This window comes from Silene latifolia, chromosome X (assembly GCF_048544455.1).
Source record: "Silene latifolia isolate original U9 population chromosome X, ASM4854445v1, whole genome shotgun sequence".
In the NCBI taxonomy this organism is placed as follows: Eukaryota; Viridiplantae; Streptophyta; class Magnoliopsida; order Caryophyllales; family Caryophyllaceae; genus Silene; species Silene latifolia.
Window position 1 is genome coordinate 284,391,188 of NC_133537.1, and position 72,089 is coordinate 284,463,276.

At 38.5% G+C, this 72,089-nt stretch overlaps 2 protein-coding genes across 2 annotated transcripts; one reads left to right on the forward strand and one right to left on the reverse strand.

The window, feature by feature from the left end:
- The first annotated feature begins 13,232 nt into the window (after window positions 1–13,232).
- LOC141620230 (uncharacterized) lies at window positions 13,233–15,347 on the forward strand. Its single transcript, XM_074437155.1, has 2 exons — window positions 13,233–13,406; window positions 14,550–15,347. The coding sequence occupies exons 1-2, from the start codon at window positions 13,233–13,235 to the stop codon at window positions 15,345–15,347; spliced, it is 972 nt and encodes a 323-aa protein (XP_074293256.1).
- An 8,511-nt stretch (window positions 15,348–23,858) lies between these two features.
- On the reverse strand, window positions 23,859–27,712 carry LOC141620231 (uncharacterized). Its single transcript, XM_074437156.1, has 3 exons — window positions 26,899–27,712; window positions 24,222–24,690; window positions 23,859–24,069 (listed from the first exon to the last, which is right to left on the reverse strand). The coding sequence occupies exons 1-3, from the start codon at window positions 27,710–27,712 to the stop codon at window positions 23,859–23,861; spliced, it is 1,494 nt and encodes a 497-aa protein (XP_074293257.1).
- Between the last annotated feature and the right edge of the window lie 44,377 nt (window positions 27,713–72,089).

Genomic DNA, 72,089 nt, shown 5'->3' on the forward strand with positions numbered 1-72,089 from the left:
ACTAAAATAGTCCGGGCGCATATTGATATCGTCGTAGACAAAAGTCCCGTCGGTAGGATGCCTGCCATCCGGGGCAAGGTAATAGGAAGGGTAAGGGTCGGAAGGGTGCTTGTATTGCCTCCTCATATAGTCATCGTACACGGGAAATTGACCAACCGATTGGTCAAAATATATCCGTTCTATTCGTTGTTGCATGGCAAGCCGCTCGCCTGCGGCCGTTTGCATCCTCAAGTTTATGTTTTCCCTGAACTCAATGAGTGTGAGGTGTAGTGGAGGATGTTGCGGTGGTTGTTGAGTCGATGACCCCTCACCTTGGTGAAAGGACTAAGGTTGGTTGAACGGTCCTTGGAAGAAGGGAGTGGAGGGTGCGTTGTAACGCAAGGTGGGTTGGGCGGTGACCGAGCGTTCACGCCCATAAGTAAGGTTTGGGTTTTGGGTTTGGGCGGTGGTGGTATCTTCATCCGCCTCAATTTCAAGCAAGTAATGCAGTGAATTTGGCACTACTTTCATTTTTTGTGGGTTAGGAATGGAAATTGAGTTCATGTCCACCTCATTGATTCGTATTTGCCAATACTCATTCCGGTCATTGGAGTTCTTTTTTATCCAATTAAGAGAATATTGGGTATAGTCTTTGGTGAATATTGTTTCCCCGGGGAGGTAGTTCATGCCGTTCAAGTTCAATTTTCGGACTAGTCGTTTGGCAAGGTGGATGATGAGTCCACTCACGACAGTTGGGGTTGCTTGCGCCAGTGAATTGCTCAATTTGTTGAGGTGAAGAGCAAAGTGATGCGCCACACAAATTTTGAAGGTTATGGGGTTGGAACGGAGGTAGGAGACAAGGATTTCCAATTCCTCCGTTCGAAAATTGTGAGGCTCATCCCTCCCAAAGATGGTCCAACCCATGTAACGATGCCAAATCCGTATGGCGGTATCATGACAAGTGGTAGCCGGTCTCGTCACCCCCTTTTGGTCATCAAGACCGGAGATGGCCTTCCAAATTAGACCGTGATCAAAATTATCAGGTGCTTTGTGAGGTGGGCTCGGGTCTAGCCCAAAATGCTCCACAAAGGAGGGAAGGGTAAGGAATAATCCTTATTCAAAAGACGGAAATGCAAAAAGGCCACCTTTCCTTCTTTTCTATGCTTATCAATCCTAAGGGAGCTAAAAAATTTGCAAGTAAGTCGGGCATAGGTTTTTCCATGGATGTCGTACATTTTCTTCATCCCGACTCTCTAAAATAGGTCTAGTGTGACACGGTCCAACCCTAGGTCCCTCATTTATTGGCGATCAATAAATTTAGTAGGGTGAAGAGGACGCTTTTTAAACAAAACGAATTTACCTTTCATTGTGACGGACCAAAATTGGAGTCCCGGAAAATCCGGATCGGGACTCATATCGGAAGTCGCCGCCGCCACCATTTACGCTTTTTGAAGCGCCAAATCACCCTTACGAACTCTTTTCTTTGGTTCCATTGTTGATGGGATAAGAGGGTTAGTGAAAGGGGGAGATTGGGTTGATGTTTGGTGGGACTTGGTGGAGATTTGAGAGAAAAAGGAGGAGATTAGAGGGAGAAAGGAGACGAAAATTATGAAGGTTGTTTGTGTTATTTTCGTGGTTTAATGATAGTCAGAGTGTTTCTAGCCGGGGGATGGACTGGCCGTTGGTGCCCCGGCTGGGAAAGCAGCCTATATCGAAATTTTTTCAAAAACAATCAGTGTTCCCAGCCGGTGCAGGGACCGGCCGCCGGTCACCCGGCTGGGAACTCGCCCTTAATCTCCTTTTCTCCTAAATGTTCTCCCAGCCGGTGGACCGGCTGCCGGCCTGCCGACAGGGAGACTACTTTTCTCGCATTTTTATCATTTTTCCTCAGAGGGGTGTTCCCAGCCGGTGGACCGGCTGCCGGCCTACCGGCTCACACCCCCTCCCCCACTTCATTTTCAACATTTTTCTCAAGTCATGTTTTCCCAGCCTGTGGACCGGCTGCCAGCTGGAAACTTCTTCAAATTAATTCTCATTAATTTTCATCAATTTGATTCAGGGACTTTCCAGCCTATGCGCATACCGGGAGCCGGTGGGCCGACTGGGAGCTCTTTACACTTTTTTCCTTCATTTTCATAATTCATCATCAGAAACTTCCCAGCCTGTGCATGAGTAGGCTGCCTACCCACAGCCTGGGAGTACATTACCTCGTGTGTTCTTCATTTTCCTTGTAACTTAAAAATCACTTCTCCAATTGCCCTCGAAATGTGTGTTTCCCTATTTTTCAGTCGACGCATCAAGTCGGGATTTGGCCAATTGAAGGTTATGCTCGTGTTCTCCATTGAACCCTGGTCTTCTTTCAAGTGACAACCCGTCACCAATTTAAATTGCCATGTATGATTGTTTGAATTCTCCCATTTCCTATATATATGCATGCTATTTACAATTGGTGGTTCTTGTGGAACTCCACCAAACCATTGCTTGTGCATGATCGAAATTACTCATACCCCAAGGATAGGGGTTCTTCTAACTCAACTTCACCCAGGCTCTCAATAGGTTGACCCTCATAAAAGAACTTCACTCATTGCCCATTCACTTTGAAGCATTCACCCTTTTTGTTCTTCAATTCAAATGATCCATAGGGAAACACGGTCACTACCTCATAGGGTCCCGACCATCGGGATCTCAACTTCCTGGGGAATAATTGGAATCGGGAGTTGAAAAGTAGGACCTTGTCCCCTATAACTATCTCTTTTCTTGTAATCTTGGAATCGTGCCATTGCTTAGTCCGCTCCTTGTAGAGTTTGGCGTTCTAATAAGCATCCAACCTTAACTCATCTAGCTCATTGAGTTGGAGGAACCGCTTGTTTCTGTGACACCCCCATACTCCAAGTGCTTTACCAGGACCACTCAGGTATAAGAACGTCACCATCTCGGTTTCCCGAGGCAATGATAATCAAATGATAATAAAGAAACATAATTTAAATAGCCAAACTGTTTAATGTGATTACAAGTCCAAAACCAAATTGATAAAAGGTACAATACATGTTCTCAAAAACCAAAGGTCTAAACAACTAAAGTGTGACAGCGGAAGGCTCTAATCAGCTCGTGGTGACACATCCCAGCTAGCCCAAATGCCTCTAGTCAAACCTGCTCAATAACTGCTCACCATCCCCGAATGGATCACCACAGTTTTTAAAACAATTAAACGGGGTCAGTATTAATTACACAAAACAAGATACAATACAATAATTACCAAACAGCACAATCGTCACATCAAACCCCAGTCTCCATGAACAATCTCCACGTAACTGACTACACACTAAAGTGTGTAGCCCTGCCAGAGTACCCATTGCAACAGATACTCCACACCGCCAGTGGGGGACCGCAGCCGTACCCACCAAATCCCCGCTCATCTCCATCGAGCGATAAACCCACGTCCATTAATATGCACATCCCTTCTGTGGCGGGTTCCACAGAAGGCGAATCATGGGCGTGATGCCTAACCCGCAAGTGACTCCACTCAGCCAGGGACACGCCCCGAAGAACACAGACAGATAATCAGCAATCACAATACAACTCAACAACCGTCTGAAACAATCAACAATACTAACTACAACACAATTCACCACACATATCATGTAACTAATACAGAGTAGGGAAAACCCTACCTGAAATGCAATCACAAGGAGCAGACGATCTAACTGCTGTCTCAAAAACGCTCTTCTATGAATCCTCCTCCTATTCACATAGTCATATAATTACTAACAATCAGAATTAACCATCAAAACCCCCAATCCCCCAAATTTGGGTTTAAACAAAGTTCATTAAACGCTATAAAATTGGTATGTAGATCTTACCCTCGACGCAAGGATCACAAGGACACAAAAAATGATGAAATCCGACCTCTCAAGCTCCGGGATTTTCCAATAACACGGATGATGCGAATAACGTAGTCTCAATCTCCTTTTTAAGATATTAGGTTTATAAAAGTGTTTAACAAAGATGACGGTATGAATTATATACTAATCCGTGTTATTAACAAAACCCATCGAAATAATGCCCGTTAACCGACCTACTCGATCGAGTGCCACTTACCAAGGCTACTCGATCGAGTACCCTACAGACAGACTACTGTTTCGTAAATCAAAACACCCTTACTTGACAGAGTAAGGCCCACTCGATAGAGTACCCAGAGACACATAAAACCGTAGTATTACAGTCTTCCCTCCTTAAAAAGAACTTCGTCCCCGAAGTTCAAACCACAACAAAATAAAAAACATACTACCATACTCCCGACACTACAACCAAAACAAAACTCAACACAAAACTCTGACACATGCTACCAACCCAAACTCAACCCGACACAACTCACTACTAACTATACCCAAAAACAACATAAAAAGATGCAAAAACTCTTCGCGATCATCTCCTACCCCCCTAAAAGAAACAAGGTTACGTCCCCGTAAACATACATACCTGATAAAAAGGAAATGGATAGCGCTCTCTCATGGACTCCTCTGCCTCCCATGTAGCCTTCTCAACCTCATGATTAGACCAAAGAATCTTAAGCAAGACCGTCTCACCATTTCTAGTTTTCCTAACCTTCCGGTCAAGAATCTGCTTAGGCACCTCAAGGTAAGACAAGGACTCATCTAGCTCTATGTTCTCTGCCTCTAACACATGTGACGGATCACTCACATACTTCCGTAGCTGAGATATATGAAACACATTATGCACCCTATCTAAAGAAGACGGTAAAGCCAAACGGTAAGCAACCTCTCCAACCCGGTCTAAGATCTCATATGGTCCTATGAACTTCTGGCTCAGCTTGCCTTTCTTCCCAAATCTCATGACCCCACGCATAAGAGACACTTTCAGAAGAACCTTGTCCCAAACCTGAAACTCTATATCCCGGCGATGTAGATCTGCATAACTCTTTTGCCTATCCTGAGCTGCTCTCATCCTTTCCCTGATCATCTTAATTTGCTCAACCATCTCATGTACCATCTCTGGTCCCAAAAACACTACCTCAGCACTGTCGTCCCAACAAATCGGACTCCTACATCTCCTCCCATATAAGGCCTCAAATGGCGCCATGCCAATACTAGTGTGATAGCTGTTGTTGTAGGAAAACTCGATCAAATCTAAACTTTGCTCCCAGCTACCACCAAAATCCATCACACAAGCTCGTAACATATCCTCAAGAGTCTTAATTGTCCTCTCTGTCTGACACCCTGTTGCAGGATGGAATGCTGTACTCATCTTCAATGTCGTTCCCAAAGACTCCTGCAACTCTTTCCAAAACCTTGAGATAAACCTCGCATCTCTGTCAGATACTATGTCTTTAGGCACCCCATGTAACCTTAGCACATTCTTCCGATAAGCCATAGCTAATTGTGCCTTAGTCCATGTATCTTTCATTGGCACAAAATGAGCTGACTTGGTCAGTCGATCCACTATAACCCATATCATGTTGTTACCCTACTGGCTCTTGGGCAAGCCCACGATAAAATACATGGAAATGGATTCCCACTTCCACTCAGGTACCTCTAAAGACTGAATCTTACCTTGTGATCGTCGCTGCGTCCCTTTAACTCTCTGACATGTCAAACAACGAGCCACAAACTCAGCTATTTCTTTCTTCATCCCAGGCCACCAGAAAGTCTTCTTTAAATCCTTGTACAACTTGTCACCACCTGGATGTACCGAATATGGTGTACCATGTGCCTCTGTCATGATTGTCTTTTTCAGCTCCTCATCATTAGGGACACACCACCTCCCATCAAACCTCAAACTACCGTCTGTATGAACAGAGAATCTGGACGCTGTCCTTTTCTCTACTTCAGCTCTCCACTCTACCATCTTGGGATCTAACACCTGTTTACCTCGAATATCATCATATAGATCAAGCTGCACTGTTAAATCTCCCATGACATCACCTTTCTGGATCATATGTATCCCAAACTTCCCAACCTCATCTCTCAACCTCATCAAGGATATAGCTGTGCACAAAGAATGTACACTCTTCCTGCTCAAAGCATATGCAACTACATTGGCTTTCCCTTCATGGTAGATAATATCCATGTCATAATCGCCAATCAACTCCATCCACCTCCTCTGTCTCATGTTCAACTCCTTTTGAGTGAAGATGTACTTGAGACTCTAGTGATCAGAAAATACCTTAAAGGTCGCCCTATAAAGGTAATGTCTCCTAATCTTGAGAGCAAACACAACTGCACCCAACTCCAGATCGTGTGTCGGATAGTTCTCCTCATAAGGCTTCAATTGCCTAGAAGCATAGGCAATCACTTTACCGTTCTGCATCAACACACATCCCAACCTATTCTTTGAGGCATCTGTATAAACCTCAAAGTTCTCACTCCCTTCAGGCAATGCTAAGATTGGAGTTGTGGTCAAACGCTCCTTTAATGTCTGGAACGCCGTCTCACAACTTTCATCCCAACGAAACCTGTTCTCTTTCCTCATCAAAGCTGTCATAGGTCTAGCAATCTTGGAGAAATCTTTCACGAACCATCTGTAATATCCTGCTAAACCCAAGAAACTCCTGATCTCAGCTACATTCTTTGGTGCTTTCCACTTGGTAACTGCCTCAATCTTTGCAGGATCCACATCTACCCCTTCCTTTGAAATCACATGCCCCAGAATGGCAACTTTCTCTAACCAGAACTCACACTTGGACAACTTGGCATACAACTCATGCTCCCTCAAGGTCTGCAATATAATCCTGAGATGCTCCTCATGCTCCTCCTTAGTCTTAGAATAGACTAAGATGTCATCGATGAAAACCACTACAAACTTGTCGAAAAACTGACCGAAGACTCCGTTCATCAAATCCATAAACACAGCAGGTGCATTAGATAACCCAAAAGGCATAACCACATACTCATAATGGCCATACCTCGACGTGAAAGCTATCTTTGGTATGTCCTCCTCTCTAATCTTCACCTGTTGGTACCCCGACCTCAAATTAATCTTGGAAAAGACTGATGCACCACTCAACTGATCAAACAGGTCATCTATCCTTGGCAAAGGATACTTGTTCTTCACCGTCACTCGGTTCAACTCTCTGTAATCTATGCACAACCTCAGGCTCCCATCATTCTTCTTCACAAAAAGAACTGGCGCTCCCCACGGCGATACACTAGGTCTAATGTATCCCCTCTCTATCAGATCATCTAGCTGCTTCCTGAGCTCCTCCAACTCCTTAGGACCCATCAGGTACGGCGCCTTAGAGATTGGCCCCGTCCCCGGTTTCAGCTCAACACTGAAATCTATCTCCCTCTTCGGTGGCAACCCCGGAATCTCATCTGGAAAGACATCTAAAAACTCCCCCACAACTGGTATCTGATCAACTGTCGGACTCTCCATCCTGTCATCTCTCACATGGCACAAGATCATCGGGCACCCCTTCCTCAGATAGGACTTCAAGGTCACAGCTGCAATCAACTTAACTTTGGGTTTGACAACAAACCCACGATAAGACACACTAATGCCCTTAGGACCTCTCAGAGACACTTTCTTTTGATGACAGTCTATCTTTGCTTAGTACTTTCCTAACCAATCCATCCCGACTATCATCTCAAAACCGTCTAAAGGAAACTCTAGCAAGTCTACAAGTAGATCGACTTGCCCAACTATCATGGATACATCTCTATACAACCTCCCACACGATACAGACTCACCCGAAGGTATAACAACTGCCTCCCTTACAGACTCATACTCTCTCAGACCCAACTGTTTAACATGACTCGAAGATACAAACGACTGTAATGCCCCCGAATCAAAAAAAACAAAGGTATAAACACTGTTAACAAGAAAAGTACTAGTGATAACATGAGCGTCGTCCTCAGCTGCTTTCTTCTCCATCATGAACAGCTTGCCACTAGTCTTCTGCCCACCTCCCTGGATAGTACTAGCTGAAGTAACCGGTTTAGCACCCGACCCCTGGTTGTTGTTGGTGTTCGTAGCAGGTTTCTGATAAGAGTTACCACTATTGCGGTTGCCACCACCGTTGTTCTCTGGCCTCCCCTGTTGTTCCATGACCCAGCTGGTCTGTTGCTCGCATAACTATGTGCAGGACCCTGAGAAAAGCTCCCCTGTCCCGGCCCCTGAAGACCTCCACTCACCGCACTGGTGCACTCATATCTCTTGTGGCCCGTACCGCCACAGTTGTAGCAGGTCATACCCCAGCTACCCCCACTACTACCACGGCCTCTCCCGAAAGAAGCCCCAGCACTAAACCCCGAGCCCGATGAATATTCTCTCGCCTGAGTGTGGTTACCCTTCTTATAGTTGGATTGGACACCTCCCTTACTCTCAGCCTTTCTTTTCTCAGCACCCTTCTCTCGGGCCATCTCCACTAGTCGCTCAGCCCTCCCAGCTCTCTCATAAGCTTCCTTAACATCCATAAGGACTCCCACAGGTAACTTCTCCATGATCTTGGGGGTCAACCCCTTCTCAAACCTCAGAGTTAGGTTCTCATCACTCAATCCCATATCCTCAGAATACCTAGCCTTCTCATTAAACTGTCAGTAGTACTCAGCCACCGTCATGTCAGCTGTCATCTTAAACCCATCGAACTCCTCTCTCAGCTTACTCCTCACATGTTCCGGCACGAACTCTCGCCTCATAGCCTTTCTAAACTCTTCCCAAGGAATAGCAGGTAACCCCTGCCTCGCATACATATCCCTAGCGTTCACATTTACCTTGTCCCACCACTCGCCTGCCGCCTCCCTCAAGTAGAACGTAGCTTGTTCCACTTTCATCTCATCCGAGCAGTGCACCAAATCCAGGATGTTCTCCATCTCTCTGTGCCAATTATCCAGAAGAATTGGCTCCCAGTCCCCTTGTACTCTTTTGGGTTACACCTCGCTATGTAGAGACTATTCTTTGAATGATCAACATCCTTATCCTTCCCCACTCTCTTTAAAGCTTCCGTAAGAGCATCTTGGTGCTCCAACATCTTAACTTTGTCATCGGTGGTCATGCTCTCAGCTCTAGCATAAAGGGCGTTTCTCTTTGGCGGCATCTTGTAACTATATAAGAAAAGGTAAATATAAACACGCATACTATAACCCAAAACACGTATACAACCTACACAGACCCCACTCGATCGAGTAACCGAACCCACTCAATCGAGTTGAGGCCACTCGATCGAGTGCCTCGACTCCAGATCCTAAACAGACTCCTGCCCCAAAACATACTCGACCGAGCTGACAAGACACTCGATCGAGCGCCCCCTACTCGATCGAGTGCCCCTATGTACTCGACCGAGTACCCAAAAACACGGTTCTGTCTAGAAAACATCAAACTACCTACTCGACCGAGTCACACCAACTCGATCAAGTGCCTCACCCACTCGATCGAGTCATGCAGACTCGTATAAACTACCCGCATGTTCATCTCACCTTCCCAACATAATATACAAGTTTTATAAGTTTAACAAAATAAACGTAACTACGCATGAAAATACGCGCAACTCCTTATATAATCATTAAAACGATCTATTCATGTTATCAAAATGCCACATTATAAACACGCAACATACTTTTCATTCAATTCAACATGCAAACACATCTCCTTCAACTTTTATCTATACTCCCAATTCTCCACATCCAACATCTAACAATTCACAACACATGCTATTAGGTACACATACAGAACAAAAGACAACACTTATGACCCTGACACGTACCCCCATGTGACCGGTTCAAAATTGCAGGGCGAGTTCGCGAACTTAGGACGTCTCCCAAGCCTTTGCATTAGCTCCTACAACCTTTACCCCGGGTTCATTTTAATTGACTCCCTATGTTCATTAGATTCATTTGTTACAGGTTTCAGGATCATCTCTCTGATACCACTTTGTGACACCCCTATACTCCAAGTGCCTTACCAGGACTACTCAGGTATAAGAACGTCACCATCTCAGTTTCCCGAGGAAATGATAATCAAATGACAATAAAGAAACATAATTTAAATAGCCAAACTGTTTAAAGTGATTACAAGTCCAAAACCAAACTGATAAAGGGTACAATACATCTTCTCAAAAACCAAAGGTCTAAACAACTAAAGTGTGACAACGGAAGACTCTAATCAGCTCGTGGTGACACATCCCAGCTAGCCCAAATGCCTCTAGTCAAACCTGCTCAATAACTGCTCACCATCCCCGAACGGATCACCACAGTTTTTAAAACAATTAAACGGGGTCAGTATTAATTACACAAAACAAGATACAATACAACAATTACCAAACAACACAATCGTCACATCAAACCCCGGTCTCCATGAACAATCTCCACGTAACTGACTACACACTAAAGTGTGTAGCCCTGCCAGAGTACCCATCGCAACAGATACTCCACACCGCCAGTGGGGACCGCAGCCGTACCCACCAAATCCCCGCTCATCTCCATCGAGCGATAAACCCACGTCCATTAATGTGCATATCCCTTCTATGGCGGGTTCCACAGAAGGCGAATCATGGGCGTGAAGCCACTCCCGCAAGTGACTCCACTCAGCCAGGGACACGTCCCGAAGAACACAAACAGATAATCAGCAATCACAATACAACTCAACAACCGTCTGAAACAATCAACAATACTAACTACAGCACAATTCACCACACATATCATGTAACTAATACTGAGTAGGGAAAACCCTACCTGAAATGCAATCACAAGCAGCAGACGATCTAACAGCTGTCTCAAAAACGCTCTTCTACGAGTCCTCCTCCTATTCACATAATCATATAATTACTAACAATCACAATTAACCATCAAAGCCCCCAATCCCCCAAATTAGGGTTTAAACAAAGTTCATTAAATGCTATAAAATTGGTATGTAGATCTTAACCTCGACGCAAGGATCACAAGGACAGAAAGAATGATGAAATCCGACCTCTTAAGCTCCGGGATTTGCCAATAAGACGGATGATGCGAATAACGTAGTCTCAATCTCCTTTTTAAGATTATTAGGTTTGTAAAAGTGTTTAACAAAGATGACGGTATGAATTATATACTAATCCGTGTTATTAACAAAGCCCGTCGAAATAATGCCCGTTAACCGACCTACTCGATCGAGTAACTAACGTACTCGATCGAGTGCCACTTACTCGATTGAGTACCAAGGCTACTCGATAGAGTACCCTACAGACAGACTATTGTTTCGTAAATCAAAACACCCTTACTCGACAGAGTAAGGCCCACTCGATAGAGTACCCAGAGACACATAAAACCGTAGTATTACAGTTTCCCGCTTCATCCAAGTCATAGTTGATCTCTTTTAGAGCCCATATTGCCCGGTGTTCCAACTCAAGAGGTAGGTGACAAGACTTGCCAAAGACTAAGCGATAGGGAGTGGTGCCTATCGGAGTCTTGTAGGCGGTCCTTACAGCCCATAACACATCATTGAGTTTGGTGCTCCAATCTTTCCTAGACCTATTCACCACACGCTCTAGAATAGCCTTGATTTGTCGATTTGACACCTCCACTTTCCCATTGGTTTGGGGGTGGTAGGCAAGAGCCATTTAGTGTCGGACACCGTATTTCTTAAGCAAAGCATAAATGGTGCGGTTGATGAAGTATGAGCCACCATCACTTATGATGGCTCTAGGTACTCCAAAGCGTGGGAATATGTACTCCTTGAAAAGTTTGGAAACCACTCGTGAATCGTTAGTAGGAGCGGCGATAGCTTCTATCCATTCAGACACTTAATCCACCGCAGCCAAAATGTATTGGTTGCCAAATGAGGATGGAAATGGCCCTATAAAGTCCACACCCCATACATCGAAGAGTTCAACTTCCAAAATGTTGTTTAAAGGCATCTCATCTCGCCTCCCAATATTTCCTCTTCTTTGGCAAGAATCACAAGAGTGGAAAAAAGCATAAGCATCCCTAAATAAGGAGGACCAATAAAACCCACAATGAAGAACCTGAGCTTGGGTCCTAGAGGTGCACAAATGGCCTCCATATGTGGTAGAATGACAAGCTTGAAGGATTGCTTTTCCTTCCTCATGAGTGACACATCTTCTATAAATGCCATCATTGCATCTCCTATACAAGAAAGGATCTTCCCATACATACCTCCTTGACTCATATTTCAACTTCTTCCGAGCTTGGTTATCAAGTTCTTCCGGAATAAAGCTAGAGCTCAAGTAGTTAGCAATATCCGCATACCAAAGGTCGGAGTGCGTGATAGCTAAGATAGAGTCATCGGGTAGCCATTCACCAATGGTTATCCCATCATCAATATCCCCTAGTGCTTCTTTTGTCAACCTTGAAAAGTGATCCGCAACAACATTTTTGGATCCCGGTTTATCCTTCATTGTGACATCAAACTCTTGTAGCAATAATACCCACCGTATCAACCTCGACTTAGCATCCTTCTTAATCATAAATTGCTTCCACATTTTATCCCGGTTTATCCTTCTACAATTGATCATCCAAATACACCACCCTCTTCTTCCACCTTATCACCTATCTACATTCCACCACATTTTCCACCAAACAACTCTCCAATCAATTATCCACAAAACTCACTAACATATTCACAATACTCCATCCATACCAACAACACCGAATCTCCACGACATAACCTAGTAAACGACGATATGGCGGATCAACCTATGGGATACTATAATAGGCCGGATCCCAATCGGGCTTGTTCAGCAATCGACTATGGAGCTCTTTCTCCCAACACATTTGAGCAGCTTCCACACCATGTGATAAATTACATACAACAAGATGTCTATCATGGGATGAAAAGTGAGGATGCCCATCAACATCTCACTACATTCAAGGAGAAAGCAGGTTCTATCAAGCATAATGGTGTAACCAAAGAGCAAATACTCCTAATGCTTTTCCCTATCACCTTGAAAGACAATGCTAAGAAGTGGTTGAATTCTCATGAGCCGGGTACATTTACCACCAGGGAGGCTTTATCTAAAGCTTTCATCAACAAGTTCTACCCACCGTCTATGACCGCAAGAATTTGACATAAGATTCAAACCTTCAAGCAAACACCCATGGAAACTCTAAGTGAAGCTTGGGAACGTTTTAGGGACCTACTCTCATCTTGTCCACGCAATGGTATCCCAAAATGGATGACCACCCAAACCTTTTTCCAAACTCTTGAACAAAGGTTCCGGGATATGATTGTGGCGGAATCCGGTGGTAATTTCGATAACATGAACAATGCTCAAATCACGGAAATGATCCAAAAATATTTTCGAGATGGAGAGTAGTTATGCTAGAGATGTGGACTACAAGAATGAGGGGCCTTCTAAAATAGAAGCGGAATACAAGGCTAAGTTGGATGACTTGACCAAGAAGTTTGAGGAGTTCAAGATGGAAAAGAAGCAGGGGAAATTAAAGCAAGTCCAAGAGGTCGGACCTATTCACTCCAAGGTATAATATGTCCAAGAGCCTAGGTCTACTCCTAGACATTATCCTCCCCAAATAAATTATGATTATTGTGGCGTTGTGGGGCATACAATTGAATATTGCTCATCAATTCCACAAGCTGACCAACAAGAATGCTTTGTTCTTCAAGGGCAAGGTGCACCAAGGGTATCCTACCAACGCCATGAGACCTTCTACCGTGCCATTCCCAACCAAGATCCCAAACTTTCTTATGCGGGGCAACCATTGGACCCCAAGTATTAATAACCACAATACATGCCTCCACCAAAGCTCGATCATTCTAGATAATACAATCAAAATCAAGGTCAAGGCTCCAACTATCGGGGTCAACGACAACATGACAACCCCAATTACATCCCACCTCATCAAAGAGACAATTACCGTAACAAACAACAAAACCCTCCATACCAACAAGGGTATCAACAACAAAATCCACCGTCTCAACAAACTTTCAACCAACAACAAGGGTATCAACAACAACAAAACTCTTACCCACGTCCACAAAACCAACAACAATACATTGAACCACCAAAACCCAACTCCTCTCTTGAGAAATTGCTAAGAGAAATGGATGCAAAGTCCGAGAGAAGAGAGGCTCAAGTGGACCAATAATTCAATAGCTTGAATACCAAGCTCACAAATGTGCAAGCACATCAAAGGACATTTGACTCATATATGGCCAATCAAAGCCCCTCTTCCTCACAATGAGCTCCACATTCATTGCCTCCTCAAGGTTCTCATCCTAGGGATGGACCACCACCACACCAACAAGCTCATGTGGTAACCTTGAGGAGCGGGAAAGATTTAGAGGATCCTTACAAGGATTATGAACCAAAAAGAAAGAGGGACGTGATGAAAGATGGTGAGGAGAGTCCACCCCTCTCACCCCACAAGTAGAGTTGATATCACTAAGAAGGGAAATGTGAGTGAATATCTCTTGAAGATGACGAGAACTTTGTCTTGGATGAAATAGTGGTTGAAAGAGACCAAGAAAGAGTGGTTGAAAGAGACCAAGGTAAAATAAAAGAATCAAATGAAGTGGATAACACCAAGCAAGCTTCCACTTTCTAAAAGACCAACAACCCTCCAATACCATTTCCTAATAGAAGTAGAGTAATGAATGAGCAGAAGAAATTCTCCAAATTCTTGGATATGTTGAAGAAACTTGAAGTTTCATTACCTTTCACCGAGGTAGTGACACAAATGTCACTCTACACCAAATTCTTGAAGGATGTTTTGACAAAGAAGAGGAGCATTGGAGGAGATGGTATAGTGGCTCTTAGGGGGCAATGTAGCACAGTCTTACTCAATCCCATGCCGGGAAAGCTACAAGATCCGGGTAGTTTCTCTATTTTGTGCATGGTGGGTAATGTGAGCATCAAGAAGGTACTTTATGATCTTGGTGCTAGTGTTAGCATACTTCCGCTCCCTATATCAAGGAAGGTTAGTTTGCATGATATGATACCTACTTCTATGACCTTGCAATTAGCCGATAGGTCGGTACAAAGACCAATGGGGGTAATTGAAGATGTTCCGGTTAAAGTGGGCAATTTCTATATTCCGGCGGACTTTGTGGCTCTAAACATTCCGGAAGACCAACAAACTCCTATTATCCTTGAGAGGCCCTTCTTGGCAACCGGGGATGTCAACATAAGTGTTAAGGAAGGGAAGCTCACTTTCAAAGTGGGAGGAAATGTCGTAGAATTTTCCTTGACCGGGGCAATGTCACAACCGATGTTTAAGAGTGTCTATTCGGTAGATATGTTAGAAGAAGCAATTGAAGATGCAAAGGATAAATGCTCGGGGGAGCACTTGGAACAAGATTATGAAGCTTTACCACCAATTCTTGATGAAGATGAGGGTAAGAACCATCCAAAGGTAGATCTCAAACCTTTACCCCTCCTCCCTTGGGTATGCCTACCTTGATGAGGCAAACTCCTTCCCCGTTATCATTAATGAAAACCAAATGGCATCTCAAAAGGAAAAACTTTTAAATGTCCTCAAAGAAAACAAGAAAGCCATTGGGTATAGCCTTGATGACTCACGGGAATTGATCCTCGAATAAGCATGCACCGCATCACACTTGAGGATGGATTCACTCCTTCCGCTCAACCTATGAGGAGGTTGAATGAGAAATTGAAGGAGGTGGTGAGGAAGGAAATTGATAAGTTGCTTGAGGCCAGGATCATATACTTCATCTTGGGAAGCGATTGGGTAAGCCTGGTTCAAATTGTCCCCAAAAAGGGCGGTATGACCGTGGTTGAGAATGAGGAAGGCAAACTCATCTCCACCCGACCGGTCACGGGATGGAGAATGTGTATTGATTATCGAAAGCTCAATTCCGCCTCAATCAAAGATCACTTCTCCTTGCCATTTACTGACCAAATGCTCGAGAGACTTGCAAACCATGCTATTTTTGCTTTCTTGACGGGTATTCCGGGTTCTTCCAAATATCCATACACCCGGATGATCAAGCAAAAACCACTTTTACTTGTCCTTATGGTGTCTTCGCATATCGGAGAATGCCATTTGTGCTTTGCAATGCTCCCGGGACATTTCAACGAGCTATGATGTCTATCTTTTCCAATTACATTGAGAAGTCTATAGAGGTATTTATGGACGACTTTAGTGTCCATGGCACCTCATTTGATGATTGTTTGAAGGACCTCTCCCAAGTGCTCCAAACTTACATCCAATACAACCTCAAGTTGAATTGGGAAAAATGCCACTTCATGGTGAAAGAAGGAGTGGTTCTTGGTCTTGTTATTTCTAAGAAAGGGATCCAAGTGGATAACGCTAAAGTTGAGGTGATTGAAAAACTTCCCCCACCCACCAATGTCAAGGGTGTAAGGAGTTTATTAGGTCATGAGGTGTTTTATCGAAGGTTTAACAAATATTGTGCAAAAATTGCCAAATCCCTCACCTAACTTCTTACCAAGGACACTCCCTTTATATTTGATGAATCTTGTGTTGAAAGTTTTTGTAGGCTCCAGCAAGCTTTGGTTTCGGCTCAAATTGTGCAACCACCCAATTGGAGCCTCCTCTTTGAGTTGATGTGTGATGCAAGTGACTTTGAATTGGAGGCGGTCTTGGGTCAAAGACAAGACAAGAAGCTTCATGTTATTGCTTATGTGAGCAAGACTTTAGATAATGCTTAATGTAATTACACTATCATGGAAAAAGAAATGTTGGCGGTAGTGTATGCTTTTAAGAAATTTTGGCCTTACCTTCTTTGCTCTAAAGTAACCGGTTACATGGACCACACCGTCCTTTGGATTTGACCCTCACATCTACGACAAGTTCTCGTTATACTTGTGAGGTTACTGATGGGACTTGTCGTCAATGCCCTCAAACAATATTTATAATCTTAACAAACTACTCTTAGTCGAGCGACAAGTAAAGGTCGGATCCCAAGGGACGGGTATTGAATGAAGCTATCAAATGCAAGTAGTTATATCTCTAAGTCACAATTTGGTTTGAGTTGAGAGTACAATCTAATCTACTTAACAAAGGAAATGCAAACAAATGAAAGGAAAAGCAAAATAGGTAAATGGGGATGTAAACGATTGATTAAAGGCACTAGAGTGTCATAGGTTCATAGGGGAAATCATGATGAGATCACATAGATAAGTTACATAGATGAAAGTAATTTATTGTTGTAATGGAATCGAGTTAGTTTATATCTTACAATTCTTAAGGAGTTTTGGGTCTCAGAGCCGAGTCGGTCACAACTTTACAACACCTACAATGACTTAGTTCTCCGTATTCAATTATATGCATGCTCTAACAAGCCTTGAATTGGTTTATGTCTTAAAAGTCTTGTTGAAAGGATAAGAGAATCATGCTAGGTTGTCAATCAAGCATTTCATCAAGCATAACATGTGCATAAGTTGAAACTACAACAAGCAAGCATTCATATAAACTTATTAAGTAAAGATCTACCTCATGATTTACTCCCCTAATCCCCTACTAACCCTAGTTAGGCAACTACTCACTCAGTATCATGGAAAACATGTTAACAATGGTGTCAATCATCTTAACAAGTATAAACATGATGAAAAAGTAAAGCAATAAACAAGGATTAAGTAAAGAGTAAAGAAGTTGTACCAAACTTATGAAGAACAAATGGAAAAGAAAGAATAATAGAAGAAAAGTTGATTGATGATGAAGAGTTGTCAATTCTCCAATAATCCCAAATAATCTTCAATTACCCAACTAGATCTAAGAATTCTTGAACAATAATTAAAGAAGGATTAAAGTGTAATTAAGCTAATAGATTTCTAATTAGTCTCTAATCTACTCAATAGCTTCGTCCTAATATCCTATTACAAGGGAGTATTTATACTGAGTACAAATATTAGGTTAACTAAGGGCTTAAATGATGATTAAGCTCCTTAAATGAAGTTTAACACCTTGCAAGTCCTAACTTGGGACACACGACCTCCTCTTGATGGACGCCCATCCTGCATTGAAGGACGCCCGTACTGCTTTGGGGACGCTCGGGTTAAGCTTGAGGATGCCCATCCTTCTCATTGGGACGCCCGTCCTTCTTCTGAGATGCTTGTCTTGAAGGGCAGTTTTGCTTCTTCTTTCATTTGGCAGCCCCCTAACTCGTGGGGATCCTTCAGAAGTCGTGGGTGTCCTTCATCATTGCCCAATTACTTGTTCTATCAACTTAGGCCTTTAGTATCGGTCTTCTCTTTGATGCTTGGTCGTTAGATTCGATCAATTTAGCTCCCTTTTGCTCCGTTTAGGCAAGGCTCAGCACTCCTCCCCTACCAAGGGCACCAAGACCTCATAGAATATGCAAAAATAGGAAGTTTAAGATAGAAACGACCCTAATACATGATAGAAGGCATAAGAACGAGGTTAGTTAGGAGACTAAATGTGCGTAGATATGAGTCACGTCAAATATTCCCAAACCTTTCCTCGCCCCGAGTAAAGAGGTAACTAAAAACTATGACCTTTATTTATACTACTCTGAAAACATAGCCGATGTGAGACAATTAACGGGTCTCACTCCACCCCTTCAACTCACAACAAGACATCTATGAGGCAATATGCCTTCTTGCAAGGCAAGGTGAGGCTTGCCAAAATGGCGATGCATCCAAATATTAAGCACACAAAACATGCAATGGATGCATCTACAAAAGAATAGCCACTTTCCTCATCTAAGTGGCGGAAATCATCTAAAAGGGAAGCAATTTAAGGGTACACATTCCACCATAGATATTGGTTCTCCAAGTTACTAAGTATAAGAGGATACAAACAAGTCACCTCCAAGTTGTGTTAAACTAGACTACTTTCGTCCACAATTGCTAAATGCTTTCGTCAAGGGCGATCGGATGGGGTGGAAGGATGATCCTTATGATGTTAGTTATATATGACATGACAAATCTCGGATTCTCTACAAGTGTAAAGGCCAAGGATCGTCCTAAGCTCAACAAGGTGGCATAACAAAAAGGTTTTTGGGAATGAAGTGCTCAAGTCAATTTAAAACAAAAGTAGTGGATTTGACTAACATTCAAAATTTGGCCTCATTTCAACTTTCTCATTTCACATTTCAAAACTTTGAGATGAGGTTTATCCCTCATTTGCTAGTGTCCTTTGCTTTTACTAATCGCTTATTAGGCAACCGGTTAACCTCTAGACAATAGCTCTTGGGGTGATAGTCACTATGTCTTTGGGCGGTTGAATTCACAACCGTGTGGGGGCCCAATTCAATGGATCCCTCACCAAAGCACATTGAAGTGGTACGCCTCCATCAAATTTCTCGGCTATTAAACAATTCAAGACATTTGAGGTTTCTTTGGCAATTAAAAACGATTCCACATCACAAAACTTTTGAAATGAGCACTTCAAACTTATTAATGAAAAGTATTTTTGGGTTGTCAAACCACTAAGTCAATCAAGGTCCCCAAGATAAGTTGATCAAGTCCATATCATATCATAAGGTTGGATAGATGACACACATGCAAACTCTTGATTAGGCTTTAGACCATGGGACAAAAGATACTAGGATGATACATCCTTGGGTGTCTTGATAGTATTCTAGCAAACAAAGGCTTAAGGAGATAAATTATCTACAAGGGCCTTATATACACTTGTCAAGCTTCCCAAATAGGCATTTTCACAAAATTTTTCTACCATGCAACTACATGCCATGATGCAACTAACATATATACAACTCTAATGCATATGCTTCTATCAACTATTATGCCATATAAACTAAATACACCTCCTAACATCACATAGGTTCATACCGCATTAACAAAAAGTAGCCACATTGTCAATAACATATAAGAAAGGGATAAGGAGATTGGAAAAGTTCATACCACGCGGTCTTCTTTATTCCTTATGCTTCGAATGTGGCGTAGTCGTTCCCATGTGATAAGAGTGATAAACAAACATGTATATACAATTCTATGCTACAAAGGAAGAACATGTTTTTGGATTTTTTCAAATTTTTCAATTTTTATCATTTTTGTAATGGGTTAGATGTTATAATTTTTTATCATTTTTGTATTGGTTTAGATGTTAGAATTCTCCATCCCCACACTAGTGTGGACATTGGCCTCAATGGACAAAACGATAAGAAACGTATGCAAATGCAAATGCATAAAGCTATATGAAATGCATGAATTCTATACTAAATGCATACTACATGATTTATATTACACATGATTCAAACTAAGCTATTCTAAATGATGCATGCTTTCGATTAGGTTGGAGAGCTAATTTGAATTAACTCGGGTTGCTTGTGATCAAACTTCCCCAAACCAGTTAAGGCTATGAGAGGAGTTTAGCCACAAGGCCATGCATGCTATGCAAATTTGTCATTTGGATTTTCCTTGTGGGAGAAAGATTAGTCTTCACCTTGATGTTGCTAAGGTGGAAAAAGTCCTTGATGTTACTAGGACAGTCACTAGGCAAAATCCAAGATAACAAGAATATATATTAATCTAAACTATACTATTATGCAAGTTAATTCTTGTTGACATGGGAAAAAGAGAGGAAGAAAGAGCTCACAAAAGCCATGGTGGGTGTCACTTTGCCCTCCTCCACCAAGCGAATGCTAAAGAATGCTCTCATTTACCATCATTATCCCTTCCAAACTCATCACTCCAATTGACTCTTGATTCATCACTCTATTAGAAATCCATGAACTCATCCGCCTTACTATTTACCTCCACGGTATCACCGTCACTTGAGGCTTCCGCCTTTCCTTTACCATTGCTAGTAGCTCCTTCATTCCCATAGGCCGAAGTAGGTGTAACACCCCCATTTATTTAAGAGCCTTTAGCAAGACATTCTCAAGTAAATAAAGGTGTTACCATCTCAGTTTCCTGAGGTAGTAAGTATAAAAGACAAACAATACCAAAGTACTTTAAGACAATATATTATTAAGGTGCCTCAAAAGGTTTATTACAAATACCCAACTTGATAAATAAATATTATAAAGTACTTTTAACAACTGCAGCGGAATTAAAATAAATTGTGTCTGAATATTAATTAAGGAGATCTCTAGACTCAAGTGATCTTGTCTCAAGCTCCCTTCTAAGCATCCAGCACTTCACACAAGCTAACCTGGAATCAATCTGCTCCCCATTATAGTTCATCATAGGTGTTCACGAATACACAGTCAACCACGAGGTTGAGTAGGATAACAAATCAACAATAACAATATTTATAATACGTTAGCCTGCAATACAATCAACGATCCAAACCAAGACCGTCGTGCTCATACACACACGGCACACACACGGCTTGACCGTGCCACACACGCACGCACCATTCGGTGATTTCCAATCCGACACCACACGGTGTACTGCTCAGGTCCACGGCCCATCTCCTCACGCCACCGTGACTGTCCGACCATCATACGTACAGGACCACGACACTTGCACATCCCCGTGCCTGACCGACCAAATAATTTCAATAAAAATGCCAATCTCAATGCCAATCTATTTCACAACCAATCAATAACAGAGAACCAACTAACAAGATAATAATACGTTCATAAGACAACAATGATAATAATATGCTGAAGACAACAATTACGACGATATGCTCATGATAACAATTACAACAATAATCCATCTTTCAACAATTCTCCAATTACCAATATAGTGTAGTTGAGTAGTTAACCTACCTCTTAGCAAATCTTCTCAATTAAGCAATTAATAAAAAATTCTCTTCAACAAATTCACCACCTAAACAATAATTGAATTATGTATAATTATTAACTAATCTTATTAATAAATTTAATTTGTAAACTACCGAAAACAAATCCTGCAAAACGCCACGAACAACCCCCAAAACCTACGGCCAACCAACGGTGGTCAACCCGCCGGTCAACAGCCACCACGGCTTCGGTCTCGGTGGTCAATGGCCAACTCAACAATCACAATACGGGTCAAGGTTAAAACGTAAACAATTGATATTAGGTGATTAGATAACTTACCGCAATTTAATTAGTGCAAGGTGAAAACTCCAACTGAAAGTTGTCTCACAAAAAGCTCTCCTCACAATTGTATTTGAATTTATAAAGAAGAATAATTATGATTGTGAGGCATAAGGTTGGTATTTATATAAATTGGTAGGAGAAGTAGGAAGGTTCTAGGAAAGTCCCTTTTAATAATAAAATAATGGAAATATCTTAAAGCATGGGTAACACCCAAACCAAATACTACCTTCCTTCAACTAGGTCCCACCATGGCCCCACAGGGCTCATCCACACGGTGCCAACCCGTGGTCCCCACTCTGTCTTATTTGCTTATTTATTTTACTTCTTTTCTTTTACGACTATAACTTATTATTTATTTATTCCACTTAATATTTATTCATCTTAATATTTATTTACGACTACTCACATAAATATAAATATAAACTATTAATTAAAATACAGAGTATTACAGTCTTCCCTCCTTAAAAGAACTTCGTCCCGAAGTTCACCGCTCCATACTACTCAACCAACCAATCAAATGACGAACGAACACACACGAGATTAATTACTATCGGAAATGCAAACAAATTAATGCGGTGTTATATCATACCCCCGTAAAAAAAGAGTTACGTCCTCGTAACTAACATACCTTACGCAAACAAATGAGGATACTTCTCTTTTATCTCATCTTTAACCTCCCATGTAGCTTCCTCGATATTATGATTAGACCATAAAACTTTCACCAAAACGACCTCACTATTTCTAGTTTTCCTCACCTTTCTATCCAAAATCTCATTAGCCACCTCCTCATAAGACAAATTCTCATCCATTTCAACTGTCTCAACTTCTAACACATGAGTAGGATCACTCACATACTTCCTTAACTATGAAACATAAAAAACAATATGAACCCTTGCCAAAGCTGATGGAAATGCAAGACGATATGCCACTTCATCAATTCTATCTAAAATCTCATAAGGTCCAATGTATTTCTGACTCAACGTTCCTCTCTTGCCAAATCTCATCACCCCCTTAATTGGTGATACTTTCAACAACACTTTGTGTCCTATAGCAAACTCAATCTCACTCCTCTTCAGATCTGCATAACTCTTTTGTCGATCTTGTGCAGCTCTCATCTTTTCTCTAATTACATGCACTTGCTCAACCATCTGCTGAATCAATTCCGGACCCAGTGTCACGGCTTCAGTGACATTGTCCCAACAAACTGGACTCCTACACTTCCTCCCATACAAAGTTTCAAATGGTGCCATACCAATACTAGCATGATAACTATTATTATAAGAAAATTCTATTAAATCTAACCTCTCTTCCCATGATCCTCCAAACTCCAAAACACAAGCTCTCAACATGTCCTCTAAAGTCTGAATAGGCCTCTCCGTCTGTCCATCTGTAGCTGGATGAAAAGCAGTACTCATTTTCAAAGTCGTCCCCATACACTCCTGCAATTCTTGCCAGAACTTAGAGATAAATCTTGAATCACGATCCGAAACAATATCCTTGGGAATTCCGTGTAACTTCACGATATTCTTAACATACGCATTAGCCAATCCAACCTTACTCCACGTGTCTTTCATAGGAATAAAGTGTGCTGACTTAGTCAAACGATCTACTACCACCCAAATCATATTATCGCCCTTCTGAGTACGAGGTAAACCAACAATAAAATCCATAGAAATACTCTCCCACTTCCATTCAGACACATCCAAAGACGCTACTTTCCCTTGTGGTCTCTTATGCTCACCTTTCACCCTTTGGCAAACCAAACATCTAGAAATAAACTCAGCAACCTCCTTCTTCATCCCAGGCCACCAAAACTTCTTCTTTAAATCCTTATATAACTTATTTCCTCCAGGATGTATCGAATACGGCGTAGAATGTGCTTCAGTCAAGATCTTTCTCTTCAAGTCCTCATCATTAGGTACACACCACCTTCGATCAAATCTTAAACCACCATCTAGCCCTATAACAAATCATGACGGCACGCCTTCCTCTACGGCCGCACGCCACTTCTCCAACTTCGGATCTCCTTTCTGCTTCTCTCTGATTTCAGCATACAATTCTGGTTCAACCGTCAAATCCCAAACTGAATCCCCTTTTCTTATCACAAAAATTCCCATTTCTCTTAATTTATCTTGCAACTTAACCCGCGACATAGCTAAACATAAAGAATGAACTGACTTCCTACTCAAAGCATCTTCTACCATATTAGCCTTTCCCTCATGATAAACTATCTCCATATCATAATCTCCAATCAATTCTATCCACCTCCTTTGTCTCATATTAAGCTCCTTCTGAGTGTAAATATACTTAAGACTCTTATGATCAGAAAATACCTTAAATTAGCTCCATATAAATAATGCCTCCATAACTTAAGAGCAAACACGACCGATCCTAACTCCAGATCATGCATCGGATACTTCTCCTCATATGGTTTCAACTGTCTTGAAGCATAAGCGATTACCTTCCCTCTTTGCATTAACACACATCCTAGTCCATTTTTCGAAGCATCTGTATACACCTCAAAATTCTCACTTCCTTCTGGTAAAGCTAATATGGGTGCTGTGGTCAAACGCTCCTTCAAGGTTAGAAAAGTCATTTCACAACTCTCATCCCACTTAAACCTATTCTCCTTTCTCATCAACGGAGTCAAAGGCTTAGCTAACTTAGAAAAATCCTTCACAAACCTCCTGTAGTAGCCAGCCAAACCCAGAAAACTTCTCACATCTGCCACGTTCTTCGGTTTCTCCCACTTAGACACTGCTTCTATTTTACATGGGTTAACCGACACTCCCTCCTTTGACACTACATGGCCCAACAATGCTACTTTATCCAATCAAAACTCATATTTACTCAACTTAGCATATAAATCATTCTCCCTCAAGGTCTGCAAAACAATTCTTAAATGCTTCTCATGCTCCTCTTTATTCTTAGAGTACACCAATATGTCATCAATAAAGACTACTGGTGTTGAATGTTTATACTCGTCGTCAAAAGTCACCTCACCAAAACAATATTTATAACTTCACAAACTACTCTTAGTAAAGAGGCAAGTAAAGGTCGGATCCCAAGGGACGGGTATTGATGTAGGATTTTCAATTGCAAATGGTTGTGTCTAAGGGTGTCACAATTTGGGTTGAGATAGGAGATAAACTAAACTAATCAACAATATAAAAGTAAAGCAATAAAAACAAGCAAGATGATTAAAATGAGATGTAAACAATTGATTAAAAGCACTAGGGTGTCATGGGTTTATAGGGGATTCATGGGATTTGATCATACAAACATATTCTCTACTAGATGCAAGCGCTTATTGTTGTGATGGGATCGATTTAGTGTATATCTTACAATCCCTAAGAAGGTTTGGGTCCTGGAGCCAAATCGATTAGATTGTACAACACCTACAAGTCGACTTAATCCTTCCTATCCAACTATATGCATGGCCTAATGAGACTCGAGTTGGTTTATGTCTTACAAGTCTCATTGAAAAGATAAGTGATGGGTAAAAAATGCAAGGATTCATAGGCTCGCATTTCATCAAACATAACATGTGCATAATTTGGAAGCACAACAAGCAAGCAAATTAATTATGAAAACATATTAGATTAAGCATGAATCAATCCCCATGTTGGTTTCCCCTAATTCCCCATTAACCCTAGCTAAGGAAACTACTCACTCATTATCAAGTTTAACATGCTAACAAGGTTGTCAATCATACTAGCAAGGCAAAACATGATTAACAAATGAAAATGATTAATAATAATCAAAAGGATTAAGGGAGAATTATATCTATGAAGATGATTCCAAATAATAAAGCAAAGAATAATAGAAGTACTTGATGATTGATGGAAGGTTGTCAATCCTCCAAATAAACCCAAATAATCTTCTAATTACCCAAAATAAATGATGAGCAATAGAGAAATTAAGGAAAGATTGAGGAATGAGATTTGTATTAAGACTAGATTAAGAGTTGATTACAAGATTAAGATGAGATTACTAATTGATTACAACTTGATTAAGAGAGTATTAAGATGGCTTGCTAATCTAGGTAGTACAAAGGGGTATTTATACTAAAGATTAGGTACAAAGATTAGGGTTACCAAGGGCTTAAATGACTATTAAGACTCATAAGAAAAGTTGAGGAAGTGCTCCTCTCCAAGGAGATGTGCATCTCCGTTTTGCTAGTCCCACATAGATATGCTCGTCCCGAGCGTCTTGGAAGCTAGCACGGTGGTTCCTGTAATGAGATCCGAGCAGATCACTGACGGAGATGCTCAGATTGTGAGGCTTTAAGACGAGCGTCTTGCTGTCGGGACGCTCAGATTGCTGGGCAGGGAGACGCTCGGATTGGCAGCAATCCGCTCGGATCTTGGCTCAGACACTTTTCTTCTCTTCTTTCCTCAACAATCCGCGGGGATCTTGTTGAGGATGTAAAGATACTTTCATCATTGCCCAATCTACTTTATTATCTACATAGGCCTTCTAGTATCGTCTTCCGTTTGATGCTTGGTCATTGAATGCGATCAATTTAGCTCCATTTTGCCATGAAAATGCAAGGTTTGCACTCCTCTCCTACCAAGGAAACAAAACCTCAAGGAATATTTAAAATGGGAAACTAAAGATAGTAAATGATCCAATTATGCACTATAAAGCATAGGAACGAGGCTAATTCGGGGACTAAATGTGCTCAAATATGAGTCACATCAGCTACTACAAATTGATCAAGGTAAGGACTAAACACTCTATTTATCAAATCCATAAATACTGCAGGTGCATTAGTTAAACCAAAAGGCATAACTACAAACTCGTAATGTCCATACCTCGTCCTAAAGGCAGTCTTAGGTACATCCCCGTCCTTAACTCTCAACTGATGGTATCCCGACCTTAAGTCAATCTTAGAGAAAACTCCAGCTCTACTCAACTGATCAAATAAATCATCAATTCTAGGTAAAGGATATCTATTCTTAATCGTCACGTTATTCAGCTCTCTGTAATCTATACACAATATCATACTCCCATCCTTCTTCTTAACAAATAAAACTGGCGCTCCCCAGGGCGACACACTTGGTCTCACATAACCCTTCTCTAGCAGTTCCTCCAACTGCTTCTTCAACTCCTCCAATTCCTTAGGCCCCATTCTGTAAGGTGCCTTAGAAATAGGTCCAGTCCCAGGTTTAAGCTCAATATAAAAATCCACATCCCTCTTTGGAGGTAAACCCGGAATCTCCTCTGGAAACTCATCCTGAATCTCACTCACCACTGGAATTTCGTCCGCACCCTTCACCGTCTCACGCGTGTCCCTTACGTGGCATAAAATCAACCCTCCCTTCCTCAAACACGACTTCAGGGTAACTGTTGATATAAGTCTCACCTTGGGTTTCACCACAAATCCCCTATAAGACACTCTTACTCCTTTCGGTCCTTTCAAAGATACTTTCTTTTGATAACCATCTATAAAGACTCTATTTCTACTCAACCAATCCATTCCCAAAATAATCTCAAAACCTCCTAATGGAACTTCTATTAAGTCCATAGGAAATAAAACTTCACCTATAAGGATATTCATGTTTTTATATGCATGTGTACAAAATATCGACTCCCCAGGAGGTATGGTTACTTCATTTTTTATTATTACTGGGTCAACTAATCCCAACACCTTAACATGGTCACTTGATATAACTGAATGGGTTGCTCCCGAATCAAATAAAACATAAGAAGGTTTAGAGTTGGTCAGAAAAGTACCCGAAACCACATGAGCATCTCCCTCAGCTGCCTCTTTTCCTATCATGAACAAATTGCCACTGTTCTTCACGCCGTCCTCCACCATAGATGTTGACGCCACTCCTTGTTTTCCGGTGCCATTCTGGTTCCCTCTATTTCATTGTTTTGACTATTGTTAAAACGATTGTGATAGTTATTGCTATTGTTATAGCTCCTCTGATTTCCGTGATCCATTAAAACGATTGCTTCCGTAGCTAGGCGCTGGTGTCTTAAATCCACTAAAATTTCCACCACTAAATCCTTCATTCGTATTATTCATGCTATTCCTTCTTGCAATAGTCCTACACTCCACAATCTTATGTCCAAATCTACCACATCCATAGCACTGTGGCCTCTTCGTACCACTCAATCCGCTTGTCACTCCACCACGGCCGAAACCGCCTCCTCTCACGGCTCCACCGGCAGAAAACGAATGGTGTTGATTGAAATTCTGCTTCTTGTTTCCTCCAGCTCCTTCACTTGTAGCCTCAACCTTTCTCTTTTTACCCTTGTCTTTCTTCTCCTCCTTCACCATATCAGCAATTCTCTCAGCATTTCCCGCTCTTTGGTACACCTCTTCTATGGTACTTGGCTCTCCAGCTGTCAACCTCTACTTGATACGGGTAGTTAAACCCTTCTCAAACCTTAAACCCAATACCTCCTCTCAATAATTCAAGTCCGACACATACTCAGCTAACTCCATGAATCTGTTATGATAGTCTTCTATGGTCATCTCCTCTGTCATCTTAGAATCAAACGTCGACGTCATCTTAATCCTAACATGCTCAGGTACAAATGTGCCCCTTGAGGTATCCTTAAAACCTCTCCATAAGACAAACGGATCCTCACTCTCCTTCCATGCCTCCCTAATTACTGCCTTGTTGCGGTTCCACCACAACCCAGCCTTTCCTTTCAAGTAGTGAGCAGCTTGATCTACTTGCATCTCCTCAGGGCAGTCCAACACTTCGAAAAGATTGTCAAACTCTCTACACCAATCTCCCAGGAATGAAGGTTCACCCAATCCATCATACTTCATTGGATTATGATGAGCAATAACAACACTCATCTTAGCAGGATCCTTTGTCGTAGTCTTTGATTTCAAAACAGCAGTCAACACATCGTTGGTTTTAATGAGCCTATCGATCTCTTCCTGGGCCATAGCTGTGGATGTAGCTCTTTTGGGTGCCATTTGGGTTCTAATAAGATAAAATAAGAAACATAAGTTTCCTTTCTAAGAAGTTTTCGGGTAATAAGTAGAAGATAAAATTTCCTGCATACAAAAGAATGTGTGATTGATCGTGCTGGCCTTGCCCGACCAACCACGATGACTCACGACAATCATGCCCCCCACGCTCTTCCTTATCTCTTTTCACAATTTAATTATTTTGATACATGTTTAGTCTTTAGTTCATGCAATTCCATAATTCTACGCCTACAGCCTCAGGGCAACACATACCGCATATCTCTAGACATGAAATTTTACTAATCATGTAATTCATTTATATACAATCAATTCATGTGAAGATGCAACAGTCCATTATTCATATTTCTCCGTCTCATGCCTTTTATGATATGTCAAGAAAATTTCCAGGTGAAAGCATGCTATGAATTAAACAAGCTCAAAATCAATTTTCAATCACTACACTGCCATCACATAGGCCACACGCCTATTAGACATCACATAGGCCACACGTCTATTACCTCCATCCGTCTCAAAATTTCTTACCTTTTGTTCTCATCCTGCAAATAAAATTTGTACTTCACGCTACTTTAGGACACAATTATACCCTTAAGGTAAAGCATCCACACTAACCACCCTTCTCTCTCTTTATCCTTCCTCGAGGTGACCGGCTCAAAACTGAAAAGGGCCAGATCAAGGACGTCTCCCTAACCTAGAAAATGGCCTCCTAAATAGTTTCTACCCCGGGTTCATTTTATTAGGCTCGTCCTAAGTTCATTAAATTCATTTGTTTAGGCCTTAGGAACGTTCGCTCTGATACCACTTTGTAACATCCCCATTTATTTAAGAGCCTTTTAGCAAGACATTCTCAAGTAAATAAAGGTGTTACCATCTCAGTTGCCTGAGGTAGTAAGTATAAAAGACAAACAATACCAAAGTACTTTAAGACGATATATTATTAAAGTGCCTCAAAAGGTTTATTACAAATACCCAACTTGATAAATAAATTTTATAAAGTACTTTTAACAACTGTAGCGGAATTAAAATAAATAGTGTCTGAATATTAATTAAGGCGAACTCTAAACTCAAGTGATCTCGTCCCAAGCTTCCTTCTAAGCATCCAGCACTTCACACAAGCTAACCTGAAATCAATCTGCTCCCCATTATGGTTCATCACAGGTGTTCACAAATACACAGTCAACCACGAGGTTGAGTAGGATAACAAAACAACAATACCCATATTAATAATACGTTAGCCTGCAATACAATCAACGATCCAAACCAAGACCGTCGTGCTCATATACACACACGGCACATACACGGCTTGACCGTGCCACACACGCACGCACCATTGGGTGATTTCCAATCCGACACCACACGGTGTACTGCTCAGGTCCACGACCTATCTCCTCACGCCACCGTGCCTATCCGACGATCATACGTACAGGACCACGACACTTGCACATCCCCGTGCCTGACCGACCAAATAATCTCAATAACAATGCCAATCTCAATGCCAATCTCTTTCACAACCAATCAACAACAGAGAACCAACCAACAAGATAATAATACGTTCATATGACAACAATGATAATAATATGCTCAAGATGTCTATCTATGCAACCCTTATGCACAGATTTCACTTTGGTTCATTAGGCTCTTATGTAATTGAATTGAAATTATTTGATACAACCACTTCAGAATCTTTATTGAAGAACACTTTCTTTTGGTCTCCTCACTAGTCTCAAGTTTAACCTAAGAAGCTTTCTTTTGGTCTCCTCACTAGTCACGAGTTTGACCTAAGAAGCTTTCTTTTGGTCTCCTCACTAGTCTCGAGGTTGACCTAAGAAGCTTTCTTTTGGTCTCCTCATTGGTCTCGAGTTTGTTGCTAATTTTCTCCCACTCTATCTTTTGAAAAATATACCTATTTTTCTCGAAAGATAGCTATATAAGCAACAAACAATTTGATACTTAAACTTGTGGATGAAGAAAATATCGCACATTATGACCTAAATAGATGACCCTCTTGTAATGACATTGTAATCTAGTAGTAAGATAGACTAACCTTTATAAGATAAAGGATTGGATTTATATCCATGTCTTATACAATTTTAGGGTCTTAAGCCCTCCCATAGCTCGTATGGAGTCTTATAAGTGGATACAAGTCTTAACTATAACTGGTGTTTTCAATTGGTTTATTAAACTCCCTACCTTGAGTTCATATAACTCTATTTGACTTTACAATCGTTCTTTCTTATGTCAAATAAGATGTGATATTTAGTCATAAAAGCATAAGAAGGAATCAAATTCATGGCTTATGAACTTATTACAATGATCCAATCGTTGTAATTCTTTTATGATCAATTTAAGTCAAATCAATTTATGTTGTTGATGTAAAAAAGTGTGTAATGACAAATTTTTAGAACAAAGAAAATTCCATAAACCGAATGACTTGGGTTGAAAGCCAAGTCATTAAAATTCATACAACCATTGTTTGCAAAATGGAAATAAAACAAATTTCCATGTCTAACACGGAAATCAAAACGAGTTCTAAAACAAGTCAAAATACAATAATACAAAGAAGATAATACAAAATAAAAGCCAAGCTTCCATAGGTCTTCTACTATGAGCGGCTACCCTAGCATCCCTTTGTTGAAGATCTTCCCCAAGCTTGCTTGTCCTTGCCTTTGTCTTTGCTCGCATGCCCTATATTACATTAAAGGGAGTGAGAATCACAACTTGTATCTAAATACCAAAGTTGGGATTTATATCAATAACACAAAATATTAGAGAATTTATTACCTACCGGAGTCACACGTCTAGCTTTGACATCTCCTAGATACTTCGGGCAATTAAGTTTCCAATGGCCCGTACTACAACAATAGTTGCACTTATCCTCGGAAGATGCACCCTTTTGGGGCTTGGAAGAGCTACTCCCAATAGCTTTCCCTTTGCCCTTGTTGGGAGTGGGTTTCTTACCCTTTCTAGCGCTTTTCTTGAATTTCCCTTTGCTCTTATTATTAATATTGAGCACATCCTTGGTCGTACTCACATTGAGACCCATGTCTCTCTCGACTTGTACAAGCAAGTTGTGCAATTCATGGAGAGAGGTTTTCATGTTTTGCATATTGTAGTTTACCCTAAATTGAACATATGCTTTCATGCGATTCAAGGAATGGAGAACTCGGTCAATAACGAAATGTTCGGGAATTTCAACCCCTTGCAAATTGAGCGTCTCAACATGCTCAATCAATTTGAGCATATAAGGGCTAACCTTTTGACCCTCTTTGATGTTGATCTCAAATAATGCGGAGGCCGCCTCATATTGGATGATCTTAGGAGCTTGTGAAAACATGGTCACAAGTTTGGTGTAGATCTCATAGGCGGTGCCTATCTTAATAGCACTCCTTTGGAGATCGGCTTCCATAGAGAAAATCAAGACATTCTTGACCACGCCCGATTCCTTTAGGTAAGCCTCATAGTGTAACACCCCCTCATACCAAGGTGCCTTACCAGGATCACCCTACCATGAAAGTGTGTTACCATCTCGGTTGCCCGAGGTTAGTACATATCAAAAGCGTCTGCACTGAGCACATTTATTAAAGTACTGCAAGGTATAAAGTTTACAACATCCAAATCCAAATACAGATTTAACAAAATACATCTCCAATGTCTGACAATAAAAGAAATCAAACTAAGACTCAGACGGTGATGCTATGACTGGTGATGACAATACTCCCATGACTGTCCCCAAGCTCACACTAGCAATACCTATCAAGCCTGCTCACCATCCCTGAATGGATCACCGCAGATTCCACAAACAACAACGGGGTCAGTATTACTCAAATATTAAGACAAACAAATGAAGTAATCAACTGATCATCACCAATTCCCAATCATCCATTCTCACACAGTAACCGACTACACACCAAAGTGTGTAGCCCCGCTGATTACCCATCGCAACGGGTAATCCTCGCCGCCGATGGGTGACCGCAACCGATCCCACCTAGTCCAGCTCCTCAACGAGCGACAACAATCCCTGTCCCTTAATGTGCACATCCCCTCCCGTGGCGGGTTCCACGGAGGGCGAACTAGGGTGTGAAGCCACTCCCGCAAGTGATTCCACCACAATCACAATCACATGACATCACAGCCGTCTCAATACCCTCACACCAACATCGTCACAACAATCTCCATACTCCGATGATCAATAGATAACAATAATCACAACAAACATGTCTTACAAAGAACAGTAAACTGAGTAGGGAAACCCTACCTTAGCAATCAACAGTGGAATGAACTCGAACAATCAGAAAGGCTCCTTTATGAAGTCTTCTCCTATACCATAATCATATAACACAATTACACATTGCACAACCCCCATATTCCCAATTCCGAAAATGTACAGTAACCCCAACGAATACGAATAACATAGAAATAGAACTTACCAACAGTAGGATGAGAAATTATACGCAAGAACTCCGAAGATTTCACACACAACAAAGCTATGGGATGATTAGGGAGTGATTAGGGAGAGATTAGGGTTAACGTAGAAATGATGAAGTTGAAATGATGTTTTAAAAACTGACGCGGGATATAAAAATAATCATAAACACTCCCTAATCAAACCGTCAAAATAACACTCGCCAGACCGAATACTCGGTCGAGTAAAGTTATACTCGGCCGAGTATCCATTACTCGGTCGAGTATTCACTATACTCGGCCGAGTATTCATCGGCAGAACCAAAACAACTAACAACAACAGCACTACTCGGCCGAGTAGGCTCTACTCGGTCGAGTAGTCACCAAAGAAAATCCGTAGCATTACAGTCTTCCCCCCTTAAAAAGAACTTCGTCCCGAAGTTCACACTCCACTCTAAAAACCAGGCACAACACAACGCAACAAGACTATACTAACCACATATAACAACACCAAAGAACTACACAAGTCACCACAAAATTCACTACCCCGACTCAAAGCAAAACAACAAAACAAGACAAAACACGACCGCGACCATCTCCTACCCCCCTAAAAAGACAACGGTTACGTCCCCGTAACCAAACATACCTGATAAAAAAGGTTAGGAAAACGTTCTCGCATAGCTTCCTCGGGTTCCCATGTGGCTTCCTCCACATTATGATTAGACCAAAGGACCTTGAGTAAGACCGTCTCACCATTCCGGGTCTTACGAACCTTGCGATCAAGAATCTCCTTAGGAATCTCGGCGTAGGACAAGGATTCATCAAGCTCGATGTTCTCCATTTGAAGGATATGCGACGGATCGCTCACATACTTCCGAAGTTGAGATACATGAAAAACATTGTGTACCCTATCCAAAGCTGGTGGTAACGCTAACCTGTAAGCTACCTCGCCAACACGGTCCAAAATCTCATAAGGACCTATAAACTTTTGGCTTAGCTTACCCTTTTTCCCAAACCTCATAACACCTCGCATAGGTGACACTTTCAAAAGGACCTTGTCACCTACCGCAAACTCAATGTCCCTGCGGTGTAAGTCGGCATAGCTCTTCTGACGATCTTGGGCTGCTCTCATCTTTTGCCGAATTAATGGGACTTGCTCAACCATATCTTGTACCAGCTGTGGCCCTAAAACCACCGTCTCAGAACTATCATCCCAACAAACTGGACTTCGGCAATTCCAGCCATATAAAGCTTCAAAAGGTGCCATCCCGATGCTTGTATGATAACTGTTATTGTATGAAAACTCGATCAGATCAAGCCTATCTTCCCAACTGCCCCCAAACTCCATAACACATGCCCTCAACATGTCCTCTAAGGTCTTGATGGTCCGTTCTGTCTAACCATCGGTTGCCGGATGAAAGGCTGTACTCATCTTCAAAGTAGTACCCATCAACTCTTGCAGTTCTTGCCAAAACTTGGATATGAACCTCGCATCACGATCAGAAACGATATCTTTAGGTATACCATATAACCGAACCACATGCCTCCTGTAACCCAATGCCAGCTGCATCTTAGATCAAGTATCTTTCATGGGAACGAAATGGGCTAACTTGGTTAACCGATCAACAATCACCCAAATCATGTTGTTACCTTGCTGTGACCTAGGCAACCCCACAATGAAGTCCATGGAGATCGACTCCCACTTCCACTCGGGTACTTCCAAAGACTGAATCTTGCCTTGTGGTCTCCTTTGTTCACCCTTGACCCTTTGACAGGTCAAACATCTGGCTACAAACTCAGCTACATCTCTCTTCATGTTTGGCCACCAAAAAGTCTTCTTAAGGTCTTTATAAAGCTTGTCACCACCCGGGTGAACTGAATAGGGGGTGCAATGAGCCTCCGTCAAGATCAATCTCTGCAACTCTGCATCCTCAGGGACACACCATCTCCCATCAAAATGAACACTTCCATCTGTATGGATAGAAAACTTGGAAACCGTTCCGCTCTCTACCCTTGACTTCCACTCCTGAATCTTAGGATCAAGCTCTTGCTTACTCTTGATGTTCTCATACAACTCTGGCTCGATCGTCAAATTCCCGATGGTATCCCGCTCTCGAATCATAAAGATACCCAACCTAGACATCTCATCCCTCAACTTCAGCAAGGACATAGTTGTACATAGCGAATGAACGCTCTTCCTACTCAGTGCATCTGCAACAACATTAGCCTTACCCTCGTGATAAATGATCTCCATATCATAATCTCCTATCAGCTCCATCCACCGTCTCTGTCGCATGTTAAGCTCCTTCTGAGTGTAGATATATTTTAGACTCTTATGATCAGAGAACACCTTAAAAGTTGCTCCATAAAGGTAGTGCCTCCAAATCTTAAGAGCGAACACAACTGCACCCAACTCCAGATCATGAGTAGGGTAGTTCTCCTCATATTGCTTCAGCTGCCTCGAAGCATAAGCTATGACTTTCCCTTCCTGCATCAAAACACAACCAAGACCATTCTTTGAAGCATCGGTATATACCTCAAAGTTCTCACATCCCTCTGGCAAGGCTAGGATAGGAGCTGTGGTCAAGCGTTCCTTTAAGGTCTGAAACGCCGTCTCACAATTCTCATCCCAAACAAATCTGACTTCCTTCCTCATCAGAGATGTCATAGGCCGCGCTATGGTATAGAAATCTTTCACAAATATCCTGTAGTAGCCAGCAAGGCCTAAGAAACTCCGAATCTCAGCAACATTCTTCAGCGATTCCCACTTGGTTACGGCCTCAATCTTACTAGGATCCACAGATACTCCCTTCTTAGATATCACATGGCCTAGAAAAGCCACTTCTTCTAACCAGAACTCGCACTTAGATAGCTTGGCATAAAGCTGATTCTCTCTCAAGGTCTGCAAGACTATCCTCAAATGCTCCTCATGCTCTTCCTTAGTCTTAGAATAGACTAAGATATCGTCGATGAAAACAACCACAAACCTATCCAAGAACGGTGTAAAGATCCGATTCATCAAATCCATAAAAAGCTATTTGGCGCATTGTCAACCCAAAAGGCATCACCACGTACTCGTAATGACCATATCGATATCGGAACGCTGTCTTAGGAATATCCTCATCTGCTATCCTCAGCTGGTGATATCCCGACCTAAGATCAATCTTGGAAAACACACCTGCTCCACTTAGCTGATCAAACAAGTCATCAATCCTCGGCAACGGATACTTGTTCTTCACTGTGACACGATTGAGCTCTCTATAATCAATGCACAGTCTCATACTCCCATCTTTCTTCTTTACAAAAAGAACTGGAGCTCCCCACGATGACACACTAGGCCTGATGTAACCCTTGCCTAGCAACTCATGTATCTGCTTTTTCAACTCTGCCAACTCTTTAGGTGCCATACGGTAAGGTGCTTTAGATATAGGACCCGTTCCCGGCTTAAGATCCACGCTGAAATCAACATCCCTCTTGGGAGGCAAACTCGGTATCTCCTCAGGAAAAACATCTTCGAACTCTCTCACCACAGATATCTCAGAAGCTGTCGGTGGCTCTACTCGGTGGTCTCTCACATGACAGAGAATCAAGGGACATTTCTTCCTCAAACATGACTTTAAAGTCATCACAGCTATGAACCTACACTTAGGCTTTACCATAAACCCTCTATAGGACACCCTAATACCATTGGGCCCCTTTAAGGACACCCGCTTTTGCCGACAATCTAACCTTGCACCATACCTACCCAGCCAATCCATCCCGACAATCACCTCGAACCCATCCATGGGAAACTCTAACAGGTCTACTGGTAAATCTACCCCTCCAACTACCATGAATACTCCCTTATACAGCTTGAGACACGACACAGACTCCCCCGAAGGTATGAACACATCATCTTTTACAACCTCAAACCTTCCCAAACCCATAGACACAGCATGACTCTTAGACACAAAAGAGTGTGTAGCCCCTGAATCAAACAAAACAAAGGATGGTACGTTATGAACAAGAAAGGTACCGGTAACTACATGAGCATCATCCTGTGCTTCCTGCTTGTCCATCATGAAAAGCTTCCCACTGGTTTTCTGTCCTCCACCCTGAACTGAAGCATTGGAGGTACTTGGCTTGGCGTTTGAATCTCGAGTGGTGTCTTTGTTGTTTCGGCGCGATATGATCCACCACCTTTGCGGTTGTAAGAATCGCCTGGTTGCCCTGTCCACCTCTATTGCCCCATGAACCTCCCGGTCGGTTACTAGCAAAACTCGAGTCGGCCCCCGAGAAAAATTCCCGACCGAGCTCCGAACCAAGTGCGGGCTTGTAGCTCGTGCATTCCCGTCTTTTGTGGCCTATCCCACCACAGTTGAAGCATGTAAGGTTAGAGTTGTCACTCACACTCCGACCTCCATTCTTTCCCCAGCCACGAGATCCTCCCGAAAAACCAGCTCCACCAGTAAAAGCCTTAGCATGGTTGAAGTTCCCCTTCTTGTTGGTCGATTTGTTGCTCCACTTGTCGGCCATCCTCTTTCCGCGGCAGTCCTCTCATCGATCTCTCTTGAGAGATCTACCATTCTCTCAGCTTGACCCACTCTCAGATACACTTCCTTGAGGTCAGTAGCAACCCCGGCTGGCATACGACTCATGATCTTAGCAGATAAACCTCTCTCAAACGGAGAGCCAAACCTCTCTGTCCTAGCTGCATGTCCTCAACATAACGAGATAGCTCCAGGAACCGATGATAGTAGTCAGTGACTGTCATCTCATCCGTCATGGTGAAGGAATCAAAGTCGGGTCTCATCTTGTGTCGGATATGCTCCGGCACGAACTGCTCCCTCATAGCACTCTTCAACCCAGACCACGGAATAGCTCCTTCCGCCTGGTAAAAAGCTCTAGTATCTTCCTTGACGTTTTGCCACCAAACAGCAGCTTCACCTCTTAGGTAGTACACTACCTGCTCGACGATCATGTCTTCGGGGCACTTAAGCATTTCCATGAGAGCTTCAATCTCACGGTGCCACTTCCCGAGTAGCTTTGGTTCACCTACCCCATCATATGTGGGAGGGTTGAAGCGAGCAATGATGATGCTGAGCTGAGTAGCATCCATCGACTTCTCGTTCCCCTTTCCCACATTTTTGAGAGCTTCAAGGAGAGCCTCTTGTTGCTCAATCATGCGAGCAACCTCATCAAGAGTCATCTCAGAAGCTTGGATCTGCGCGGGAGTTCTTTTGGGCGGCATTTTCAGCTGACAAGAAACAAGGAAACGTAAACACAAAATCCTATGGCTCAAAACGTAACAACCTTCCACCAAAAGAACACTCGGCCGAGTATACAACCATACTCGGTCGAGTAACGACTACTCGGTCGAGTATCATAGATACTCGGTCGAGTATTAGACTCCAGAAGCGAACGTCAAAAACTCAAAAACAACACTCGGTCGAGTAAAACAACACTCGACCGAGTAGGCTCTACTCGGTCGAGTATACTTACTTACTCGGTTGAGTTATCACATACAGTAGCCACTGCTACTCACTGCCAAACAATACTCGGTCGAGTGCTTGGTTACTCGGTCGAGTACCTGCCCTGCTCGGCCGAGTCACAAAATAGACGGGTATACAGTATAAAGTTCTCTATTATGCTCACTATTCTCGCAACAAACACATAACATCAAGGACTTAAGTGCCACGTTATAACCATACCAACATACGATTCATGCATATTCTAATTCCAACATAACAAACATTCACAAACCCGTCACCTCCACCATTTCCCCAATTACCACACTTACAAATTTCATCACATACCCTTTTCAATTATCAACTATTACCACCTGCATCTTCACATACATGTACATACCAAACCTAACTCTCATCACACTTCCCCATGTTACCGGCTCGAGTTAATGAGGGCCAATTTGTGACTCAAGGACGTCTCCCGAGTCTTTGCGGTAGCTCCAAACAACTCTCCCCGGGTTCATTTTATTTAGACTCCCTAGGTTCATTAAATTCATTTGTTTAGGTGCTGGAATCTTCGGCTCTGATACCACTTTGTAACACCCCCTCATACCAAGGTGCCTTACCAGGACCACCCTACCATGAAAGTGTGTTACCATCTCGGTTGCCCGAGGTTAGTACATATCAAAAGCGTCTGAACTGAGCACATTTATTAAAGTACTGCAAGGTATAAAGTTTACAACATCCAAATCCAAATCGATTTAACAAAATACATCTCCAATGTCCGACAATAAAAGAAATCAAACTAAGACTCGAGACGGTGATGCTATGATTTGAGTGATGACAATACTCCCATGATTGTCCCCAAGCTCACACTAGCAATACTGTCAAGCTCGCTCACCATCCCGAATGGATCACCGCAGATTCCACAAACAACAACGGGTCAGTATTACTCAAATATTAAGACAAACAAACGAAGTAATCAATCGATCATCACCAATTCCCAATCATCCATTCTCACACAAGAACCGACTACACACCGAAGTGTGTAGCCCCGCCGATTACCCATCGCAATAGGTAATCCTCGCCGCCGATGGGTGACCGCGGCCGATCCCACCTAGTCCGGCTCCTCAACGAGCGACAACAATCCCTGTCCCTTAATGTGCACATCCCCTCCCGTGGCGGGTTCCACGGAGGGCGAACTAGGGTGTGAAGCCACTCCCGCAAGTGACTCCACCACAATCACAATCACATGACATCACAGCCGTCTCAATACCCTCACACCAACATCGTCACAACAATCTCCATACTCCGATGATCAACAGATAACAATAATCACAACAAACATGTCTTACAAAGAACAAGATGGCGAGTAGGGAAACCCTACCTTAGCAATCAACAGTGGAATGAACTCGAACAATCAGAAAGGCTCCTCTACGAAGTCTTTTCCTATACCATAATCATATAACACAATTACACATTTCACAACCCCCATATTCCCAATTCCGTAAATGTACAGTAACCCCATCGAATACGAATAACATAGAAATAGAACTTACCAACAGTAGGATGAGGAATTATACGCAAGAACTCCGAAGATTTCACACACAACAAAGCTATGGGATGATTAGGGAGTGATTAGGGAGAGATTAGGGTTAACGTAGAAATGATGAAGTTGAAATGATGTTTTAAAAACTGACGCGGGATATAAAAATAATCTTAAACACTCCCTAATCAAACCGTCAAAATAACACTCGCCAGACCGAATACTCGGTCGAGTAAAGTTATACTCGGCCGAGTATCCGCTACTCGGTCGAGTATTCACTATACTCGGCCGAGTATTCATCGGCAGAACCAAAACAACTCACAAAAACAGCACTACTCGGCCGAGTAGGCTCTACTCGGTCGAGTAGTCACCAAAGAAAATCCGTAGTATTACAGTATACTCGGCCGATTATTCATCGGCAGAACCAAAACAACTCACAACAAAAGCACTACTCGGCCGAGTAGGCTCTACTCGGTCGAGTAGTCACCAAAGAAAATCAGTAGTATTACACTTAGGCCTCCCTAACCGCGGCGGATGACCTAGTAGTAGGTGTAGCGGGAGCGGCTTCGGTAAGGTAACGAAGCTTGTCGTCACCTTCCGCGGCCAAGCGGAGTTGCGCATCCCAATCGGCAAAATTAGTCCTATTCTTATCAAGTTTACATCGATCCATAAAGGATCGGAGCCAAGAAGCATTGGTGAGAGGTGGAGCGGTTCCACTAGTGGAAGCGGATGAAATCGGAGTTGTCATTTCAAATTAATCGAATTGACTACAAAAAGGAAATGAAGGAAATAATTAATATTTATCATTTTACTTGTAAACATTTTTAACAAGGTTTAAAATTATGCATTTACATAATGACATCGCATCTAAATTATATAATTAATTCTGAGATCCATCTTTACACAAACATGGGTACGGGAAATCGATACATCCCATACTTGCATAAATTTGGTGAATTAACTCTTTAATTGATTCTACTATAGAATTCTCGGTCGATGTATTTCATAAATCCCATCTCTAGCCCCGAAACATAAGACTAGTCTTTATATCCCGTTGAGTCCAACCAAATTTCGCGTGTAATAACGTTTTATAACCTCACTTACCCAATGATAAATGAAAGTACCCCGGGGAACCGAATCTACCCTAAATGTCAAAGAGAAATGATTCCTACTATTTGGTAAGGCTAATCTCATTTTTAAATATGTGAGAGGTCTTGTCGATTTATTATCTATCATCTTTAAGTGAACTAAGTCGATGAATACTCGATAATTATAATTGACAATAGTCGATAAGACGATAAAATATGCATGTGAAGTTATGGCGATTTGGCAATGAATGCAAACATATAAAGCAAGCAAATAAAGAAAAATAAAATTTCCTAGTATGGCCTTTCCTAAAATAGAAAATCTTATATTCTATTATAAATTCGGAAACCAACTCCTTTGGTCCCTTGAATCTTCACGTGACACGCCTCCCAAGGATAGACACCGTCTCGATCGGAATTCCTTTCCAAATGGAACCGTCTTTAGGAAACTCCGGAATTACAAATAATTAAATAATAAAATGTTCATAGCACTTCTTATTATACAGTTGTAAAATAAAATCTAATAAAATAAAATAAAAGTGATACGAGATCACAATAAATTACAACCGAATCAATAATCCCTTACATTACGGGTAATATCGATTAAAACTAAGGCCATACTAAGATAAAATTACATAATTCAAAATTATATAAATAAAATATGACATTAATCAAAGGAAAAAACAGCATTATATATGTATCTAACATGCCAAGCTATGTGCCAAATCGCCCTATTTAAACTTATATCGTAAATATAATCCGGTTTTATGGATATTTGCGATCTTTAACTTATTAAAATCACAAAATAATACTAAAATCAAATTTTAGTCCAAGTTAATTATCCTAACCTTTTAGGACTCAAAAATTAGCCATAACTCAATTTTTGATAATAATTCAACTTGATGTAACATTTATGCTCATTTTTGACCTTAAAAGCATAACCCCTTTTATGAAATAAATCCAAATTTAATTACAATAATTTCAAAATTTGAATTTTAAATTTTTGAACATTCTTGAATTATTCCATGACACTCATAATGTCAAAAATCAAGGTTAAAATTTTCGAATTTATTTCGAGAAAAATATGGTTGCAATTTATCGGTTTTATCAAATAAAACATCTAAAGCATATGAAGATTAATCTAATCAATGTTCCAACTTTAGATCTGATATGTAGGATAATAATACAACCTAAAATAATTTTCTCATGCCATGTAATTTGTTTGAGCTATTATTGCTAAAATAGTCACTATTTATGTCATTTTTACATTAAAAAAAAATTCATAAATCATGCAAAATGAATCAAGTTCATCTAAAATTTTACACACAGTGAGTAAGATGTTAATGTGACAACATATTAAAATTTTATGACCTATTTCGAAGTTTAACTAATTTTAACCATTTTACCTCCATTTATTCCATTTTTATCTCATAAAAATTATAAATCATGCAAAATAAATCAAATTTATACAAAATTTTACATATAGTAAGTAAAATATGCATGTGAGGTCATATAAAAAATTCATGGTCAGAAACTAAGTCTAACTATTTTTAGCATTTTAAACACCATTTTATACGTTAAAATGTAGTAAAATTACTAAAAATCATTAAAATGAGCCAAAAATTACCATAAATCATCAAAATGACCTAAATACATTTTAGGGCCAGAATATAACACATGCAAAAATTTTTGTGACTTTATAATATAAATTGCAAAATCTCTAGTTTTATATGTTATACTTTTAACTCGGAAAAACAATACACCGATTATGCATGCAACAACCTAAGCACTCTGATACCCTCTAATTAAACTCTTTAATTATTTATCTAAATTACTCATTAACTTAGATTTTGATCTAGTGCATGCATAACATAATATAAATAGAAAAGTAAGAACAAAGTTCCTTACATATGAAGAAATCGGTTTTAAGGGCACAAGTGAGGACCCTTTCTCACTTGTTCTTGAGCTATAAATTAAAGGATGATCCTCCTAAATCTCAATAGTAGAGATTCTCCTCTTGATGGCACCAAGACAACCCCTTAAATCTAATAATATATTAACTAGATATATTACTTAGTAACCTTAAAATTAATCTTAATATTATTTCTTATTACTACTCTAGTAATCTTAAATAAATATAAGATTTTTAGAACAATATTATGCCCTTCACTTTTGCAATTGTTCTTCTCAAAACAAAACTAGGGTGTAGTCTAATCTTAGAGGTTAATCATTGTGTTTTCTCTAATTAAAACAATTAACCAATTCACCCTTGTTTCCTCTAAAAAACGGTCCACATAGATAATATGGAGTCCATTTTATTTCTGTCAATTGTCATTTTTGTCATATAATGTGTGACATGTAAAATGTAACATGTTATTAATAATATTAATGCATATTTAACAATTAAATATCATTACATATATTAATTCAATTATATATATAACAATTGACTAGTAATTCATAATCACAACTGTATAAAATAGTTCAAGTTAATATAATCTACAACACATTGTAATTATAATTAATCAATCGTTCTTAATTTAATTGTTTCATAAACAAAATTTTAGTAATATAATATTTTAATTACTAAAACGAATCTCATTTAATCGAATTACAATAAGATTCATATTCTCACTCACATATGTAAATTGTTCAATTTTTGAGGAATTAATTAATTTGTATCAATATACAATTAGTTAATTTATCTATTAAGGAAATCGTCCTTTATGTGTGACCTTAAGGGCTCAACTGATCAGCACCGTCAAACGACAGTAATGTTAAACTCTAGTCAGCCAATCACTACCGATTAATGTTGATCAGTTGACGTATAAAAATGAATCATCCCTTTGTGTATTCTTATTCTGAGTTTTAATGATGTGATCGCACTATTGTTGAGGACACATACTCCAACAAAAAACTCCTTGAACCTCCCATTGTGGTACACACTTTCGGTATAGACCATCACTACATGCCTTGTAGAGATTGGGATCGTCCCAAAAATACCTCTTCACTTCAAATATGAATCTCTTTCGTTGATTGTAGTTCAAATTCGTGGGAAGAAATCCTCCTACAATTTAATTTGCAAAATCGGCAAACCATGGTGTGGTGTGTCGCTCGAGTTGTGTGTGGATGTCCATTAGGATATCTTCGAGAAAGGAATCATTAGTTGGTGTATCTTCTCCATCATTGTCAAACCGAATCCTTGACAAGTGGTCTGAAACCACATTCTCGGCTCCTTTCCTGTCTCTTATCTCTAAGTCAAATTCTTGAAGCAACAATATCCACCTCAACAAGTGTGGTTTTGATTCTTTCTTTACCATGAGGTGTCTAAGGGCACGGTGGTCCGAGAATACTATCACTTTGGATCCAAGTAAGTAGGAGCGGAACTTGTACAAAGCATACACTATAGAAAGAAGTTCCTTTTCCGTGGTATCATAGTTGACTTGTGTAGCATCACGGGTTTTGCTTATATAGTATATGGCATGTAAAGCTTTCCCAATCCGTTGGCTAAGAACCGCGCCAACGATATAGTTGCTTGCATCATATATTATCTCGAAAGGCAACTCCCAATTTAGCGGTTGAATAATCGGTGCCGAAAAGAGAGCTTCTTTAATCGTATCAAAAGCCTCAACACACTCATGAGTAAATTGGAATTGGGCATCTTTAAGTAAGAGTTGAGTAAATGGGTTTTGCAATTTTGGAAAAATCTTTTATGAATCGTCGAGAAACACCGCGTGACCGAGAAAACTCCGCACCCCTTTGACATTCACGGGTGGTGGCAATTTCTCTATCACCTCAACTTTTAGCTTAATTGACCTCGTTGCCCTTTTTCGAAATCAAATTACCCAAGACAATGCTTTCATTGACCATGAAGTGACACTTCTCCCAATTTAAAACAAGGCTAAAATCCTCGCATTTTTGCAAGACAAGTGACAAATTATGCAAACATGACTCAAAATCTTCCCCATAGACACTAAAATCATCCATAAATACTTTCATTATGGTTTCTAGGTAGTCATAAAAGACACTCATCATGCATCGTTGAAGCGTGGCGGGAGCATTACATAGCCCGAAGGGCATGTGAAAGTGGTATTGTGTTGGTCATCCGGGTGTATCGGGATTTGGAAGAATCCCGAATACCCGTCAAGGTAGCAAAAGAATTTATTATAGGCTAGTCTCTCAAACATTTGATCAATGAATGGGAGAGGGAAATGATCCTTTCCTGTTGCGGAATTCAATTTACGATAATCAATACACATTCGCCAACCAGTGATCTTTCTTATAGATATTAGCTCGTTCTTATCATTTTTCACCACCGTGGTACCTCGTTTCTTGCGTACCACTTGAACGGGGCTAACCCAGAAAGAATCCGATATAGGGTAAATGATTCCTACATCAAGTAATTTCATAACCTCCGTTTTTACAATCTCTTGCATATGGGGATTTAGTCTCCTTTGGCCTTGAATGGTAGGCCTATGATCGTCTTCTAAATGTATCCTATGCATGCAAAAGTCGGGGCTTATTCCCTTAAGATCATCTAGAATATAACCTAAAGCCTTTTCATGTTCTTTTAATACACCAAGCAAACTCGCTAATTGACATTCATCAAGTTTTTCATTGACGATCACGGGTTTGGTTTTAGACTCATCAAGGTAGGCATACTTTAAATTTGGGGGAAGGGGTTTCAAAGATGGGGTTTGTACCTCAATTTCTACTTTGGATGGTTCGTTGGAAACACTTTCCACCTCCATTACACTTTCCACCCTCATTGCTTGTTCGACCTTGACGGATTGTGATGACTTTTTGAGAATGCCATCTATCCTTATGGATTTCTCATAGGTGAGCTTTTTGTTGCATAGAGCGGCTTCAAGGAGATCTACTTCCAATGGCCAATGTTTACCGTTGGCCTCACTTGCTTCCAAGGCCTCCAATGCTTCCAAAGGGTCTTTGATGAGAGTAGAGCCCACATGATCCTCTGCACAACAATCTATAAGGTCCATCTTGCAATGTAAACTAATAGAAAAAGGTGAGAAGTACCTTGAGGAAATGTTTTTCCCCAAGGCAAAGAAAGACACAACTAAAAACAATGATTGATAACAATTCAATTGAACACCGTCCCCGGCAACGACACCATTTTAATAGGACTTGTCGTCAATGCCCTCAAACAATATTTATAATCTCAACAAACTACTCTTAATAGAGCGGCAAGTAAAGGTCGGATCCCAAGGGACGGGTATTGAATTAAGCTATCAAATGCTAGTAGTTATATCTTTAAGTCACAATTTGGTTTGAGTTGAGAGTATAATCTAAACTACTTAACAAAGGAAATGTAAACAAATGGAAGGCAATGCAAAATAAGTAAATGGGGATGTAAACGATTGATTAAAGGCACTAGGGTATCATGGGTTCATAGGGGAAATCATGATGAGATCACATAGATATGTTACATAGATGCAAGCAATTTATTGTTGTAATTAATGGAATCGAGTTAGTTTATATCTTACAATTCCTAGAGAGTTTTGGGTCTCGGGGCCAAGTCGGTCACAACTTTACAACACCTATAATGACTTAGTTCTCCCTATTCAATTATATGCATGGTCTAACAAGTCTTGAGTTGGTTTATGTCTTACAAGTCTTGTTGAAAGGATAACAGAATCATGTTAGGTTGTCAATTAAGCATTTCATCATGCATAACATAGGCAGAAGTATATTAATATTAATATAAACCCACTATGGGTCTTTTAAAAAAAAAAGGATATTACTATTAAATACACCTCAAAATTTAAAATATCTTCTTTCGATTTAAAAATGGAAAACAAAATGCGTTAAAGTCTATTTTTTGACCCTAAGCCTAACCCAACCGGTAAGCCGTATGATCCGATGGGTATTCTAACCGGACTCATATGACCTGACCCAAAACCCGAGCAACCCAAACCGATTGGCAGGTCAAAGGATCGAGCTCATATTTCATACGATCACAAGTCAACTCTTCGTAAGAGGAGGCACTCATCTCTTGACGAAGACAATAATAAATCGCGAGCAATCGTTGCTCTCACTTACCAAACAATTACTCCCTCAATTCCATTTTTACTATCCCTTTTTTACTTTAGGAGTATTTAAAAAAAATTGTTGACATGCCTACTTTACCTCTTAAATTAAAGAGTGTAAATATTAATTTTATGGTGGTAGTAATGGTGATGATAACTAATTATGTAGGAGGAAATACTTGATAAAAAAAATTTTCATTAATAAATTAGTTCTATGACCCGCTAAATTCACGGGGCATTTTAATTTTACACTGTTTGTCAATGTTAAGAAAAATTTTTAGAGACAAGATTATTTGCAAGGTTTCATGTATTTTCTTTTGGAAATGATAAATACAACTCATTGGGTTGTATTTAAGCATTTAATACCCTTCTAAATTTGGTATTAAATTAGAAATTAGTGAATAAATTACACATAAAATCAATGCAATTAATGTATGTATTAAGTATTTATTTCCTTTTTTAGTTTCTTAAATACAATCCATTGGGTTGTATTTATCTTTTCCATCTTTTTTATTATGGTCCTAGTATACGCGTACTTATTTTTTTGAGGGGGGTAATATGTATAATTGTATACGTGTACTCTTGTAATCTTGGCATGCATTTTGCCGAATAGGGTACATAAATAAAGATGAGACACATTGGAGTTAAAAAAATAAAAATAACTAATTAGACTACAGTTGAATACTCTTTTGGTCACTCTTATCGTATAAGATACCGCTTCAATCACGCTGTTTTCATTTCCTCTTCTTCCACCTGTCAAAATTATGAGCAAAACATAAATTCAAATAAATAATTCCATACACAACATCTACATCTTAAGAAAACATGAATTGAACAACGCAATATCAAATTATTTTTACTAAAAAAATGTAAAACTATATCGTAAAAGAAATTTGTTGAAAATAATGACCATGTATGTCATAGTACGCGAAGTTTTGCATCCAATAAAGAGCTTTTTTTTTTTGCGTTAAAAGAATGCCCTCACACACTTCACCTTTAAAATTTTCTAAAATTCAACAGTTTCATCAACCCTGCAAATAGAAAATTGAGAAATGAATTGGCACTAAATTTATAAACCAATTGAGTAGGAGTACACATATTCTCACATATATTTTATTCAAACAACTACATAACAATTTGAGCCACCAAATTTAGGAAATAAGATTAGTAATAGGTTAGAGTGTTCACTTTCTAATGGGAAAAGAAAATGAGTATCAAGGTGAAAATGAGTATCAAGGGTTTATCTGGTTTAATTTTGATATTTTTATCGTATTGTTGATATTTGTTCGATCAGTTAGTGAAAGATTCATATATCTCTTATTAGACTCTTCTAATAACTAAGTGTTTATTAGTTTAGTCATAAACTAAAAGGAACTTATGCATGCATAACAAAATAGAAAGTAAGAAGAAAAAGTCGATTATTCTTACATGAGGGCCGAAAAAGGTTTATACTAATTTGGTCTCCTACCAAATTAGTCTTCTTAAAGAATAATCCAAATGCCCCAAAAACCTAGATCTAATTGCAAGATCTACTCCTCAAGAATTGTACCAAGGAAATCCTTCTTAATAAAAATATTAATTTTGTTACTAGAAATTAATATTTGCTCCCTTAAAAATACTAATATTAAGTGATTACTACTTCTAGTAATATATAAATAATATTAGAGATTTTAGTGAGAGTTTATTCTTTTGTTCAACCACAAAACTAGAGAGATAATTTTTTTTTCAAGTTGTAAACTAATTAGAATGAATTAGTGTGGGTGGGTGAACTTTGTTCAGAGGTATCTTTACTTCTCTCTCTAACTTTCCTCTCCCTTCTCTCTATTAAATAAATAAAAAACCCCTAATCTAGTTTTCTTTGCTCCGCCGTCTCCACCTTCCACACGCTGCCCCCTTCTTCATCCCTACCCAATCGCCGGAGATGGGTTCTTCTTATAGCCTGTCTCCGGCGATTCTACGGATCTTGTTCTTTGAATTCCCCAAAATCTGCTCCTTCCGTCTGCTCTGTCACCGAAGATGGGGCCGTCATGGCCTATATCCGGTGACGTTCTGCCTCTCCCTTTCAAACTTTAATCTTTACCCCAGATTTTCTTCTTTTCCGATTTGATTTGTTTGACCCGTTTCCTTTGTGGCTCATGTGTTGGATCCTCCGTTGGTATCTTTGCATGCTTCCTGGGTATTGTTGTGTTTGTTTTGGTGATGGCTTTAATGGCTATCATCCGTCTGGGGTCAAGTCCCTTCTTTTCGTTCCCGTCCGTTCGGTACCTTGTCCTGTCACCGCTTGTTTTTGTTTCCGACCCAGGGATGATCCCCCCATTCCCCCCATCCCTGGTTTGTCTTGTTTTAAGTCTGTCCGTGTCGATGAGTATAACTCATTCGGGTGCGTCGCTGTTGTTCTATGTGGTCGTGATTTGGGTAAGATATGGTGATCCCCCCATTTCCCCCACCTATCGGTCCCATTTCATTTTCACTAGTGTCTGTCAGTGTCGTACTTTTGTTTGGTCTGTTTGCATGTAAGGCGGTGGTCCTGGGAGGTGTCGTTTGCTGAATCGGGTGTTGCATGCATGTGTGTCTTTGGTGTTTTAAGGCAGTTGTGGTTCGTGTCTCTGGTTCGTGCGATTGATTACGGTGTTGGGTCTTTTTCTGGTCTTCATGGTTGTTGTTGGGTCCTTTTTCTTTCATTTCGGTTTGGTCAGTCTGGGTGTAGTTGGTTTTTTCTTTGGTTTGAGTGGCTTTATGTTGGGTTTGGATGTTTTGGAGGTGGTGGTTCGGTTGGAGTGTGTTCACAGTTGATGGGGCTTTCTCTGTTTGAGGTATGTGTGGTAGTGTGAAGTCGGGTCTGGCAATGTTGTTGGTTGGCTCGGATGCGGTGGTCTTCACGTCCATCTAATGTTTAATCTTGGCTTCGTTTGTTTTTTATTTTTTCAAATAATAACCTCCTATAGGTTTGTCTTAGTGGTTTCTTCATGGATGTTTGAGGTGTCCTGTCCTCTTATCCATGGGTTGTATGTTTTAGTTAATATGCTTTTACTTCTAATAAATCTCAACTATGAGACTTTAGTGGAAGATTTGTGTCTGGTCTGGGTTGGATTCGTCACAAGACGGTGCTTCGTAGCAACAATGGACAGAAGATTGGTTGACGAGTGTCCTTCGATTTGGTCTTTGTGCTCGCTGGATGTTTTGGTCCGTTGCCGAATGTGTGATTGCAGATTTCCATCACCATGGTGTAGGAGTTCATTCTCCTTCGGATGCAGGCCGTTGCAATGGTCTACAATCCACCTTTCCTTTCTACGCTCTAGTGGCGTAAGTACACCTGGTCCTTGTTTCTCCGCAACTCACATGTGTCGACGACTTTCTGAAGACGCTAGCTTGTGTACAAGATATTGACAATGATGCTTGCGACTTCTATTTCGTACTCCACCAACTTCATTATTCTATCCGACATTATCTTTCGCTAGTTTTAGTTATTAGATCCGTTTTGATGTTAAATTATGAATGTATAAAGGGCTTAGTATGCTCTAACATTATGTAATTGCATCTTTTCCTACTGTCAAAAAAAAAAAAAAAAAAAGAATTAGTGTGGGTGGAAAATACACTACTTGAGTGTATATGGGGAAAGGCACCGATTTTTGGCCAAGGGAAGAGTGCCCAATTTTTTTTCTCTCTTCTCAAGATTGTAGGTATGCATGCCTATGATTACTAGGTAATCATCATGCTACCCACTAATTAGAATAATTAAAGCACTAAATTCCTCTCCCCCCCCCATTTACACGGTTCATGTGTGTAATATGGATCCATTTTAACTTTGTCAATTTTTTAATTTGTATTATGTGACAAATTGGACATGTTACTAGACATGTAGTTTAAATAATGCATTTTTAACTGATTAAAAATCATTATATAAATGAAATAAACCACATACAAAAATTAACTAGTAATTCTCAATTACAATTACTTAAAATGGGTCATAGAATTATAAATCACAACTACTTGTATTTATAATAAACAATTCACTCTTTATATTAATTGTTTCATAAGCAATAAATTAACCTTAAGTAATAAAACAATTTAATTACTTAGTACGAATCCTTTTTAATCAAATTACAAAAAGATACGTATTATCACTCACAAAATCATTTGTTCAAATTAAGGAATTAATTAACTTTTATCGTCATACAATTAATTAATTAATCAATTAAGAATGTTTTCCTAGAGGTATGACCTTAAGGGATCAACTGATCACCACCGTCACACGACAGTAATGTCAAACTCTAGTCAGCCAATCATTACCGATTAATGTGGATCAGTTGACAATAAAATGTTACTTTCACTTTAGTATTCTTAATATGAGAGTTAAACATGTGATCGCATTATTGTCGAGGACACATACTCCAACAATTAGTTGTTGATCCATTTAAAAATATACATTCTTGAAATACATAGAAATTAGTTAGTTAATACCTTATTTCATTGTCAACTTTGGTTTATTTTTGTAAATCGAATCCTGCAAGTGACAATGTGGTAGCTACTAATTTTGAAAACCTTGACAACGGAGCAATGACAAAGACGACTCATTATATATATGTGTGTTTTACTCCGCAATATAGTAAAGTGAGTTTTTTAAATATTAAAAGTTGAAACCATCCGTATATAATAAATTCCGTATGGAAAAATCTTCAATGACGCCTGGTCGGTATCTACTCCATGTATTACGAATTAAATTTTCATTTCAATAACTCAATAATATAAAAACTATATTCCTAAATCCGAATTCCAAAAGGTTCATAAATTTTTTTAAGTTCTTTATTACTATTTCAAGAATTTGATCAATCTCTTGTTATACTTATGTCCACGATCCTATATTAAAATAAAAATAGTATTAAAGACTGTAAAATAATCTATTTCGGTTTTGAAAAAAAAAAACACATAAAACTTAAAAATATACGGATTAGAATTTGGAAACCATACTATTTAATATTTATCGGAAGGTTCACTTTCGCTTCCTTTTAGTACATGCCTTGATAATAATTCATATGAAATGAAAAAGAAAAATATATGTTAGAGATTATTATACTCATGAATAAAAAAATACAAATTCAAATAGGTTGATCGGAAAAGCATAATAGTAAAATTACACAACAATATACGCTTAATAACAAATTTAAAGAAATATTATAAGATCTCCATTTTGAGATCAACGATCATCTTATAATGGTTAAAAAAACATAAACCACTTAAAAAATTAAAGTAAATTTTATAGAAAAACAATCAAAAGGTGGGGAGTTGGAGAAAACTTAAATTGGAAGAGAAAATGACATAATTAAAATGATTAATTATAATTATTGTCATGATGGTTCAAAAAGTAAATTGTGAAATTTTAAAGATTTTCATTCAATTATTTGTAATTATTTATTTACCATTAATTATGAGAGTAGGGTTTTTTTAGGAAATTATGAGAGTAAGTTTTATGTATTATTCCTGTTTTGACAAAAAAAAAAAACACATAAACTCAAAAACATACGAAGTAGAATTTAGAAATCATACTATTTAATATTTACCCGAAGGTTCACTTTCGCTTCCTTTTATTACATGGCATGATAATAGTTTATATAAAATGAAAAGGAAAAATATACGTTAGAGATGATTATACTCGTGAATACAAAAATACAAATTCAAATAGGTTGATCGGGAAAGTATAATATATAGTAAAATTACACCACAATATACGTTTAATAACAAATTAAAAGAAATATTATAAGACTTCTATTTTGAGATCAACAATCATGCATCCATTACTTATCAGTTTCTACCTTACGTTTTTTTACTTTTAATTTTACCCTCGCCGTGCCTTTTGTATTTCTTCCTCTTCTTGATTACCCACGTGATAGTTTGCCTTATCTCGCATTCACATACATTTCATGGTGTTTTAAGTTATATAAAAAATACATTGACCAAAAGATAAAACATCAACCTGGCAAAAACTTGACAAACGAATCAAAACATTGTCACATGTAAGTCACTTAAATTAAACCAACTGGAAAACATGAATTTAAATATAAAGCAAACGATTCATAAAACCAACAACATAACAAATTAAAATATACTTTATTGGACACAGTAACATGATCAACAACAACAACAACAACAACAACAACAACAACAACAACAACAACAACAACAACAACAACAACAACAACAACAACAACAACAACAACAACAACAATACTCGACAATAATACTCAATATAAATATAATCAATATAATCAAATAAATAGATTAAACCATAAAATATAATCCACAACTTATAAACTCATGACAAATGGGTATATTTTAAATAAATAAAGTGAATAAAAACTATTATAGGTATTATAGGTTTTATAGTCATTACACAACCATAAATTCCCATATTTTAATTTAATTTTTAATTTATTTTGTGGTATTATTAAATTAGATAATTGATTGCCGAGGACCTCAAGAGATGAATTAAATAGGACACAATGTTAATGAACTTATAGATGTTGAGTAATATAAGGAATTTTAATAAAATTATTAACATATTATATTACAAAAATTAATTAAATAGGAAAAACTTTTAATTAATTGTGTGTGTTAAGTATTATGAAGAGTTTAAATCAATTTATTACCATGTTTAATTAAAAAAAAAATTAAATAGAAAAATGTTAATAATGGTGGGTATTTAGTAATATGAAGAGGTTTAATTAATTTATTAACAGGTTTTATTACAAAAATTTTAAAAACAATGTGTAACACCCCCATTTATTAAGGAGCCTTTAGCAAAACATTTTCAAATAAATAAGACTGTTACCATCTCGGTTTTCGGAGGCAGTGAATAACAAAGTCCAACTCACCAAAGTACTTTAAATTAAAATTTAGCGATTACATGTTTATTACAACTTAACCAACTAAAACTTAAAATAAAATAATTACAACTCGCGGCGGAAATAATTAAAGCAATTAAATAATCTATGTGGTCTAGACTTCTAGGTAGACTGGCCAAGTCCTCAAGCATCCCATAGCTCCCAAGTCAGCTAATCTTTAGTACCTGTCAAATCTGCTCCCCATTATGGTTCATCAACGGTGTTCACGAATACACACTCAACCGCGAGGTTGAGTAGGAATAAACACTAACAACAAGAACATACGATAGGCAATTCATTTTCCATTCACATAGCACAACTCCCTGACAACGTGCTCCTTTCCATGACTTAGCACACCTCCCTTAACAACGTGCTCACATTACTTTGGTACCCCTCCCTTAACAACGTACCGCCAACATGTAATAGTACCCCTCTCTCACAACGTACATATTACCATCACCCCAGAGTACAACTCCGTCAACAACATACATCTGACTGTCGCAAAGCTTTTCACAATTTCCACATTCACAATAAAGGATAACAATTCAAATCACCTCATCACAATTATTAATACCAACGAACACAGTGCGATATAATTCTCCCTTCCAACAAATACGATAATATCATCCAACACAATAGACATATGATCAATTGCTCATTAACATAAACCATCCATTTTACCAAATATTATCGAATAAGAGTTGAGTAGGATTTATCTCTACCTGGTATGCAATTCCAATTAATGCAGTCTACTAAAATATTCTTCAACAAACCCGTTCCACAAGCCCGTCACCTATAAATAAATAATATATTCACCATTACTTAATTATAAATTATTACCTTCTATTATTATTTAATATTTATAACTTATATTCATTATTCAAATTAATTAATTATTATTATTATTAAAGGTCCACGATATTAAAACCCGACTCAAATATAATCCCGAGTCACCCAAGCAAAACCCGTCTTAAACAACAAGTCAACCCATAAACTTACAATACCCACGTAACCCATGAACAATCCCCCCCTCCCCCCCCCCTTTAACCCGTGTAAAACCTCACCAACACCCCCTCTTAAACCCGCCAAACCCGACACCACAAGCCACCATCAACTTCACCCCACTCCGTCACCACCAGCCTGCAACCTGACGTTTCCAAACACCCACTAACCACCCGTCAAACCACCACCAGCAGCCCTCAAAGAGCCGCCCTAAACAGCCCTATAAAACCCGTCACAAATAACCATAAACACACACTCTCCTCCTTACACCACCCCACGACCACCTCCTTACACCACCCCACGACCACCAGTGGCCACCACCGCGGTCTCCCTTGACCCACGATGGTCCCACGATTGGCCACGACCACTCATGGCAACCCACAACCACCAAAACCGACACCAACAACCACCATATCCCCATCTCCCTGTTTTCGCGAAATTCCGGCCACCATCACCTCAGACCACCACCTACGGCCACCAAACGTCACCCCTGAGGTCGACTACACCACTAGCTTCCGTCCTCACCATACCCAGGTTAAGGCAACGAGTATAAAATAGGTTTCATTGTGTTTAAACACAATCTACCCTACTACACATATCCGGCAACCACCGCGCAAAACATCAGCAACAACCACCTATGACACCTCCCCCATGGTCGACTCTCACTCCTGATCTCAACCCAAGCTCCGGTCAGGTCTAGGTCACACGAAATAGGGGTCAAAACCGAGTCTTATGTATTATTTACCCTAACAAACACCACCAAAAAACGCCAGTCAAACACCCCCTTCCTAACGGTCAACGGCGGTCCAACGTGGGTCTGGTCACCCCCTAGTGTCCCACGGTCAAGGTCACGGTCCTAGCTAGTCTAGAGGCCGTCTAAATTACGAGTTATATAAGTTATAAAATCGATACATTAAATTATAAGACGGTCTTACCTTTTATCGCTAATTGCTCCTTCCGTCTCTTAAATCTCCTTCCTCTAATTTTATGAATTATTTATCAGACATCAAGGTATTTATAGTTTAAATTTAGAGAGTATATGAGGCCAATTAGGAAACTATTGCCTTATTCTGATTTTTGCTAGGAATTACCATGTTATTATTATTACCATATTATTATACTTATTATTTTATTATTAAATCCCGCTTCAAATCCCGACTACCACTCACACTAGGCCTAATATAATAAGCCCATATCTATTTCACACGGCCCAAGGCCTTATTACTAGCTAAGCCCAATTCCCGACTTGCTTACTTACTTTATTATTTAATTAACGTCTTATTTGCAATTATTATTAAAAATGCAATTAATTAATTTTTTAAATTACATAAATTATTCTCATAAATTATTATTAAAATACGGAGTATTACAGTCTTCCTCCCTTTATAATGAACTTCATCCCGAAGTTCGTCCATAACTACTATAACAACATCTATAAACATCCACACAACTGAGCACCATCCAATTTATGATAACACTAACAACATCTATAAACATCCACACAACTAAGCACCATCCAATTTATGATAACACAATAATCCATTTACGATTATCAACTACACCAATCTTATCTCAAGATGTCACAATAATAACTCAAAACATTTGTAGTATCACATTCCTTCTCCCTAAAAATAAACTTCGTCCTTGAAGTTCGGAACACAAGCAACAGGAATAAACAAACCATTTGTCGTAACATCACAAAACATGTAACACACAAAGTAACATAAGACAACTATTATCTTTAACAGAACATCAATTGATGAATAAATGAATAACAACAATCTTCGAATTAATAACGCTTTTTTTTATTACTTGTGCATTTATTTCTCTCTAACGAAGTCTAAATTAAACATGGATGCAATTAATGTAATTATATATATATATATATATATATATATATATATATATATATATATATATATATATATATATATATATATATATATATAAGCTTAGGGCTACATAATCCGCATATCACTAGATATGGTAATCTATTTCACATAATTTATAACATCAAAATATCAATGTGCAAAAGATAAGAAACAAAACTTACATTTTTTTTTTCAAGGCTAAGAAAACATCTTACAACTTCTAAAAATCATTAATGCTTAATAACATAATTACTTCTTGATTACTTATGTTTTTTAGAAAATAAAAAGAATTAACAATTCATGAGAGAAAGAATCAAGTCAAAAACTCATAAGGTCAATTTATAATGCATTTTAAAAATTATTTGGTCGAAATGAAATTTTACAAAGAACTTGTCGAAACTTAAGTCAACTTGTAAAAATCACTATAAAATGTCAAAATATTTTCTTACAACGTGGCTTATCAATTTAGAAACATATACGAATCTTTTAAATAGTGGAGTTGGAATCATACCTAATTAATAAGTAGATTTTACATGGCAATTTTTACAAAAATATGGGAGGAAAACATAACTATACAGGAATATTCTGACCACTGTCCACTAAAATATTTATTTCTCCTAAACCGTATATTATTTAGGCATTAGACCAACGGCATATGAAAGTAACTCACAAAGCTATCACACATAAAAATTTCGTGCAAGATTATTAAACAGGCAGTGAATGGCAGCCAAAGCAATCAAGGAAAAAATTTCGAGAAATCAACCAAATCACATTCTTCACAATTCCACGCATTTTCCGTAATAATTTACATGTTAATCATAATTACGCCACCCAAATATATTCCAACATAATTTTCTCATAACCACATGTTATAACAATGCTTAAAAAATCATGTCACATCCCTTCTCCGTAAAAGCAAAGTTACGCCCCCGTAATCGCAATCATGAAAATAATATTCAAACAAGGCAAACAAAACTCATAAGACAAAAAAAAAACGATATTCATTTTAAATTACCCCACCTCGTAATATCTCTCAAGGTAACCGGTTCAAAATTGGAAGGGCCAAAGTACGAATTAAGTCGCGCTTCTTAACCGCAATAAGAGGGGCACCTAACAGTTCCTACCCGGGGTTCATTTTATTAGACACGTCCTACATTCATTATTGTTCATTGGTTTAGGCCTGAGGATCGTTTTTCTCTGATACCACTTTGTAACACCCCCATTTATTAAGGAGCCTTTAGCAAGACATTCCCAAATAAATAAGACTGTTACCATCTCGGTTTCCCGAGGCAGTGAATAATAAAGTCCAACTCACCAAAGTACTTTAAATTAAAACTTAGCGATTACTTGTTTATTACAACTTAACCAACTAAAACTTAATATAAAATAATTACAACTCGCGGCGGAAATAATTAAAGCGATTAAATAATCTATGTGGTCTAGACTTCTAGGTAGACTGGCCAAGTCCTCACGCATCCCATAGCTCCCAAGTTAGCTAATCTTTAGTACCTAGCAAATCTGCTCCCCATCATGATTCATCACAGGTGTTCACGAATACACACTCAACCGCGAGGTTGAGTAGGAATAAACACTAACAACAAGAACATACGATAGGCAATCCAATTTCTATTCACATAGCACAACTCCCTGACAACGTGCTTCTTTCCATGACTTAGCACACCTCCCTTAACAACGCGCTCACATTACTTTGGTACCCCTCCCTTAACAACGTACCGCCAATATGTAATAGTACCCTCTCTCACAACGTACATATTATCATCACCCAAGAGTACAAACTCCCTCAACAACGTACATCTGGCTGTCGCATAGCTTTTCACAATTTCCACATTCACAATAAAGGATAACAATTCAAATCACCTCATCACAATTATTAATACCAACGAACACAATGCGATATAATTCTCCCTTCCAACAAATACGATAATATCATCCAACACAATAGACATATGATTAATTCCACATTAACATAAACCATCCATTATTATACCAAATATTATCGAATAAGAGTTGAGTAGGATTTATCCCTACCTGGTAAGCAATTCAATTAATGCAATCTACTAAAATATTCTTCAACAAACCCGTTTCAAAAGTCCGTCACCTATAAATAAATAATATATTTACCATTACTTAATTATATATTATTACCTTCTATTATTATTTAATATTTATAAATTATATTTATTATTCAAATTAATTAATTATTATTATTATTAATGGTCCACGATATTAAAACCCGACTCAAATATAATCCCGAGTCACCCAAGCAAAACCCGTCTTAAACAAGAAGTCAACCCATCAACTTACAATACCCACGTAAACCATGAACAACCCCCCCCCCCTCCTTTAACCCGTGTAAAACCTCACCAACACCCCCTCTTAAACCCGCCAAACCCGACACTACAAGCCACCATCAACTCCACCCCACTCCGTCACCACCAGCCTGCAACCTGACTCTTCCAAACACCAACTAACCACCCGTCAAACCACCACTAACAGCCCTCAAAGAGCCGCCCTAAAATGTACCCCTACAAAACTGTCACAAATATCCATACACACGCACTCTCCTTCTTACATCACCCCACGACCTCCAGCGGCCACCACCATGGTCTCTCTTGACCCACGGTGGTCCCACCACTGGCCACGACCCCTCACGGCAACCCACAACCACCAAAACCGACACCAACAACCACCATATCCCCATCCCCCTATTTTCGCAAAATTCCGGCCACCATCACCTCAGACCACCACTTACGGCCACCAAAACGTCACCTACACGACTAGCTTCCATCCCTACCATACCCAGGTTAAGGCAACGAGTATAAAATGGGTTTCATTATGTTTAAACACAATCTGCCCTAGTACACATATCCTACAACCACCACGCAAAACACCAGCCACGACACCTCCCGCATGGTCGACTCTCACCCCTGATCTCAACCCAAGCCCCGGTCAGGTCTGGGTCACAAGAAATAAGGGTCAAAACCGAGTCTTATGTATTATTTACCCTAACAAACACCACCACAAAACGCCGGTCAAACACTCCCTCCTGGCGGTCAACGACGGTCCAACGTGGGTTCGGTCACCCCCTGGTGTCCCACGGTCAAGGTCACGGTCCTAGCTAGTCTAGAGGCGGTCTAAATTACGAGTTATATAAGTTATAAAATCAATAAATTAAATTATAAGACGGTCTTACCTTTTATCGCTAATTGCTCCTTCCGTCTCTTAAATCTCCTTCCTCTACTTTTATGAATTATTTTTCAGACATCAAGCTATTTATAGTCTAAATTTAGAAAGTATATGAGGCCAATTAGGAAACCAATGCCTTATTCCGGTTATTATTAGGAATTACAATGTTATTATTATTACCATATTATTATACTTATTATTTTATTAATAAATCCCGCTTCAAATCCCGATTACCACTCACACTAGGGCTAATATAATCAGCCTATATCTATTTCACACAGCCCAAGGCCTTATTACTAGTTAAGCCCAATTCCCGACTTGCTTACTTACTTTATTATTTAATTAACGTCTTATTTGCAATTATTATTAAAAATGCCGCTAATTAATTATTTAAATTACATAAATTGTTCTCATAAATTATTATTAAAATACGGGGTATTACACAATGAATTAAATAGAAAAATGTTAATAATGGTGAGTGTTTAGTAATATGAAGAGGTTTTATTAATTCCTTAACATGTTTTATTACAAAAATTTCAATAAAAATATCAATATTAATTATAAATTATGAAATTTGATGTAAATTTGTAAGGGTTATATAAATTTTGGAAGACAATATATTTAATATACAAAAGTAATTTTAGAATAATGATAATATCCTTTAATATTATAGATATAAGTGAATTAAATTAATTTATAGATAAATAATGTAAATTAATGTCATGTAATAATAAATTGATAATCATGTGACATTAATTCGTCATGTCACATTAAAAATATGCAACATCACATTTAAATATGCCACGTCACATTAAATTTTAATCTAGGTGGCTTTTTGGATCCTACGTGACTTTGTCTAGGTGGCGTTTATTTGTCCTTTTAGGGTAACCTTTTAATTATATTTTATAGATTTAAAAGACCTAGGACATAGGATACTTACAAATTTATGTTCAAAAGGGGAATTGATGAGTTGAGGTGATTATTATGATGATAATAACATCTAATCAAATGGCATATTTAAACGGTTTTGGGTGAAGAATTCTCTTGAAATAGTATGCAATTAAGAGGTATTTAACCGAACATAATAATGAGTGTTAAATGGGGTTCTTTTTACAGTAAAAGGTGAATGTTAAATGGATTATGTTTCGAGTAATATCGTTCCTCCATGTGGCATCATTAGAGAGTTAAGTGGGATGCTGAATCTACGGTTTTTATATTTGAAAGAGTTAGTGTGCCCATATGTCCGGAATATTGTATAACCGATTAATTCTATGCGGCTATAATGTTCTGCTAGGAGCTTCTTGTAGTCTAAGTCCCAAATGAGTTAGGATTCAGGTAGTATTAATCGGTCCTACATGGTCACACACTAGATGAGTTTTGGGCAATTATAACTAATATAGATTAATTATTATAAAGATAATAAGAATAATAAAATATTAGGATTTTTCTGAAACACGACCTTTAAAAAAATGTTTTTTCTAAACACCAGCTATTAAAAAGAAGTTTGTAAAACACAACCTTTAAATAATTTTTTTTTGTCAAACACGACATTTTGGCTGGAGGACGCAACATGTTGCAATGGGGTAATTTTCAGTCGATGTTTGAGATAGCAAACGAGGTCAGTTTGAGGTGTTCTTGGACTCGTTGGAAAGGTGGAAATACAAGCTTTCCAGGGGTTATAAGCACGATGGTCAAAGGTGGCCTTATGTAGGGTTTACAAAAGTAAGGCCGGTCGGAGAAGGTAACTATAAAGCGAGTGGTCATGGGGTTTTTCGTGTGTCTCTAAATAGGGTTAGGATGTTTTGTTTGATCTGAAATTTGGTACGTAGGTAAAGGGGAGTGTAAGGTAGGTCGTAGTTGTGTTCTTTGTGGCGGTTGTTGTTTGCAATTGGTGGTTTGAGGTGAGTGAATTGACCCACGAAAAAAATCCTACTTTGGTTTTCTTCTGATTGTTTTTTTACCTCCAATTTACTCCCCTCGAACCACCATATGCAACCAACAAGCACCACAAACAACACAACTAATACCTACATTGCACTCCCCTCTACCTATATACCAAAAATCAGACCAAACTAATACCGTCGTCAGGTACAAAAAATAAAACCTAGATACACTAACAGAAGTTAGCAGTAAGTAGGGTCGATCTCCATAGGGAGATGGGAAATGTCAGCTTTAACTAAGTCCGTCTCGGTAACCAGTTTCTGGGGGTTTGAATTATTTGTTCTAATCGAATGAGATCAGGGAAGAGAAATAAAGCAAGAGAGTTGGAATTAAGCAAGTAGGAAGAAAATAGCTAAGACAGTTTGTTCACCATGATTCTCTAGTCATGCAATTTAAGTCTCAGGTCAATGCGAATATAATCTATGAGGCAATGAATATCTCCTTCCGGTCTCAATTCACCCTAAAACACAAATAGCTTAGCTTCCGCCCTCACTAAAGTGCCCTAATGTTCGCTACGAGTCTCACCCTTTCCAATCTTCCGATCTAGGTTAGGGTTTACTGTGATTTATTAACTAATTGAGTCAACTCAATTAGACAAGAACAATTATATGTAGCGATTAACAACATAGACTAAACTAACATCAAACCTAATAATTTAATTTACACTTTCCTTAAAATCATGGTTCCCCTATGTCTTAGCAAGGGAGATTAGCTATGCATTGTTATCGGGGTAACAACAATCATACATAAGAAAGAGAGATTAAACATGATAACAAGAATGATGAAAGAGTGATAATAACAATTGCAAGTAATAGGGAGAGAGCAATAAACAGCAATAAAAAGCAACAATAGATTAAGATTAAGAATAAAGGAAGAATAAAGGTACCGATTACAAGTTGTAAGATCCAAGCCAAAGGTTTAGAACAAAAGTATGGGAGAGTAAGGGAGAGGAGAGAATATCGAAGTCTAAGGGCCAAGAAGAAGAAGCATAAATGTACTACTTAACCTAGCTTATATCCTAATTACAAAGCCCATCTCGGAATTAGGCAAACACACGCATAGAAAAGAAAACCTTTCGATCAAGTGAAATGAAACCACTCGATTGGGGACAAATCTAGAAATTCCCCTTGATCGAACAAAATTATTGTTCGATTGAGTACTCCTTGTACCAGCCCTTTTGATCGAGTAGATAAACAACTCGATCGAGCAACTCTTGATGGATAAAGCATTAAATCGACCAAATAGTTGGTCGATCGAGCTATATTGGCACATATGACTCTTTGGCACCTTTTGAAGTCAGTTCACGCGTCTTTAGGTGATGGATTCCAAGCTCCGATTCCTTATTCTCCAAAATGCATGCAAATGAGACAAGTTTAGGCTCGGTTTTGCTCCTTTCTGGTCCGTACCTGTAATTTACACAAGACAAACCAAAGTAGACTATTCGGGGGTATTTGTAGCTAGATGCCACGTAAATAATACAGAAATGCGTGTAAAAATGAGGTAAAAACATTATATAAACTACACGCATCAAATCTCCCCAAACCAAACCTTTGCTTGTCCCCAAGCAAACTATGAATGCGACTAAAGACAACTAGTGGAACGGGACCAACTTATCGGCTACAAATCATCCACCCAAACCAGTTTAATGTAACAACTTATCGGCTACAAATTTAAAATATCTTCTTTCGATTTAAAAATGGAAAACAAAATGCGTTAAAGTCTATTTTTTGACCCTAAGCCTAACCCAACCGGTAAGCCGTATGATCCGATGGGTATTCTAACCGGACTCATATGACCTGACCCAAAACCCGAGCAACCCAAACCGATTGGCAGGTCAAAGGATCGAGCTCATATTTCATACGATCACAAGTCAACTCTTCGTAAGAGGAGGCACTCATCTCTTGACGAAGACAATAATAAATCGCGAGCAATCGTTGCTCTCACTTACCAAACAATTACTCCCTCAATTCCATTTTTACTATCCCTTTTTTACTTTAGGAGTATTTAAAAAAAATTGTTGACATGCCTACTTTACCTCTTAAATTAAAGCACAAATACTATCTTACAACCGGTTGTATATTAGCATTGTACAACCGCCTCAAAGTTGTTGAGTTCTTTACACAAAGTTGTCGAGCTATTTTATAAGTTATTGAGCTAATTTAAAAAGTTATTGAGTTTAATAATTATTCCTCTTAAGCTCAATAACTTTGTATTGTAACTCGACAATTTTGTTAGTAAAACTCGACAACTTTATAACAAAACTCGACAACATTGAAAAGGTTGTACATAAACTACATACAACCAGTTGTATAATCTACTAATTGAAATTAAAGAGTGTAAATATTAATTTTATGGTGGTAGTAATGGTGATGATAACTAATTATGTAGGAGGAAATACTTGATAAAAAAAATTTTCATTAATAAATTAGTTCTATGACCCGCTAAATTCACGGGTCATTTTAATTTTACACTGTTTGTCAATGTTAAGAAAAATTTTTAGAGACAAGATTATTTGCAAGGTTTCATGTATTTTCTTTTGGAAATGATAAATACAACTCATTGGGTTGTATTTAAGCATTTAATACCCTTCTAAATTTGGTATTAAATTAGAAATTAGTGAATAAATTACACATAAAATCAATGCAATTAATGTATGTATTAAGTATTTATTTCCTTTTTTAGTTTCTTAAATACAATCCATTGGGTTGTATTTATCTTTTCCATCTTTTTTATTATGGTCCTAGTATACGCGTACTTATTTTTTGAGGGGGTAATATGTATAATTGTATACGTGTACTCTTGTAATCTTGGCATGCATTTTGCCGAATAGGGTACATAAATAAAGATGAGACACATTGGAGTTAAAAAAATAAAAATAACTAATTAGACTACAGTTGAATACTCTTTTGGTCACTCTTATCGTATAAGATACCGCTTCAATCACGCTGTTTTCATTTCCTCTTCTTCCACCTGTCAAAATTATGAGCAAAACATAAATTCAAATAAATAATTCCATACACAACATCTACATCTTAAGAAAACATGAATTGAACAACGCAATATCAAATTATTTTTACTAAAAAAACGTAAAACTATATCGTAAAAGAAATTTGTTGAAAATAATGACCATGTATGTCATAGTACGCGAAGTTTTGCATCCAATAAAGAGCTTTTTTTTTTTGCGTTAAAAGAATGCCCTCACACACTTCACCTTTAAAATTTTCTAAAATTCAACAGTTTCATCAACCCTGCAAATAGAAAATTGAGAAATGAATTGGCACTAAATTTATAAACCAATTGAGTAGGAGTACACATATTCTCACATATATTTTATTCAAACAACTACATAACAATTTGAGCCACCAAATTTAGGAAATAAGATTAGTAATAGGTTAGAGTGTTCACTTTCTAATGGGAAAAGAAAATGAGTATCAAGGTGAAAATGAGTATCAAGGGTTTATCTGGTTTAATTTTGATATTTTTATCGTATTGTTGATATTTGTTCGATCAGTTAGTGAAAGATTCATATATCTCTTATTAGACTCTTCTAATAACTAAGTGTTTATTAGTTTAGTCATAAACTAAAAGGAACTTATGCATGCATAACAAAATAGAAAGTAAGAAGAAAAAGTCGATTATTCTTACATGAGGGCCGAAAAAGGTTTATACTAATTTGGTCTCCTACCAAATTAGTCTTCTTAAAGAATAATCCAAATGCCCCAAAAACCTAGATCTAATTGCAAGATCTACTCCTCAAGAATTGTACCAAGGAAATCCTTCTTAATAAAAATATTAATTTTGTTACTAGAAATTAATATTTGCTCCCTTAAAAATACTAATATTAAGTGATTACTACTTCTAGTAATATATAAATAATATTAGAGATTTTAGTGAGAGTTTATTCTTTTGTTCAACCACAAAACTAGAGAGATAATTTTTTTTTCAAGTTGTAAACTAATTAGAATGAATTAGTGTGGGTGGGTGAACTTTGTTCAGAGGTATCTTTACTTCTCTCTCTATCTTTCCTCTCCCTTCTCTCTATTAAATAAATAAAAAACCCCTAATCTAGTTTTCTTTGCTCCGCCGTCTCCACCTTCCACACGCTGCCCCCTTCTTCATCCCTACCCAATCGCCGGAGATGGGTTCTTCTTATAGCCTGTCTCCGGCGATTCTACGGATCTTGTTCTTTGAATTCCCCAAAATCTGCTCCTTCCGTCTGCTCTGTCACCGAAGATGGGGCCGTCATGGCCTATATCCGGTGACGTTCTGCCTCTCCCTTTCAAACTTTAATCTTTACCCCAGATTTTCTTCTTTTCCGATTTGATTTGTTTGACCCGTTTCCTTTGTGGCTCATGTGTTGGATCCTCCGTTGGTATCTTTGCATGCTTCCTGGGTATTGTTGTGTTTGTTTTGGTGATGGCTTTAATGGCTATCATCCGTCTGGGGTCAAGTCCCTTCTTTTCGTTCCCGTCCGTTCGGTACCTTGTCCTGTCACCGCTTGTTTTTGTTTCCGACCCAGGGATGATCCCCCCATTCCCCCCATCCCTGGTTTGTCTTGTTTTAAGTCTGTCCGTGTCGATGAGTATAACTCATTCGGGTGCGGCCGTTGTTCTATATGGTCGTGATTTGGGTAAGATATGGTGATCCCCCATTTCCCCACCTATCGGTCCCATTTCATTTTCACTAGTGTCTGTCAGTGTCGTACTTTTGTTTGGTCTGTTTGCATGTAAGGCGGTGGTCCTGGGAGGTGTCGTTTGCTGAATCGGGTGTTGCATGCATGTGTGTCTTTGGTGTTTTAAGGCAGTTGTGGTTCGTGTCTCTGGTTCGTGCGATTGATTACGGTGTTGGGTCTTTTTCTGGTCTTCATGGTTGTTGTTGGGTCCTTTTTCTTTCATTTCGGTTTGGTCAGTCTGGGTGTAGTTGGTTTTTTCTTTGGTTTGAGTGGCTTTATGTTGGGTTTGGATGTTTTGGAGGTGGTGGTTCGGTTGGAGTGTGTTCACAGTTGATGGGGCTTTCTCTGTTTGAGGTATGTGTGGTAGTGTGAAGTCGGGTCTGGCAATGTTGTTGGTTGGCTCGGATGCGGTGGTCTTCACGTCCATCTAATGTTTAATCTTGGCTTCGTTTGTTTTTTATTTTTTCAAATAATAACCTCCTATAGGTTTGTCTTAGTGGTTTCTTCATGGATGTTTGAGGTGTCCTGTCCTCTTATCCATGGGTTGTATGTTTTAGTTAATATGCTTTTACTTCTAATAAATCTCAACTATGAGACTTTAGTGGAAGATTTGTGTCTGGTCTGGGTTGGATTCGTCACAAGACGGTGCTTCGTAGCAACAATGGACAGAAGATTGGTTGACGAGTGTCCTTCGATTTGGTCTTTGTGCTCGCTGGATGTTTTGGTCCGTTGCCGAATGTGTGATTGCAGATTTCCATCACCATGGTGTAGGAGTTCATTCTCCTTCGGATGCAGGCCGTTGCAATGGTCTACAATCCACCTTTCCTTTCTACGCTCTAGTGGCGTAAGTACACCTGGTCCTTGTTTCTCCGCAACTCACATGTGTCGACGACTTTCTGAAGACGCTAGCTGTGTACAAGATATTGACAATGATGCTTGCGACTTCTATTTCGTACTCCACCAACTTCATTATTCTATCCGACATTATCTTTCGCTAGTTTTAGTTATTAGATCCGTTTTGATGTTAAATTATGAATGTATAAAGGGCTTAGTATGCTCTAACATTATGTAATTGCATCTTTTCCTACTGTCAAAAAAAAAAAAAAAAAAAGAATTAGTGTGGGTGGAAAATACACTACTTGAGTGTATATGGGGAAAGGCACCGATTTTTGGCCAAGGGAAGAGTGCCCAATTTTTTTTCTCTCTTCTCAAGATTGTAGGTATGCATGCCTATGATTACTAGGTAATCATCATGCTACCCACTAATTAGAATAATTAAAGCACTAAATTCCTCTCCCCCCCCCATTTACACGGTTCATGTGTGTAATATGGATCCATTTTAACTTTGTCAATTTTTTAATTTGTATTATGTGACAAATTGGACATGTTACTAGACATGTAGTTTAAATAATGCATTTTTAACTGATTAAAAATCATTATATAAATGAAATAAACCACATACAAAAATTAACTAGTAATTCTCAATTACAATTACTTAAAATGGGTCATAGAATTATAAATCACAACTACTTGTATTTATAATAAACAATTCACTCTTTATATTAATTGTTTCATAAGCAATAAATTAACCTTAAGTAATAAAACAATTTAATTACTTAGTACGAATCCTTTTTAATCAAATTACAAAAAGATACGTATTATCACTCACAAAATCATTTGTTCAAATTAAGGAATTAATTAACTTGTATCGTCATACAATTAATTAATTAATCAATTAAGAATGTTTTCCTAGAGGTATGACCTTAAGGGATCAACTGATCACCACCGTCACACGACAGTAATGTCAAACTCTAGTCAGCCAATCATTACCGATTAATGTGGATCAGTTGACAATAAAATGTTACTTTCACTTTAGTATTCTTAATATGAGAGTTAAACATGTGATCGCATTATTGTCGAGGACACATACTCCAACAATTAGTTGTTGATCCATTTAAAAATATACATTCTTGAAATACATAGAAATTAGTTAGTTAATACCTTATTTCATTGTCAACTTTGGTTTATTTTTGTAAATCGAATCCTGCAAGTGACAATGTGGTAGCTACTAATTTTGAAAACCTTGACAACGGAGCAATGACAAAGACGACTCATTATATATATGTGTGTTTTACTCCGCAATATAGTAAAGTGAGTTTTTTAAATATTAAAAGTTGAAACCATCCGTATATAATAAATTCCGTATGGAAAAATCTTCAATGACGCCTGGTCGGTATCTACTCCATGTATTACGAATTAAATTTTCATTTCAATAACTCAATAATATAAAAAACTATATTCCCTAAATCCGAATTCCAAAAGGTTCATAAATTTTTTTAAGTTCTTTATTACTATTTCAAGAATTTGATCAATCTCTTGTTATACTTATGTCCACGATCCTATATTAAAATAAAAATAGTATTAAAGACTGTAAAATAATCTATTTCGGTTTTGAAAAAAAAAAAAACACATAAAACTTAAAAATATACGGATTAGAATTTGGAAACCATACTATTTAATATTTATCGGAAGGTTCACTTTCGCTTCCTTTTAGTACATGCCTTGATAATAATTCATATGAAATGAAAAAGAAAAATATATGTTAGAGATTATTATACTCATGAATAAAAAAATACAAATTCAAATAGGTTGATCGGAAAAGCATAATAGTAAAATTACACAACAATATACGCTTAATAACAAATTTAAAGAAATATTATAAGATCTCCATTTTGAGATCAACGATCATCTTATAATGGTTAAAAAAACATAAACCACTTAAAAAATTAAAGTAAATTTTATAGAAAAACAATCAAAAGGTGGGGAGTTGGAGAAAACTTAAATTGGAAGAGAAAATGACATAATTAAAATGATTAATTATAATTATTGTCATGATGGTTCAAAAAGTAAATTGTGAAATTTTAAAGATTTTCATTCAATTATTTGTAATTATTTATTTACCATTAATTATGAGAGTAGGGTTTTTTTAGGAAATTATGAGAGTAAGTTTTATGTATTATTCCTGTTTTGACAAAAAAAAACACATAAACTCAAAAACATACGAAGTAGAATTTAGAAATCATACTATTTAATATTTACCCGAAGGTTCACTTTCGCTTCCTTTTATTACATGGCATGATAATAGTTTATATAAAATGAAAAGGAAAAATATACGTTAGAGATGATTATACTCGTGAATACAAAAATACAAATTCAAATAGGTTGATCGGGAAAGTATAATATATAGTAAAATTACACCACAATATACGTTTAATAACAAATTAAAAGAAATATTATAAGACTTCTATTTTGAGATCAACAATCATGCATCCATTACTTATCAGTTTCTACCTTACGTTTTTTTACTTTTAATTTTACCTCAGTTTCGTGCCTTTTGTATTTCTTCCCTCTTCAGATTACCCACGTGATAGTTTGCCTTATCTGCATTCACATACATTTCATGGTGTTTTAAGTTATATAAAAAATACATTGACCAAAAGATAAAACATCAACCTGGCAAAAACTTGACAAACGAATCAAAACATTGTCACATGTAAGTCACTTAAATTAAACCAACTGGAAAACATGAATTTAAATATAAAGCAAACGATTCATAAAACCAACAACATAACAAATTAAAATATACTTTATTGGACACAGTAACATGATCAACAACAACAACAACAACAACAACAACAACAACAACAACAACAACAACAACAACAACAACAACAACAACAACAACAACAACAACAATACTCGACAATAATACTCAATATAAATATAATCAATATAATCAAATAAATAGATTAAACCATAAAATATAATCCACAACTTATAAACTCATGACAAATGGGTATATTTTAAATAAATAAAGTGAATAAAAACTATTATAGGTATTATAGGTTTTATAGTCATTACACAACCATAAATTCCCATATTTTAATTTAATTTTTAATTTATTTTGTGGTATTATTAAATTAGATAATTGATTGCCGAGGACCTCAAGAGATGAATTAAATAGGACACAATGTTAATGAACTTATAGATGTTGAGTAATATAAGGAATTTTAATAAAATTATTAACATATTATATTACAAAAATTAATTAAATAGGAAAAACTTTTAATTAATTGTGTGTGTTAAGTATTATGAAGAGTTTAAATCAATTTATTACCATGTTTAATTAAAAAAAAAATTAAATAGAAAAATGTTAATAATGGTGGGTATTTAGTAATATGAAGAGGTTTAATTAATTTATTAACAGGTTTTATTACAAAAATTTTAAAAACAATGTGTAACACCCCCATTTATTAAGGAGCCTTTAGCAAAACATTTTCAAATAAATAAGACTGTTACCATCTCGGTTTGGGAGGCAAAGTGAATAACAAAGTCCAACTCACCAAAGTACTTTAAATTAAAATTTAGCGATTACATGTTTATTACAACTTAACCAACTAAAACTTAAAATAAAATAATTACAACTCGCGGCGGAAATAATTAAAGCAATTAAATAATCTATGTGGTCTAGACTTCTAGGTAGACTGGCCAAGTCCTCAAGCATCCCATAGCTCCCAAGTCGGCCTAATCTTTAGTACCATCCAAATCTGCTCCCATTATGGTTCATCAACGGTGTTCACGAATACACACTCAACCGCGAGGTTGAGTAGGAATAAACACTAACAACAAGAACATACGATAGGCAATTCATTTTCCATTCACATAGCACAACTCCCTGACAACGTGCTCCTTTCCATGACTTAGCACACCTCCCTTAACAACGTGCTCACATTACTTTGGTACCCCTCCCTTAACAACGTACCGCCAACATGTAATAGTACCCCTCTCTCACAACGTACATATTACCATCACCCCACAGTACAACTCCGTCAACAACATACATCTGACTGTCGCAAAGCTTTTCACAATTTCCACATTCACAATAAAGGATAACAATTCAAATCACCTCATCACAATTATTAATACCAACGAACACAGTGCGATATAATTCTCCCTTCCAACAAATACGATAATATCATCCAACACAATAGACATATGATCAATTGCTCATTAACATAAACCATCCATTTTACCAAATATTATCGAATAAGAGTTGAGTAGGATTTATCTCTACCTGGTATGCAATTCC

Bases quoted from the DNA above. Each gene is read 5' to 3' on its own strand.
- LOC141620231 (XM_074437156.1), bottom strand. From the start codon at position 27,712: ATGGTGGAGGACGGCGTGAAGAACAGTGGCAATTTGTTCATGATAGGA. The intron at 24,691-26,898 runs GTATGATATTGT...TGGGCCATGTAG, and splicing joins TGTTAAGAAGAAGGATGGGA to TGTCAAAGGAGGGAGTGTCG. The intron at 24,070-24,221 runs GTATTTTCTGAT...TGCTTTGAGTAG, and splicing joins TTATATGGAGCTAATTTAAG to GAAGTCAGTTCATTCTTTAT.
- LOC141620230 (XM_074437155.1), top strand. From the start codon at position 13,233: ATGGAGAGTAGTTATGCTAGAGATGTGGACTACAAGAATGAGGGGCCT. The intron at 13,407-14,549 runs GTATAATATGTC...ATGAATGAGCAG, and splicing joins TCGGACCTATTCACTCCAAG to AAGAAATTCTCCAAATTCTT.